We start from the raw sequence: 69,390 nt of genomic DNA, 5'->3' as shown, positions 1-69,390 counted from the left end.
ATTGTGGAGTGCACAGCAAGCAGTAATAACAGTGGGAATATTGATTTCGCTGAGGTCTAACCGAGTCAGTAAACTGCACCAGGACGCTTTTAAACACCCAAATGCACATTCTACCACCATTCTACATTTGCTCAGCCTATAGTTGAACAGCTCCTGACTACTGTCCAGGGTGCCTGTGTATGGCTTCATGAGCCATGGCATTAAGGGGTAGGTTGGGTCCCCAAAGATAACTATAGGCATTTCAACATCCCCAACGGTTATTTTCTGGTCTGGAAAGTAAGTCCCTTGCTGCAGCTGTTGAAACAAACCAGAATTCCTGAAGATGTGAGCGTCATGTACCTTTCCCAGCCATCCCACGTTGATGTTGGTGAAACGTCCCTTGTGATCCACCAGTGCTTGCAGCACCATTGAAAAGTACCCCTTTCGGTTTATGTACTCGCTGCCTTGGTGCTCCGGTGCCAAGATAGGGATATGGTTTCCGTCTATGGCCCCACACAGTTAGGGAATCCCATTGCAGCAAAGCCATCCACTAAGACCTGCACATTTCCCAGACTCACTACCCTTGATATCAGCAGATCTTTGATTACGTTGGCTACTTGCATCACAGCAGCCCCCACAGTAGATTTGCCCACTCCAAATTGATTCCCGACTGACTGGTAGCTGTGTGGCGCTGCAAGCTTCCACATGGCTATCGCCACTCGCTTCTCAACTGTGCGGGCTGCTCTCATCTTGGTATTCTGGTGCTTCAGGGCAGGGGAAAGCAAGTCACAAAGTTCCATGAAAGTGCCCTTACGCATGCAAAAGTTTCACAGCCACTGGGAATCGTCCTAGACCTGCAACACTATGTGGTCCCACCAGTCTGTGCTTGTTTCCTGGGCCCAGAATCGGCTTTCCACGCCATGAACCTGCCCAACTGACACCATGATGTGCACATTGCAAGGGCCCGTACTTTGTGAGAAGTCTATGTCCATGTCCTCATCACTCTCATCACTGCACTACAGTTGCCTCTTCCTCACCTGGTTTCACTTTTCTTGCAAGTTATGGTTCTGCATATCCTGCTGGATAACACGCACGGTGTTTATAGTGCTCATAATTGCAGCGGTGATCTGAGTGGGCTCCATGTTCCCAGTGCTATGGCGTCTGCAGTGAAAAAGGGCGCGAAACGATTGTCTGCTGTTGCTCTGACGGAGGGAGGGGAGACTGACAACATGGCTTACAGGGTTGGCTTACAGGGAATTAAAGTCAACAAAGGGGGTGGCTTTGCATCAAGGAGAAACAGAATGGCCCCCTCAAGGATAGAACTCAAAACCCTGAGTTTAGCAGGCCGTTGATTTCATGGAGGGAGGAAGGGAGGAGAAAATGAATAAAAAACAAATCTGGTCTATTTCTTGTTTTGATCCACTTCATCTACCTTTATACATCTTGCTGGCAGCAGACGGTGCAGTACGACTGCTGGCCATTGTCATCTCCTGGGTGCTTGGCAGAAGACGGTGCAGTATGGCTGCTGGCCATTGTCGTCTCCTGGCTGCTCATTAGAAGATAGTGCAGTAGGACTGCCGGCAGGACTGAATCGTCATGAGACGAAACTTAAAAGGGAAATGACCTGGCTGAGTCACGCCCATGTTTGCCCAGGCGCCCCTGACCAACCTCACCGAGGTCGGCTAAAAGAGCACCCTGGAATACAGCGACGATGGTGACCAGTCATACTGCATTGTCTGCTGCCAAAAGGCAATGAGCTGCTGCTGTGTAGCAATGCAGTACTGCGTCTGCCAGCACCCAGGAGACATACGGTGATGGTGAGCTGAGTGGGCTCCATGCTTGCCGTGGTATGGTGACTGCACGGGTAACCCAGGAAAAAAGGCGTGAAACGATTGTCTGCTGTTGCTTTCATGGAGGGAGGGAGGTAAGGGGGTGCCTGATTATATGTACCCAGAACCACCCGCAACAACGTTTTTGCCCCATCAGGCATTGTGATTTCTATCCAGAATTCAAATGGGCGGTGGAGACTGCAGGAACTGTGGGATAGCTACCCACAGTGCAATGCTCCGGAAGTTGATGGTTGCCTCGGTACCGTGGATGCACTCCGCTGACTAAATGCACTTAGAGCATTTGTGTGGGGACACACACAATCGACTGTATAAAAACGCTTTCTACAAAATTGACTTCTATAAATTCGACCTAATTTCGTAGTGTAGACATTTCATAGGGTTGAAATGAACTATGGTATCTGGTGAGAATACAAGTTACTGCTTAAAGTTAAATGCCAAGAGAAAATAAATCACAAAGCGAAAATTACACTGATGCTATCAACTTCTGAGTGTGAGGCATATCTGTAGGGATGGGTAGGGTCAAAGGAATGTGTCCATTTCCAATAAGACCATTACCTTCATAAGAATCAATAAATCAAACAAACCAGCCAACACAAATGTAGATCCAAAGATGCAACATGACTAAGCACAAGAGCAACCAGCATGGTTTATATTGTTCATCAGATGGAACAATCTGTTGTTGAAAAACTATCTGAAGATTATATATATATATATATATATATATATATATATATATATAAAACCATTATGGAACTTTTCAAAAGATTGAAAGTTAAGTGTAGAATTGAACAAAATACTTTCTGAGCACTGTCAGTACTTCTCATTTTTAGAAGCTGAAGGTTTTTTGGCACTTGTGTTATATGCTTCTAGATTAATACCCAGCATGATTTCCTACTCCACCAAATAGGTATCAGAGCTGTAAAATACTCTCCACGCAGCAATGTCTGAGACTGAGATATAACAGTTAACTACAAGTGTATAACTGCCCACTAGGAGAACTGATTCTGATCTCATTTACACCTATTTTACAGCTGTGTAATTAGAATGACATCATCTGCACTATTCCTAATATATTCTGGTGTACTTGTAATTTTAAAAAAGAGGGTTCATGTGACTTTACAGCAACATTTTATCCCTGCAAGTGGGGGAAGATCACACCCAGTACAAATAATGGCGTTATCATTTTTTGGCTTCTACCAGATATAAGTGTGTGGTCCAATGTGCCAGAACTGCAGCAGTGTCCTGAACTTTTCAGCTATCTCTGAAAAAAAACCGTGTATGCCTAAGTATACTCGTTAGGTGGGTGGGAAAGGGGTTTTCATTTAGTCATAAATCAACATTCCTGTTAGGATTTCTTTCAAACTCAGTTTTATTAAAGAACACATTGGGTGGGAGGGAAGATAGAAATGTAACAACCTCTTTCTACATGCAACAGTAAAATATTTGTTTTACAATAAATCAGATGCAAAGGACTGTGTTAAACAACTCATGTGAGGAGGTTGGTTAAAGCCCTCTGTATATTAAAGGACAAATATAGAATAAGACAAATCTAAGGTTAGTTATGCTTTTTAAATAAGAATAGCTTCCGCATGTAAAACATGGTTTTGAAATGATTTCCCTAGCAGAGCTAAAACTGACAGTTCATAAATATGAATCTATCTAAAGTACTTATTTGTAATTTCAATAATCTTTAATGTCTTTATCCTCACAACACACTTGTGAGCAAGGGAAGTATTATTACCTCCATTCTACAGATGGGAAGCGAGGCACAGAAAACCTAAGTGGAAGCCCTCAGCGGACATAAATGGCCACAGATCAGTTGAAGTCAACGGGGCAGAGGATCCACCCCTTTAAGCTACATCTACACTATGAGCTGGGGGCACAACACCCCTGCTCGCATACACATACTTGTGCTAGCTCTCAATGAGCGAGACAAATATAAAGAGTAGCATAGCCACAGTAGCACAGGCATGTGTGAGTACAAACCCACCTGAACCCCATGGATACTGTTAAGCTGCACCTCAGCAGCCACTAGCCATGCTAGCACAGCTACCCTGCTGTTTATATTTGTGCTAGCTGAGGAAACCTGCCTTGAGTGCAGGGGACTGGACTAGATGACTTCTTGCGGTCCCTTCCAACACTTCTATGATTCTCTGAGATGTGCATCCATAGCCTTTTACTTTTGCTGCCTGGCTTCGTATCTGTCAAATAGAGCTATAACAATTGATAGCTGAGGATCTGGTATGACATGCTGAAAACAGGAAGCCTGTGAAGGCTTAAATCCAGGTCTTCTTAGGTCCAGGCTAGTTCTCTAATCACTGGACAACCCTTCCTCTTAGGTATATAGCTATAAATTTGTAACAACTCCACTGAAGTCAATGACATCTCTCTGAATTTATACTTGTGTATCTGAGAGCAGATTTTGGCCTAATATGTGCAAGCCATAATGGAAGAATAACTGGCCTGGGGTAGATTCACATCAGTAACCAGGTATTGAGTGGTCTCTGTATCTTTTCACCAGTTTACATGGTTGGCTACATGGATGATGTCACCAGGAAGGCTTTGACTTCCTCAGCCGTGGGATGCTGTTTTGAAGACTGCTGAGCAGAGACGGGGTCCACCTATCAAGGAAGGGGAAAAGTATTTCTGGATGCAGACTGGCTTACCTAGTGAGGTGGGGATTTAAACCAGGTTCGATGGGGGCAGGAGAGACAGAAGCCCACAGGTAAGTCCAAAACATGGAGATCTGGGCAAAGGGTCGTCATCTGGGGAGAACATGGGCAATCATAGCAGGGACAAAGGAGAGACGTGGGAATATAGAGGGGGATGATCTTAGATGTCTGAATCCTAATACAAGAAGTATGGGGAATAAACAGGAAGAACTAGAAATAGTAGTGAATAATCACAATTACTACATAATTGGCATCACAGAGACTGAGTGGGATAATTCACATGACTGGAATATTGGTATAGAAGGATACAGCTTGTTCAGGAAGGACAGGCAGGGAAAAAAGGGAAGAGATGTTGCCCTGTATACCCACGATGTGTACACGTGCACTGAGGTGGAGATAGAAATGGGAGGCAGAACTGTTGAAAGACTCTGGGTAAGGGCAAAAGGGGTAAAAAGGGTGATGTCATGTTAGGAGTCTACTACAGACCGCCTAACCAGGAAGAAGAGGTGAAGGAGGCTTTTTTTAAACAATGAACAAAATCATCCAAAGCACAGGATTTGGTGGTGATGGGGGACTTCAACTACCCGGCTGTCTATTGGAAAAATAATACATCTGGGCACAGATTATCCAGCAAGTTCTTGGAATGCACTGGAGACAACTTTTTAATAGTAGAAGGTGGAGAAATCAACTAGGGGAGAGGCTCTTTTAGATTTAATTCTGACAAACAGGGAGAAACTGGTTGAGAATTTGAAGGTGGAAGGTAGCTGGGGTGAAAATGATCATGAAATGATAAAAGTTCATGATTCTAAGGAATGATGGGGGGGGAAACAGCAGAAAAAAAAAGAGAGTGGATTTAAAGAAAGCAGACGTTAGCGAACTCAGGGAGATGGGAGGTAAGATCCATGGGAAGCAAGTCTAAGGGAAAAAAGAATTCAGGAGAGTTGGCAGTTTTTTTTAAAGAGACACTAGTGAGGGAAGAAGAGCAAACTATTCCAATGCATAGGAAAGATAGGAAGTATGGTACGAGACCACCTTGGCTTAAGCAGATCTTCAATGATCTGAAACCCAAAAAAGCGTCCTACAAAAAAGTGGAAACTCGGTCAAATTACAAAGGAAGAATATAAAAAAACCCCAATGTTGAGGCAAAATTAGAAAGGCCAAGGCAAAGAAAAAAAAAAGAGATTAAATTAGCTAGGGACATAAATGGTAACAAGAAAACATTTTACAAATAAGTGAGAAGCAAGAGGAAGACCAAGGGCAGGGTAGGCCCGTTACTCAATGAGGAAGGAAAGACAGTAACAGAAAATGCAGCAATGGCCAAAGTGGCATTCATTGTTTCAGTTTTCACTAAAAAAGTTAGCAGTAATTGGACGTCTAACATAACAAACATCAATGTAAATGGGGTAGGCTCTGAGGCTAAAATAGGAAACGAACAACTTAGACAAGTTGGATGTCTTTAAGTCTGCAGGGCCTGATATACATCCTAGAATACATAAGGAAATGGCTGAAGAGATTCCAAGTCATTCGCAATCATCACTGAGAACATGTGGAGGATGGGAGAGATCCCAGAGGACTGCAAAAAGGGAAAATATAGTACCTATCTACACAAAGGAAAACAAGGACAATTCAGGGAATTATAGATTGTCAGTTTAACTTGCATATCTGGAAAGATAAATGAGCAAATAATCAAAAAATAAATGTACAAGCACCTAGAAGAAAATAAGGTGATAAGTAAAAGTCAACACAGATTTATCAAGAACAAATCATGCCAAATCGACCTAAAATCCTTCTTTGACAGGATAAGAAGCCTTGTGAATGGGGGGAAGCAGTAGATGAGATATATCTCAACTTTAGTAAAGTTTTTGATATGGTCTCATATGACCTTATCATAAACAAACTAGAGAAATATAGCCTGGGTGAACCTACTATAAGGTGCGTGCACAACTGGTTGGAAAAGCATACTCAGAGAGCAGTTACCAATAGTTTGCAATCAATTTGGAAGGGCATATCAAGTGAGGTCCCACGGTGATCAGTCCTGGGCCTGATTTTATTCAGCACAGGATTAGAACTTGATCTTGACAAACTGGAAAAAAATGTATGAAATAAGTAGGATGAAATTCAATGATAACTGCACAGCACGACACTTAGGAAGAGATAATCAACTGCACAAATACAAAATGGGAAATGACTGCCTAGGAGAAGTATTGCAGAAAAGGATTTGGGGCTTATAATGGATCACAGACTAAATATGAGTCAACAGTGTAATATTGTTGCAAACAAAGCAAAGATCATTTTGGGATGTACTAGTTGGAATGTTGTAAGCAAGGCATGAGAAGTAATTCTTCCATTCTACTCGGCACCAATAAGCCCTCAGCTGAAGTATTGTGTCCAGTTCTGGGAGCCACGCTTTTGGAAAGACGTGGACAAATTGGAGAAAGTCTAGAGGAGAGCAATAAAAATGATTAAAGCTCTAGAAAACATGACCTATGAAGAAAGATTGAAAAAAGCGTGTTTGTTTAGTCTCGAGAAGAAAAGACTGTGAGGAGACACGATAACAGTTTTCAGGTATGTAAAAGGTTGCTATAAAGAAGGTGACAAATTGTTCTCATTAACCACTGAGGACAGGACAAGAAGTAATGGGCTTAAATTGGAGCATGGGAGATTTATGTTAGACATTAGGAAAAACTTCCTAACTGTAAGGGTAGTTAAGCACTTGAACAAATTAATTAAGGAGGCTGTGGAATCTCTGTCATTGGAGGTTTTTAAGAACAGGTTAGACAAACACCTGTCAGGGATGGTCTAGATAATACTTAGTCCTGCCTCACTGCTGGGGACTGAGCTACATGACCTATTGAGGTCCCTTCCAGTTCTACACAATGTTCCCTCTAATTTTTCCCATCCATGTGTGGAATGAATTTCGCTATGTGCACCAATATGGAGGTGATGTGTGGCAGGGGTGGGGATGAGGGGTTTGGCGTGTGGGAGGGGGTTCAGGGCTAGGGCAGAGTGTTGGGGTGCAGGAGGTGAGGGGTCTGGCTGGGGGTGCGGGCTCTGGGGTAGGGCCAGGGATGAGGGTTTCAGGGTGCAGGAGGGGGCTCAGGGCTGGGGCAGAGGATTGGGGTGTGTGTGGGGGTGAGAGCTCTGGCTGGGGGTGCAGGCTGCCCTGGAGATGCGGCAGGGAGAGAGAGGACTCCCCCAAACCCTCTTTCCGTGCAGCAGCACCTAGGCTGGGGGAGAACGTCTCTCCATGCCGCAGCAGCACCTGGGCTGGGAGAGAGGCACCTTTCCCCACCACAGCAGTTCCATGGCTGGGGCTGGGGGACAAGGCGCCTCTCCCCGCCACTGTGGTTCCAGGGCTGGGGGAAAGGCACCTCTCCCCGCACAGCCCCTGGGCTGGGGGAGGTGTCTCTCTCCACCACAGCCCCGGAGCTTGGAGGGAGAGGTGTCTCTCCTTGCTGCGCTGCAGCCCTGGGGCTGGGGGAGTTAGGTGCATGGCCCTTGGTGGCCTCCTGCGTGGCCGCACAGGTGTGCGCCTTAGAGGGAACTTAGGTCCTACATTTCTATGATTCTTTCCTCCTTTTTCATAATACTTCTCTTCGGGTTTTTTTTTTTGGTCATGTAAAATATTAACAGGTTTCTTAAGGATGGAAGCAACGCTTTTATAAGCAGAGGTATACCTGCTCCAGAGGAAGTTATTGGTCCTAAAACATAAAAGAAACAAGACAGCTTATAACTATATATACTTTCCTTAATGAGATGTTCTTCATTACAAACTTGCTTTTGTCTTGTGTTATAGTTACAGTAATGGTGAAAAAATCAATTAGTGATGAATAAAGTACAGACTGGCCAAAATCTAAGTAAGAACAACCCAGATCAGTCTTCTAGATTCTCTTTGGTAGTTTAGAGCCCTGCTGACTTCAGCAAGCTATTTTTAAGAATGCACATATCCATTAGCATGTGACCAAGAGAAAATCAGTTGTCACTAGGCCTCAATCATAAAGTTTGGATCCAGAGCTGAACCTCCTCAAAGCTTAGTGCTATTCATTGATGCGGTACTGGTTCAGCACATTTCAGAGATAAGGGCGACAGCTGGTCACCAATTTTCTGTCAAAACCTTTTTGATGCAAAATAGCTTTTTCTACAAAATGAACTTTTTTTTGGGAAAACATGCATGTCAAAAATGTGAAGGTAGTCACTGAAAAAACAAAAAGTGAAATATTTTGGTTTTTGATGGTCAAAAAGCCAAAACTTTCTGTTTGACAAAAATCTGAAAATTTTTGAAAAACATATTTTCATTGAAATTGTTAATTGGGAGAGGATGGGAATTTCTGACTAGCACAATAGGGACCAGCTATGTGTATTAAGATCCAGATTTGAATGTGAAAGTGTGCAGTTCTAGAACTTTGGTTTGAGCCCATCTCCAATTGCTACCTATGGAAAAAAAGTGCGTTTTTGAAGTACAAAGACTACATAATGTGTACTAGTTCATTTACTAGTGGGTGGCGAATGAGAATGTTTTGCAGCTCATTAGAAAATAAAGCTCTGTTTCATATGCTATGAAATTTGTGTCCTAATTTTTTTTCCCAAAAATCATTTGGCATGTAGCCGAAGTACCTCAATGGGAATCTATTTTAGAGAATATTAACATGATTTTAGATGAAAGTTTTCTGTCTTACTTACTAAGTTTGAACTTACGAGTGGTTCTAAATCTTACATAGGGAGACAAATTCGCTACTATTGTAAATGGGTGAAACATCACCAAGATCAGTGGAGCTGTGTCCATTTACACCATCTTTTTCCTACCATATGTTACTGTAAAGTTGCATAAGTATCCTACATTCATTTTAAAAAAAAAAGTTTTTTAAAATGATTTACATATTTGTCATCTATCTACCCAAGACAAGAAAAGATGATTTAGTAAACTGGGCTACCGAAAATTGAATAATGCATAACATCGGTTCAGAATATTGCACCACATTATAAACATTTTACAGTTGTAACTTGTTCATCTGTATTTATATAAATCAGTAGCATGTACCGCATCAAAAGATCAATATAATTTTCATGTACCTTTGTATACACGCCATTCTGGTTTATAAAGCTGTATTAAGTGCAGGAGGGAAAACTATCCTTTACAGTTAGACTTTAAAAGTAATAAATAAAGCATTTACCAGAGTCAATTAAATGTGTGGAGAGAACTGGACAAGTATATTAAATATGTCTATTTGCTTGAAATAAGAGAGAATGCTTTCCACTTAATCAAAGTGCCAGAAAATAGTGTATATTATTTTAAATATCACAATGTTGCTGATAATACACAGAGATAGGCAAGGCTGCATTCATTACAGCCTGTTTTTAATTAAAAAAAAATGAACAATTCTCATAAACATGTATTTCAAACTTTTTTGCATAATCTTGTATGAAAACATTTGTGTGCACTGCTCTTACATTCAATTATGAAAAAAATATATACTTGGTATACTTGAATTGCACAGCAGCATTTCCAAAGATCTGTGTAATCTAGTCAGTAAAATCTCACCAATCTCATTTAATCTTCTGCAGTGTCAAACTTCTTCAGCATAATAATTCCGCAAGTATACAAATGCTGTAGAAATAATGCTTCAAGGAAAACTGATAAACATTTACATAAATACAAAATATACAGCAAAGTTAAAATCTCATTAAATAAAATATATAGATTAGCTGATTGTCTCAAACCATTAGCTAACATCTTATTTTAAAGGGTAAACTTTGGGGAACTTTTCTCCATTGATATATGGAAGATTTACAAAGCAGTAATGGGAGCTGAGTGAATATTACCCATGCACATCAGTAGAAAAGAATTCCCCTCCCCATACTGTTGCATGCACAACTCCTGCTGACAATGAGAATTGAGCATACAACCTTCCATGGATAATGCTGAATAGTGGGCCAGACCCATCTCTGAAACTCTAGAAGTGAGTTTGACCCAGTGTGTCACATCACTGCTAATTTCACTAGTATTCAGAGTAACAACACCAGCCACAGCAATTTTCTATGATACTATTGTGGTGGTCACATATACCTCCACAAGAATTTTTCTTCATTCTGGTAATCAGTGTACCATTAAAATAAAGTGTTGCCAAAATACCCCACATTGTTTAAAATAGTTAGATATGAAAATAGTCTAGTTTATCTTAAATTTATCTCCTGAAAGTAAATGATTTTTTTTTAAATAATGTGTCCCCACTTTAAACCAGCTATTTTAATCCTAACAGTTTTGGAATGAATGATAAGTGCATCTACGTTACATTAGCAAAGAGGTATACCACCATCTAAGACTACAGCAGAATTGTATCCCTGATGTTTACTCTTGGTCCAGGCGTATATTGACTGTAGCAAAGCATCGACCTAGGCTCTGAAATAATGGTGCAATAAGAACATCCGTCACACTCTTCCATACAGTCTCCACTGAAGGCAAGACCATGAGGCAGGTCTTTACAAAAGGCATCACAATCCTAGAAAGGAGAAGATTTGAGGATTACTACTACTATAGAACAATGGATTTGCCAGTCAATCCTTGGTTACGTTTATTAACGACAACGGAATCTTATTTAACCAAAAAGGTTTCACAGACATTTAAAACCTTCAGAAAAATGGAGTTTGGCTATGTTGTGAAGCAACATATGGTGTACACTCTGCAAAAGGGATGTGACCTAGCTTCATTTATCCAGGCATTTCAGTAAGCTAGAAGTCATTTAAAAGGGTGTCCAGTGTAGATAAAAAAACATAGAAATGATTTATGTAACGTTGACCTGTGATTTTAAAGTGGTTTTCTAAAAGGCTGTGCCATAGAGCAATACTAAATGTTTGTCTGCTTGGGTTCTCAGCCATTATCAAATCAAGTCCAACAATGCAAACAGTATACTAATATGTCTATGTTGCACTCTCAGCTAACCCAGATGGATTTGAACAAGAATAGTTCTTCTAAAACCTTCCCTTTCTTTGTCTCTGCTGAAACAGCAAGTAACGTACATACCATATAGAACTGTGAATGCTACTGGAATAATATGCATGTAGTATAAGAGGGTATGCTACACTCAAAAGTGGGGCTATGGTTATGTACAGTTCAACTGTGTATACAATTTATTATGACTATAGCATATAGTGTGCTGCATGTCATTTGCTAGATACACTGTGCCTCCTCTTCTGTTCACTAATTTTCTGTGAGTAGCTAATGATTTTCTCTACATTATTATCTGATGACATTATTTGCTGAATAATCTGGTGCAATTTAAACCTCCACCCCAAACCCTATGGGGGAAGCTGCATCAGGAGTGGGGTAGGGGGAGAAGGAAATCACCCCTAATGGACAGGTAGTGGCAAAGCTGCAATCCTTGGGAAGAACCACTGGCAAGGGCAGCAGTAATAGTAACAGAATCTGTCCTTCGGGGAGATTTCTTACAACTGCCCCCCACAGGTATTCTGGAAGAATCCTCTTCTTGGCTGACTCCTCCTACTTTCTGGGGCACACAGGATTGCTCCAGGCTCTTCAGCAGAGTAGGCTGCAGGTAGTTTGAGCCCCTCAAACTCAACTCAGACCAGTGGGTATGTCCACATTGCATCTGAGAGGAAGTCTCCCAGTCTGGGTCCACAGACTTGCGCTTGTGCTCTCAAAATTGCTGTGTAGATGGTGCGTCAATGTTATGGCTGGGAGAGGAGCTCGGGCTCCCAAGCCCCCTCCAGCCAAAGCTGCAACATCTACCCAGCTCTTTTTACAGTGCTAGCATGATCCCCGCAAGCAAGAGTTTGTGGATATTGGCTGCGAGGTTTGTGCCGAGATGCAGTGTAGACATGCCTCGTGGGAACACACAGCCATGGCTCCCAGCTGTAAATCAAACCCATCAGCTTAGAATATAATCAAGGTGATAGTGAAGACTCATAACAGAGGTGGTGATAAGACTAGGTAGGGAGTCATAAGAATACTCCCTGCTGCCCAATGGGGAATGTAATATGTGAACCAACAGACTAGAACCTCAACGATCCACTCCCTACGAACAGGTTGGTGGGGTGGGAAAGACAAAGAGAGAAACAACATCTCTTTCTTTTCGTTCCCTGCAGCCAAGAAGTGGGTAGACGGGGTGAGGGAGGACAGACAACTCTCACACTGAGACAACACAACGTCAGGACAGTTGTTCAGTGGCTCTGATTCCATTCATTCAGTGAGGATGTGGCTTTTCAGCACTCATGATTTTGTGGTTATCAAGGCTGAGTACCACAGCTATAAGCCATAAAAGTGAAATGTTAAAGGTGACAGATGTCCACTTCTTTGCATCTTGATCATTGACTGTACACCATAGCAAGTGATGGATGGAAATTCAGGCCATGAGGCTGTGAAACAGAATAATGCCAAGCACCTGCAGCTCCAAATGAGGTCAAGGCATGAAGCTTGCTGGGTCTTGGAAATCTCTACATGGGCAGAGGGGAACTTTACTTTGCAACCTGGGAGAGGAAATCAGTGCATGCTACACTAGCATGGAGGTTCCCCAAATGAGTTGCAAGTCCTCAGCTTTTCTCAGGGTTAAGACCTTAGTGAAAAACAAACATTTTTAGAAAAAAAGCATAGGGCCAAATTCTGCCAAGAGTTACACTTCAAAATGGTTGCACACATGTAACTCGGAACAATATTTCATCCCTGATCTACAGTAAGGGTCAGAATTCTGAGTTTATCACTTGGAACGCTGGTATTGAAACAGCACAACCTAACCATAAAGCAAACCACTTCAACAGAAAATTCCAGCACTAGTTTAAGGATATTTTTTAAAGTTTACTCAGGATATTCACAGGGAGCTTCTAATAGTTGGTGTGACAAGTTTTTCCACAATTTACAGTCTGTAGCATGAGAAATAAATCATTACAGGCAAAGGAATGCAGAGAAGTAACCTTGCTCCAAGAAGCTCATATACAGGTCACTAAACTGTTGGCTGGCATTGGACCAGTTTCAGATTGTCTCATTCTTACCAGATAGTGTAACTATGGAGACTGGCTTAAGACAGCCAGGATGGGGGAGGGGGGGTCCAGAATGGGTTTCATTTATTTTCCTATTAAAAAGTAAGTGTAAATCAAATCACAAAAAATGTTGGTATTTTTCTCATTTAATTTTCTTTCTCCTTCCCCACTCCCACTACATAATATATAATATGCTGCGTCTTTCTTTAAAGTTATCCCAGCTACTGAGAACTAAAATCTGCTCTCAGATCTGGGGTGCACAACTGCTGCTGAAATCCTGGGGAGTTCTAGGTGAGTGAGGAATGCCAGGTCAGGCCAGGCCTATGTGGATTTTTAGCATGCCAATATAGTTACAACAACAGTACTTTGCATGTTTATAGTACTTTCTATCTGAGGACTTCAAAGTGTTTTGCAAACAGCATGGAATTTAGCCTCATAACAGACCCCTCGGTATAATAGGCTCAGTTTCATAGATAAAGAAACTGAGGCATAGAGGCTCTGATAGCCCCTCCTGCAGCCAGTTACATGGGAGGGAGAACTCATAACCTGTTAGTGGAATTTTCCTGGAATTCCCCTCCTCCCACCCACAAAACAAGCAGCAGGTATGTTCCTAAGCCCAGTGGGATTCCAAAAGAAGCCAGTACTATCTGTTTGGAAACCCTATGCCTTCACTCCATGCCAGCTCGGGGTCTCTTGCCCCATTACCAGATCCTAGAAGCACAGCTCTGTTCAAATCCATGGTCCCAGGGAATGTGGAATGGGCAGACAGTGCTGCACAGAAGTTAACAAAGACTCAAGCTTCACTAACTTTGCATTGAAGTTAGTGTGGGAAAACTGGATTTAGCTGGTCTTTGTCACCTACTAGAATTGGATCCTGACTAGGGTAGGGATGGAGCCAGAGGTAGCTAACTCTTTTACACCCCACTCAGGGCATCACAGGAGATCTGTACTTTTTTAGTGGGGGAAATAATTAGGCCCAGAGACAGACTGAGGCCAAAATCCTCAAAATTGGGTGCCTATGGTTGGACAACTCTAACTCAGAAGTGCTGAGCCACTGCAGCTCCTGTTAAAGTCAATGGGGATTACTCACATGAGTCGGATTTGGCACTGTAACTGATTTTCAGAGACCTAATTCTGTAAAACTCATGTCTGCATTCCATTGCATGGAAATCTATACAAGAGGTGCTTCTGTGGCACAGAAGCCTAGAACAGTCTTAATGAATTGGGGCTTATTAAATTAGACTGCAACATCTTTAGATGTTTAAAGAGCTCGAAAGGTCTGACTGTTAAACTCCAGCTATCCATGCCTGAAAGCAAGTTCTGACAATGAAAATCTTGTCCAAAACTAGTACGTAAAGAAAATCTTGGTTTGTGGGCATGGTACTGGGCACGTGGTCATCCTACTCCTTTTACCTACCTTGGCAGCCAGATGGATTCCCAGCTTCCCCTTATGTAGCCCTTTCATCTCCAGCCCCCATTCATCTCCACAATCTAGCTGCCTCTCTGTTCTGAAGATTCTCCAAACCATTGCCAAAAATGTAACAAAGTACATCACCTTCCTTGTGAGCTTCTAGAGGTACTGTGTCCTCCTGTAGAACTTTGCATGTGGCCAGGATCAGTCTGAGCTCAGCAGGGGGTCCCTGTCCTGGAGGTGCCCAGGGTACATTGCATTGCACGTTGTTATGACCATGCCTCACATTCAAGGGCAGAGGCAGCAGCTTTAGTGGCAATAGCAAAGGTGGCATGGGAAAGGAGGAGTAGCTGGCTCAATTGAGTAAGACTGAGTAGGTAGGGGACTGGGTGTCAAACTGATGAGAAAAAGTTGCAATGGGAGGGAGGGAAACATGGCCCTCCCAGCCAGCTGGCACTATACCTCTGCCAAGTCCTTATATTAAATACACATGATTAAGCAATCTGCATAGTCCAATAAACTAAATCACCATCATCATTATTATTTATATCACAGTAGCATCTAGAGGCCCTACCCAAGATCGGGGCCCCATTGTGCTAAGCACTGCACAAATCCAAAGTAAGATAAAGTCCCTGTCCCAAGGAGCTTGCAAACTAAATAAACAAGACAGATCCAGGGTAGAAGAAATTTCACAGATGAGGAACCGAGGCACAGAAAGCTCATTGTCGTCCCTTTAAAAACACAGCAAATACTCAAATCGGCCTGAATTCACTAGCTGTAGAGGGGCCTATCGCTAGTTAGGATCTATGGCAACACTGTAAGAATTGTTCACTCTCCCTTGTGCACAGAGACTGAATTTACAGCGGCACTTCTTTACTGTATATGGATATTCATGTTTCAGGAGGAAGACAACTGAAGTGGAAGGCAATAAATTTACTCACCAGATATGCAGACAGCTAAGTACTGCAAAGACAATTCCTGCAACCAGAGCCAGTGGGATGGCAAGGAATAGAGTCAGGAGCTTGTACAGCACGTATTTGCTGAGCTCAAAGACAGCGTGGCTGCAGATCCAAACTTTGTCAAAGGAGTGAGATGATGCAGGCTCTGCTATGACATCCTCAAACCCCAGCTAGAATGACAAAGAAAACACCCAAATCAGCTTCTGTCTCCAAGGGCAATTGCAATGATACAACGCTGGGGATGAAAAGGGAAGTACACTGCAGCTTTTGCTGCTGATGGGTTGCACTCGGATTTGTTAAATACCCCTGTCCCCAGGCTTTACAGCGCAGAGTGACTTTTGGCTAGAGGCCCCTGCAGAACACCAGGGAAGCTCGGATGGTGACAATTCAGTTCAGCCTGACTGGCACAGGTGTCCGGGCAGGCCGGGGGATCGGGCAGAGAGACCCCACGATTTTTGTATTGCCCAGTTTCAAACAACAGCGCGTGTGTTAAAACATACGGTCAGGCGCCCAGAACGGCCCGGGCTCTTGGGGGGGGGGGGGGGGCAGGGAGATGCCCGAGGCCGGCCACGGGGGCTGTAGAGCGGCGGCTAAGGGGGAACGCAGCCCCCTGCTTTGCAAGGGGCCAGCGGCCGGGAGGCGAGCGGAGAGCGGAGCGCAGGAGGCCGCCAATGGGGCCCTAACCCCCCCTCACCTTCAGGTGGGTGTTCAGCCCGCGCGGGTCTCTGCACGGGCCGTTCTCCGCCCGCTTCTCCGGGCCGGCTGGCGCGGGGCCGCCGGAGCTCCCGAAGCTGTCCTCGGCCATGAAGATCTTCGTGTCTCCCGTCTCCTTCTCCAGCCCCATGGCGGCTCCGCTGATGCGCTGCCTCCGGGGCCCCGCCGGTGGCTGCCTCCGGCTAGGCTCCGCGCCGCCTGGGCTTGGGTGGAGCCCCGCCCCGGAGAGCGCCGCGCCGCGCCCGCCGGGGGCTGCCCTCTCGCTCCCGCGCACGCTCCGCCCCGCGAGCGAGCCCCGCCGAGCCCGGGGGAGAAGGAGGGGAGCGGGAGGCGAGGCGCGCGGGCGGGGCTGGGTTCCCGCGCTATCTGCCCGGGCCCCGGCACGTGTTCGGTGCCGGGACAGGCTTCCGGGGCAGCAGGAGCGTCCTGCGCTTCGGTCCAGAGCCAGATCGGCGGCCCGTCTCCTTGTGCGCCCGACCTCGGCAGGTGCCGCATGAAGGGGGAGATGGTCCCGCCGCCGATACAGTGTACGTCCCCATGTGATCCGTCATTGGAGCCTCAGCATTTAAGAACATAAAAATGAATTGCCAGCCTGGCTCAGACCAATAGTCCGTCTAGCCCAGTGGGGGGCAGCCCGCGGCCCAGGAGGGTAATCCACTAGTGGGCCGCCAGACAGTTTGGTTACATCCGCAGCTGCCGGTGGCCGCGGTTCGCCGTTCCTGGCCCATGGGAGCTGCGAGAAGTGGCGCCAGCCGCCGCTTCCTGAAGCTCCCTTTGGCCGGGAACAGCGAACCGCCGCCACGCGGGCTGCAGGGGGCTGTGCAAATGTAAAGAAACTGTCTGGCGGCCTGCCGGCGGATTACCCTGGGGGGCTGCAGGTTGCCCACCACTGATCTAGCCAGTATCCTGTCTTCTGACAGAGGCTGATGCCAGAGGAACAGGGTAACTGTTGAGTGATCCATCCCTTGTCTTCCAGTCACAGCATCTGACAGCGGTTTTGGAACCCCTAGAACATGGGGATGCATTCCTGACAGTCGTCACTAATAGCTATTGCTGGACCTATCCTCCATTAATTTATCTAATTCTTTTTTGAACCCAGTTATAGTTTTGCCCTGCACAACATCCCCTGGCAGTGAGTTCCACAGGTTGGCTGTGTGTTGTGTGAATACTTCCTTTTGTTTGTTTTAAACTCGCCGCCTATTAATTTGATGAGGTGACCCCTTCCAGCTGTATTGAATGAGCAATAGCTTGAAGCCTTGAACAGTTCTGACATTCATAGTAATATCGGGTTTAGATAAAATGTCGCCTAAAACAATGACTTTAGTTTGATGTTAGTTGTATGGTTAGGTGGGCAGAAAACCTCCACTTTATTCCCTGATTTCCAATCCATGTATAGAGCTTTTTTATTTTTCATTTTTGTTGTGGGTCAAATATTACCTTTTTGGTCTTAAAGGAAATAATGAATGGAACATAATAATGGAATAGTATGACATTACTAAGTTATTTAATGGAAACTTCACACGTAAAGCAAATCATTTTGATTGCTGTTCATCCTCAGATAATGGCAGTAAAGACTGTAAGTTGATGATTTTCTTGTATATGTCTTTCAATACAGTGATTTAGCTGTTGATCAATTACCATATAATACTGGATCCCAAATACAAGTTTACAGTGTGCTAGATTGTGAGTTTGGAGAAAACAGTGTGCCTCAAGCCACTCTTCTGAGCAACAGTTCCTCTTCCTGATTCCTCTTGCTTGAGTGTGTGAAATTGTGATTTGTTGCTGGCCTGTACCAACATTAAACTACTCCTTCCCTTCCTCCATGCTGGCTTGGCTCAGGTGAATTAGCCAGCAAAATGTGTGTGTTCATTGGCATGTGAGAGAGGAGGGAGTAAAGCCTATTTCTCCAGCTCTCCCCGCCAATCAACTCTGCCTCAGGAACAGTGGGTATGTAGCCACACCTACCCAGAACTAAATTCTGGATAGCCTATGTAGAGACATGTAGTCAAAGTCACAATGTAGTCCAATAAAATAAAGTAAACAAAAAACTCTAATAATCTTTTATGTTAACCTCCGTCAATTTAAAAAAATTGTTAGAGCACAATTTGATAACTCATTTGCTTCTGAATTAGGCATAATTCCAGTAATATCTTTCATTAATATCAAATTGCAGATTAGTTTTATTTTGCTTTTTTCAAACGTCTGATGTCTATTGAGGAAGCGATATGTATAATGCAGAGCTTGCCCACATTTCCTTTTATGATCTCTTTCTTTGAGGATGATAGGCAGTAGAGTGGTGATTCAACTATAAACATAGGACTGGAAGGGACCTCCTGTGTCTTTGAGTGCACAGACCTGCTATCACAGGCAACCCCACCATATAGTGGTCATAAACTTATCAAGCTCCGTCTTAAAATCAGTTAGGTTTCTTGCCCCCACTACACCTGTTGAAAGCCTGTTCCAGAACCTCACTCCTATGATAGTTAGATATCTTCTGATTTCCAGACTAAATTTATTCATGGCCAGTTTATTCCCATTTGTTCTTGTGCCCACATTGTCCTTTTGCTTAAATAACTCAGTTCCCTCCCTGGTGTTTGTAGAATGCAGTCATATTCCCTTATAGCTTTTGTTTTGCTTCTAAGAGATATTTGACATCAAAAGCCAACATACAAATGAATGAAAGCCAGGGCATGTTTTCAGATATAATGGTCATGTGTCCATTTGACAATGCCATTCTGAGTAATCCTGGCAGTCATTTTGGAAAGAAGTTGAACATGAATGAACAAAGTGGTTGCTGATGGCAGAGTCTAAATAGAAACTTGCTTTCTCTCCTATCCTGATCTTTGACTTGGTAGGCCCATGCCTTATGCCTCTCAGATAGGTGCTGTACAAACCCAAAATACAAGCCAAGAGAAAATAGATGGTTATAGATAGATGGATGGGGACATATAAGGAAAGAATGAGGCAATATTGGTCAGCATGATAGTCAGTGGTCTCAGTGCACTGTTTTTTTGTAGGAATCATAGCAAAAGAGAGTTTTAAGGATGGACTGTAAGAAGGATAAGGAGGAGGCACCTTTGCTTATGTTTATGGGGCTGTCCTTCCCAGCTTGAGAGGCAGGACAGGAAAAAGCATCTACCAGTTTCAGTAAACAGACTTTTGGAGAGGGGCAGATCTCTGTATTCAGAAGTAGGGGGGAAAAACATCTATGCATATATTGCTGCAATAATGTTGTAATTTGTATCAAGAAAAAATGATGTGGCCCAGATTAGCTGTTGGTTAGTGATATCTCGAGTACGTACTGTGGTTCACTAAACTTGTATGTAGACGTTCTGATGATGAATAAGATCTGTTTAAGATTTTGTCCTGAAAAATCAAAGATGAGTTATAGGTTTGCTGATGATCTACTAATATATTTCTTCCCACTCTTAGCTTAGCTTACCCCTTCTCTTGCATTACTAGTGACAATAGATATAACAAAAAACGAAGTCAATCAAGAGTAAAACAGCATTTGCAAAAGGTGTCCTTTCCCCCTAAGTTTCTTAATAAAATCCCCTAATGCGCACTATGTCCAAGCCCCTGTTCCCAAGTCCCATCACAAACCACTGGAGGCTCTTGTGCTTAAACAAAAGAAAACTCCATTCTCAGACTGGCCTCATTTATTGGGTTTAGACAATATACAAAACAAAAGGCAGTAAGCCTCAGAAGTCCTGTGCAGTGCTTCTGGACTGGCTGCTTAAACAAACCAAAGCATAGACAACAGATAAACAAACCAGGGCTTAATACTCAAGCCTACACAACTAGATTCCCTAAGCTTCCTGAGGGAAATGGAAGCAGGTTTCTTTAGCTTACCCTCCCTGGAGAATTTCCTCTCTTTATAAGTCCCTCTGTTAGGAATGCAGCACACTCACCTTTATTTAGTCAAGCTCATAAAGGGTCAGATGTCCTTTTCTCAATTCTCCAGAGCTACACGAGGAAATATTCTGGTGGCTAGATTCCCCTGGAGTCCTACTGACCTAATGTTTAGGCTGATGTTGCTTCCTTTTATTAGAGAAACTGGGCAAGGGGTGTATCAAGAGATTCAGGACTGCTAAAGCTTATGTTGGGGACCACGGGATCTGTATTGCTTGTCACAGAGACATTTGTTTTTCTTACATGTGGCCTAACTTATGTACAATAGATAGATAAATGTAGTTATCTCTGGGACATATCACACTGACTAGATATACATCATTTACCGAAATTTCCACTCTTGACAGGTACATTAACTGAAAATATTTTCCATTTAACAGTATCCTTTAAAAGAAAGCATTTAGATACTGAGATCAAGAGAACAAAAATATTCCATTTAAATGAGAGCTCAGGTTGTATTGTGATGAAAAACTATGAATTTATTTGTACTTGATAAGAATGATGGGCCAAATTTCTATTTGCACTACAGTTGCTCTGTGCCACTCTATCAGTGTAAAGGGGACTTAAAAGGGAGTATGCCGGGCCAGATACGTAAGATTTACGGTGTTCTTAATTAATCCTTTCCTTGCTTTTAAATTCTTAGGTTTGTGAATGGTGTAATAGGTAAATATACTTTTAGTTACTGTACCTTTTAACATTAAAGTTATTTTTGATTAAATTTTGGAATTCATTAGAGGCAAAGAATGGGCAGGTCAGTTCCACTCCAACTTTAAACAACGTAAGTCAGTTTGTCCTTTGTTCTATAAGTAAAGGATGTTCCTGTTTAATCTTTGAGCATCACATTGATTGTTGTAATACTTTATATACAAATAGCAGCTATCTTTCCTGAACATAAAAAGGATGCCAGTTGGATCTCTGCTGGCACAATTTTTTAAATTAAACTTTGTTTTGAGAAGAAAGACCTCTTCAATCTCTGCATTGGGACCGGGGTTATTATCCACGTGAGTATCTATCTGTTTCGGTAAAGTTTTCAGTGTTTTCCTTCTATTATTTAAAAATGAAAACAAACAAACAAAACCCCTTTTATCCTACATCTAAAATAATAACACTTACTGTTTGCATAGCACTTTATATTTTCAAACAGCTTAATAAACAACGGGCCATATTAATTCTATGTGTAACTCCACTGCCTTCATTGGAATTGCACCAGATATGCACTTGAGGTAAAATCCTTGCTTCCTGGAAGTTAATGGGAAAACCTCCCATTGATTTCAGTGGGGCCAGGTCACTCTTGGTCACTTACTGAAATAAGCCTCATACTCCCACTTTGTGTAGCTGGGTAAGTTTAATTATTTCCCTTTTACAGATGGAATACTGAGACACAGAATACCAGAGTTGATGTGATTGATGGTGTAATTACAAATTTGGTGTAAGTTGAACTAAAGGAAACAAGTGTAAATGGGTGTAAAATAGTGCAACTTTCACCCTCATGGCATTCAATGGATATACAAAACATTTTAAGACAAAAAAAGGAAATCACTCCAGAATTGAGCACTCCTGAATTTGGAGAGTCAAGTTCTGAATCTGAATCTAAACTTTCCCAGTGTTCAGGGTGACTAGATTTGGAGTTCAGATTTGGCACATTATATATACAGGCAGATTTGAGCTGCAAACCCAGATCTATTGTTTTGGTTCAGCCACATCCATATAAACAAATGTGACTTGCTGCAGTGGTAGCAAGAAAAGCTACTTATGAGAGGATATAGGAAAAAGCATGTGCACCTGTTTTACACCAATTTAACTCCATTGATCCAATGATTCCTGATTGTATTAATGTAAGGGAAAAGGAGAATCACATTCTATTTGTGTGTGTGAAGGGGCTGAGTCTTTCTTTTATCCAGGCCCTTTCAGAGATCCAGAGAGGCCTAGGCCACTTCCATCTTTTGAGATCCCTAGCCATATTAAAAATAAAAAATGACGACACATGAAAACAAAATAAGACACCCAAAAAAGAGTGAGACATAATCTGAATATTTCTCTTAATTGCAGCTCTAAGATCAAAGAGTGTCTCACATTTTGGTCTGATAGGGATGCGCATAAAAACTAGTTGCGAAACTTATCAAATGCCAAAAAATTAACAAGTGTGTAAATTTGAGGCTCCCTTTGAGCTTGAGGCCAGGCTAAATGGCCCTCCTGGCCCCCCACTCTGATTGGCCCTGCTTTTATCTGACACTCTAGTCCTATCAGGTGCTTTTTCCTGCTACACTAACTTCCCTTCTGCCATTCTGAGTGTAAGGCCACGTCTACACTATGGGCAGTACAGTGGCATAGCTCAAATGCTGTAGCTATGTTGACGTATCACCATAATGTAGACACTTCCTACAGTGATGGGAAGGGTTTTCATCACTGTAGATAATCTACCTCCCGAAGCAGCAGTAATTAGGCTGACAGAAGCATTCTAGTCGCATCTACACTCAGGGTTAGGTCAGCATAGCTATGATGCTCAGGCGTGTGAATATTTTACTCCTCTGAGCAACATAACTATATCCATCTAAATTTTAAGTGAAAACCAGGCCTAAGTTACACTATTGTACCTGATCACTGAATGCAAAGGCTGGCAACTCCACTTTCCCATTTACACCCCTTTTCTGACCATCTTGCCCTCAATGTGTAATTTATATCACTATTTGTGGCATTGTTGGATTTGAACGAGAGACTTCTATGGAAACTACATTTATTTATGGAGGCTGAATTTGACTCAGAGAGGTTAAATACCTGCCTAAGGCTAGGATTCAAATCAGTGGCAGAGCTGGGATTAGAATTAAGGAGTGTCTGGCTCCCTTTCCACAGAACCGTGGCAAAAATAATCGAGCTATTTGTAGCAGCTTTCAGTTTAGTCTCTGAATTTGGAGATGAGAAAGGGAGAAAGAATGAATCCTCTGGGGGCCTCCTAAATTACTATTTTGGTGGTCCACCAGTTCAACACTCAAGTCATCTATCAAGTGTGGGGGTGGGAGAGTTTGCTGTTAAATACTAGCGTTGGGAATCCAGTTCCCACTGAACACATGGAGAGCTTGGGTAGTAGCCAAGGGGTTGGGTTGAGGTATTTTTAGGTTGTTATTTTTTTTCTTTCAGTAAAAATTTGGGAAAAGTTTCCAACATGTTTCCACATTTGTCTATTTATGTTCTTTTATTGTGTATGTTGAACTGCAGTACATAGGTAGTATCGGCATAGTTACTATCAACCTGGCATGATAGCTCAGTGGTGTAAAACTCCCAGTGACTTCATTGGGACTTGGATTTGACCCACAAGAAGAAGGATGATCCAGTGTACTAGCCTCGGATTTAGGAGGTGGGGATACAATTCTCTGTTCCTTCACAGCTTCATGTGTGATCTGCTCTTCAGTTCCACATCTGTAAAATGGGGATAATCATATTTTCCTGGGAGGGTGAATACTTTAACGATTGCAGGGTGCTCAGACACTATAGTAATGGAAGCTGGATAACAACCTGTGATGGACAGATGCTGTGTAAGTGGGATGGCTGGGATGGATAGATGCTGTTCAAGTTAGATGGCTGCAGACTATGAAGCCTTATACTTCATAGTATAAGAAAAGAAACTAAGGCTACATCTAGGCTACAAGTTACAGGTATGATTCCCCTGCTTTTGTACATATACTCATGCTAGCTCTCATTGAGTATAACTAGCAGTGTAATTGCAGTAGCATGCGTACTGGCAGCACAGGCTCCGCTTAACTGTGCCGAGTAAGTACCTGCCTGAAATCGGGGAGTATGTATTTGACATGGCTAAGCCATGCCTCATCTACACTGCTATTTATACTCACACTCCTGGCTGAGCGCTAATGTCAGAATCAGGTTTCAGAGTAACAGCCATGTTAGTCTGTATTTGCAAAAAGAAAAGGAGTACTTGTGGCACCTTAGAGACTAACCAATTTATTTGAGCATAAGCTTTCGTGAGCTACAGCTCACTTCATCGGATGCATACTGTGGAAAGTACAGAAGACGTTTTTATACACGCAAACCATGAAAAATGGGTGATTATCACTACAAAAGGTTTTCTCTCCCCCCACCCCACTCTCCTGTTGGTAATAGCGTATCTAAAGTGATCACTCTCCTTACAATGTGTATGATAACCAAGGTGGGCCATTTCCAGAACAAATCCAGGTTTTCTCCCCACCCACCCCCAACACACACACAAACTCACTCTCCTGTTGGTAATAGCTTATGTAAAGTGATGACTCTCCTTACAATGTGTATGATAATCAAGGTGGGCCATTTCCAGCACAAATCCAGGGTTTAACAAGAACGTCTGAGGGGGGGGGGGGTAGGAAAAAACAAGGGGAAATAGGTTACCTTGCATAATGACTTAGCCACTCCCAGTCTCTATTCAAGCCTAAGTTAATTGTATCCAATTTGCAAATGAATTCCAATTCAGCAGTCTCTCGCTGGAGTCTGGATTGGAAGTTTTTCTGTTGTAATATTGCAACTTTCATGTCTGTAATCGCGTGACCAGAGAGATTGAAGTGTTCTCCGAATGGTTTATGAATGTTATAATTCTTGACATCTGATTTGTGTCCATTTATTCTTTTACGTAGAGACTGTCCAGTTTGACCAATGTACATGGCAGAGGGGCATTGCTGGCACATGATGGCATATATCATATTGGTAGATGTGCAGGTGAACGAGCCTCTGATAGTGTGGCTGATGTTATTAGGCCCTGTGATGGTGTCCCCTGAATAGATATGTGGGCACAGTTGGCAACGGGCTTTGTTGCAAGGATAGGTTCCTGGGTTAGTGGTTCTGTTGTGTGGTATGTGGTTGCTGGTGAGTATTCGCTTCAGGTTGGGGGGCTGTCTGTAGGCAAGGACTGGCCTGTCTCCCAAGATTTGTGAGAGTGTTGGGTCATCCTTCAGGATAGGTTGTAGATCCTTGATAATGCGTTGGAGGGGTTTTAGTTGGGGGCTGAAGGTGACGGCTAGTGGCGTTCTGTTATTTTCTTTGTTAGGCCTGTCCTGTAGTAGGTGACTTCTGGGAACTCTTCTGGCTCTATCAATCTGTTTCTTCACTTCTGCAGGTGGGTATTGTAGTTGTAAGAATGCTTGATAGAGATCTTGTAGGTGTTTGTCTCTGTCTGAGGGGTTGGAGCAAATGCGGTTGTATCGCAGAGCTTGGCTATAGACAATGGATCGTTTGGTGTGGTCAGGGTGAAAGCTGGAGGCATGTAGGTAGGAATAGCGGTCAGTAGGTTTCCGGTATAGGGTGGTGTTTATGTGACCATCGTTTATTAGCACTGTAGTGTCCAGGAAGTGGATCTCTTGCATGGACTGGACCAGGCTGAGGTTGATGGTGGGATGGAAATTGTTGAAATCATGGTGGAATTCCTCAAGGGCTTCTTTTCCATGGGTCCAGATGATGAAGATGTCATCAATATAACGCAAGTAGAGTAGGGGCGTTAGGGGACAAGAGCTGAGGAAGCGTTGTTCTAAGTCAGCCATAAAAATGTTGGCATACTGTGGGGCCATGCGGGTACCCATAGCAGTGCCGCTGATTTGAAGGTATACATTGTCCCCAAATGTAAAATAGTGATGGGTAAGGACAAAGTCACAAAGTTCATCCACCAGGTTAGCCGTGACATTATCGGGGATAGTGTACTTGACGGCTTGTAGTCCATCTTTGTGTGGAATGTTGGTGTAGAGGGCTTCTACATCCATAGTGGCCAGGATGGTGTTATCAGGAAGATCACTGATGGATTGTAGTTTCCTCAGGAAGTCAGTGGTGTCTCGAAGGTAGCTGGGAGTGCTGGTAGCGTAGAGCCTGAGGAGGGAGTCTACATAGCCAGACAATCCTGCTGTCAGGGTGCCAATGCCTGAGATGATGGGGCACCCAGGATTTCCAGGTTTATGGATCTTGGGTAGTAGATAGAATATCCCAGGTCGGGGTTCCAGGGGTGTGTCTGTGCGGATTTGATCTTGTGCTTTTTCAGGGAGTTTCTTGAGCAAATGCTGTAGTTTCTTCTGGTAACTCTCAGTGGGATCAGAGGGTAATGGCTTGCAGAAAGTGGTGTTGGAGAACTGCCGAGCAGCCTCTTGTTCATATTCAGACCTATTCATGATGACAACAGCACCTCCTTTGTCAGCCTTTTTGATTATGATGTCAGAGTTGTTTCTGAGGCTGTGGATGGCATTGTGTTCTGCACGGCTCAGGTTATGGGGCAAGTGTTGTTGCTTTTCCACAATTTCAGCCCGTGCACGTCGGCGGAAGCACTCTATGTAGAAGTCCAGTCTGCTGTCTCGACCTTCAGGAGGAGTCCACCTAGAATCCTTCTTTTTGTAGTGTTGGTAGGTAGGTCTCTGTGGATTAGTATGTTGTTCAGAGGTGTGTTGGAAATATTCCTTGAGTCGGAGACGTCAAAAATAGGATTCTAGGTCACCACAGAACTGTATCATGTTCGTGGGGGTGGAGGGGCAGAAGGAGAGGCCCCGAGATAGGACAGCTGCTTCTGCTGGGCTAAGAGTATAGTTGGATAGGTTAACAGTATTGCTGGGTGGGTTGAGGGAACCATTGCTGTGGCCCCTTGTGGCATGTAGTAGTTTAGAAAGTTTAGTGTCCTTTTTCTTTTGTAGAGAAGCAAAGTGTGTGTTGTAAATGTCAGAATGTGTCCGCGAGCCAGGGAAACACACCCCTAGCTCATAGTGCAGATGTAGCCTTAGTGTTATCCCGTTGAGTGAAGAAAAGTGTAATAGTTTAATATACCACAAATCCTGAGCACTGGTCAAAAATTCCCAGTTGGAATATGGCCCATTAATTAAAATACAAAAATGTTATTGCACAGTTCATTTGCCAACAACATTAGTAGGGGGTGTGGTCTGTGGGTGAGAAGGGTCAGGTAAAGCCAAGGTATTGTGCATGATTATCCTGGAAATAAATGATAAATTATGATGGGAATTATCACAAGCAGGAGCAACTGTGGTTGGCAGCTATATGTCCCTCAGTGGTGCATAATGTAAGCATGGCAGTGGATTTTCAAGCATACTGGGGGCTTTCTGCTGTGCGGCAGGGGTGTGTTCTTCAGCTCAGGTTGCTGGGGGTTGATGATTCTTTCAGCAGTTGCTGTATGTTTTTGTTTAGTTATGACTGTCTCAGTGCTTATTTTATGTTTCTTTTGATCAATAATGTTGGGTTCTTTGGGACTAGCCTTAGGGTCCTGAGGCAGGTAGGTGATGGTTAGAAGAGTGCCAGTGTGAGTGCTATCATTTGAGGGTTATTTACTTTACATGGAATTAAAGTCTTTTAAAAATGTAATTAAAACTGAAGCTGCCATAGCCATAGGTGCTATGTAAATTAAATAAACATGGATGCTCTGGCTCCTCTCTCAAGTTGCAAGCACGTTCTTTGACTCACTAGCTGGGGTTTTCTACTCTGTTCAACAACTGGGTCAAGTCCTGGTCTGCCCTACTCATGCACATTGTCTCACTGAAATCTGACTTTAATGGAACTAATCACATGATTTAGGTGAGATGGATTTAGCCCATATTTTGTAACCACACTTCTATGGTTTATTATCACAAAGGTTTTCAAAGGATCCTTGCAATTTACTATTTAATGACTTCCTGTGTCTGTTTTTCTGATCTTTCCATACCTTGCTGCTCCTTCCGCACTCTGGATGTGAAAGGGAAATGTTGAGCGTGCTGTGCCTGAATGAGGTCATTCGCTTGTGCACATCTACTGCCTCACCAAAGACACTAAACAATCTGATAAACTTTGCTTATCCGAACAGCAAATATGGAGCATGTTTGCAGTGTGTTAATGAGTCAGAAATCTGCCCAGAACTGAGGACATTCTGAGTTTAATAATCCCAACCCAGGAGAAACAACAAAACGTTTCATTAAAATGTACAAACATTTCTCGAACATCCACATTTGTATTGCAGGATTCTAGTTTTACATTGACTTAACCAGAAAGTCAGAAATAATTATTGTGCAGCAATGTACAGAATAATCAGTTTTTCCTTTTCATAGCATTGGATAGCCCATACGTTTAGGGTTTATAATAGTGCTAATAATTGCAAACCGTTACTTGCACAGCTGTGTCTTCTCAAAGCAGTCACACTCACTAATGCATATTTTTGGTTTATGTTTTTTGAGTGGAAGTTGTGGAAAACTGGTGCTGTTGGTTGACATTTGGGTTCTTGGGATAAACAAGTCATCAAATAATGTTAGCAGTAAAAGAATCTTGTGTTGATAAAACAGGATGCTACTTTATTTGGAAATAGTAGAATTGCAGAATGCAAATCATCTAAAGGGCATATAACTCAAATTGCTAGGTTTGAAAACTCCTGCAAGATTATGAAGGAGCAGGGTACAAAAAGCCAAGTGGTATGGTCAAAAGAAAATGATACTCAGCAATGAAAAAAATCCAGTCAAAGCTGTGTTTGAGGCATATGAATAGTATATATGTTAGAATTCAACTGTAGTCATTGTTCTGAATTGGTTGGAGATCTCTTGAATGTTCCCTCCATTCTGAAATATATGGATTCAAATGAATTAGAGAAGGAAAAAACCTGTTAGGTCATTGAGTCCCCCTTTGAATATTCTTCAGGACAGGCAGGTGAGGTTTTGCGTGCCCTGTTTTGATTCATATACCACCTAATTTCTCCTCACTCTTGTACATTGGCTTGGATCACATTTTTGTGTGTCAGTTCTGCCTACTCACTATCAGATGTAACCTGTCTCCACTGTTGCCTGCTTATGCAGGATCGTTCCATGCCATATATTTGTGCATGTTTTTGTTCAGTCTACATTTAAAAGTTTCAAGCAATGGGGTGTAAACAGGTGTCTTTCCAACCTACCCTCAAACACAGGACACACATGAGATAGAGTCCAATTCACCCCTTCAATGGGGTTTAGTTTTATTAGCACAGAAATAAACACAGTAACATAAAATTCAGTTTGAACGCAGGCTTGGTTGCTCCTTGGATTTCTCCCTCCAGACTGCACAGATCACAATCTAGATCCTTTCTCTCCACAAAGCCACTTCTACTTTCCCTATAGCCAGGTGGGGTAATGCGAACCCCTGCCTTAGTGAATCCACAGAACCCAATTAACATTTTCCCAGTGGGACCAACACCTGCTAAGAGGAGCTGTGTCCACACCACCCTTTTCCCCTAAGATTTGCTACTGCTTGGGTAGTTCTATCAGTGGTAGCGATAGTGCAAATGCTCATGGAAACAAGTCAAAAGTTGCCTTGTTGTCCAGCACTGTTCCAAGCAAATTTAGAAGACCCAATGGTTAAAATGCCAGCAGCCACCGGAGTCCTGTCTGTGCTAGCGTTCTTGCTTTGTTACCAGTGGACACTGAACTGTGGTAGCAAATGTGGCAAATTTTAGGGAAAAGTGTAGTGTAGACAAGGCCTGGGAGGGGTATTTCAGGCAAACAATGTTAGCCTGTTACATGGGCCATCCACCACTTCCCTTGGGAGACTATTCACTGACTAATAGATCTCACTTTCAGGAAGGTTTTCTTGATGACTAAATTCTCCTTTTAATTGCATGGGATTGCCCTGAGTTATTTCTCTTTGTACTATGCATAAAAATTCCTCTCCAGCTTCTGTGCTTATACCCTTCAAATATTAGATGATCATTAATATCCCCTTTTAATTGTCAGGTAGTCAAGCTTTTTAAAATCTATTTATCTCTTTTAACTTCTCCTCAAAAATCAGTCTCTCCAGCTCGCTGACCATTTTTGTTGCTTTCCACTGGACTTTCTCCCATTTATCAGCTGGATATTCAGATGACCACAAATGCACATAATGCCGTGTGAAGAAGGACTATCCCCTCCTTACTCTGACACAATGTGTTTGTGTATGCAGCCCCAAACTACACTAGTGTCTTTTGTGGCCATATCACATTGCAAGCAACTTATTGATTTTCCTGTCCATTATTACCCTTGGCTCTCATTGGCATTACTGCTTTCAAGTATTCTCCGTGTTATTGAGAAAGCTGTTAAAAACGGTAACAAACTCACACCACATCTCAGTAAAAATATTGGGCCAGATGCTTAGCTTCAGTGGAACTTCACCCATTTTACCCCAGCTGAGGATCTGGCCCATTTTATCCTGTCTGGCTGTCTTTGGTCTCTTTCTGGTTCCTTGTCAGCTTCCTTCTGTCTTCATTATCCAGCATTCGTGCTCTTTGGTATTGTTTTACTTTACTTCTGCTGCTCATCTTTCCACCTTTATTTTTCTCCTTCTTCATCATGATGCACTCTTTGACAAACAGCAGCATCTCGGCCCAGCTCTATTCCCATGAGTAACCTGCTGGTAGCCCCTCAAAAAGCAAGTCATGAGGCATTCCTGCTCCCCCTGTTTGCAGGCTGTGGATCAAATTTAAGTCCTGATTTAAGCTTTTTCTCCACCACACCTTGCCCCTTTTCTAACTGAACCCTTGGGAGTAAGGGAGTGGTGCAAAGAGGCTAATACTTACAGTGCCTAGGCAGATAGCTTAGCCTTGCTTGTGCTCACGTGTACCTCCTCTCACCTTTGTGCTGGAGTGCGGCACAGTGTATACGAGTTGCAAGATCAAAGGCTGAAGGGCTGTTGAGTTCTCAGTACCACTCTGTCTGTGTCACTGATGCACACACTGGACACACTAGATACAAATTACATCCAGGTTTCAGAGTAGCAGCTGTGTTAGTCTGTATCCATAAAAAGAAAAGGAGTACTTGTGGCACCTTAGAGACTAACAAATTTATTACAGCATAAGCTTTCGTGAGCTACAGCTCACTTCATTGGATGCATACAGTGGAAAATATAGTGGGGGGATTTTATATACACAGAGAACATGAAACAATGGGTGTTACCATAAAGACTGTAACAAGAGTGATCAGGAAAGGTGAGCTATTACCAGCAGGAGAGCGGGGCGGGGGGTGGGGAACCTTTTGTAGTGATAATCAAGGTGGGCCATTTTCAGCACTTTACAAGAACAGTAGGAGGGGAAATAAACAAGGGGAAATAGTTTTACTTTGTGTAATGACACATCCACTCCCAGTCTTTATTCAAGCCTAAGTTAATTGTATCCAGTTTGCAAATTTATTCCAATTCAGCAGTCTCTCGTTGGAGTCTGTTTTTGAAGTTTTTTGTTGAAGAATTGCCACTTTTAGGTCTGTAATCAAATGACCAAAGAGATTGAAGTGTTCTCCGACTGGTTTTTGAATGTTATAATTCTTGACGTCTGATTTGTGTCCATTTATTCTTTTACGTAGAGACTGTCCAGTTTGGCCAATGTACATGGCAGAGGGGCATTGCTGGCACATGATGGCATATACGCTAGTGTTCCCATTCCACATTGCTTTCCGGTGTAGATGACTTTTAAAAAAAATACCTTGGAGACCATGAGCATTTTGAAACAGGAGCATTAGTTAATAATACAATCTTATACCAAAAGGCAGTGGAATCCTGAGGTGTGTCTTGAGTTCTCACCTATGGTATTTTCCATTTCAGCGGCAACTCTGGCTAGATAGAGCAGTTTTAATTTTGCTGGGGCACCATAACTCAGTTTTTTGAGATTATTTTAAAGCTCTCTTCATTGTGAGCTTTCTGTTCTGCTTCAGATTTGTTAGTAAAAGTGAGGCAAAAGGCAGAAGGCATGCAAGCTTTGAGGACCCCATCACATGAACGTGAGTAATGCACAAATGGGCCAGTGCACAGGGCACTAAACTAGGGACTCATGACACCTGAATTTTATTCCTGCCTCTGCCTTACATTGGGCAAGTCACCTGACCTCTTTGTGCTGCAGCTGCCCCATTCGTTAAATGAAAAACAAAACATGGTATTTTATTAAACAAACATTCCTTGCAATACATAATTAGGATTTTTTTTGTACTTTTGCGTCTGCCTCTGTTTGGTGCATGCTTGGTTTAACAGCTCTTTGTGTAACCTATCCTGTATATAATACATCCTGGTTTGTATAGTTACTGTAATTATCAGGCTGTGTCATGAAAATGAAAATACTGTGGCAATCCACTTTTATCTTATGTCTCAATCTTCCAGTACACTCCCTTATGCCATTGTACAGCTACCTTGGCCTCCAGCAACAATACATTAAATCCCATTATAGTCACTTGAATTGCACCCTATTATGACACCCCAATGCTGTGATTCTTTAAATATGTTGTAATGAAGGTAATGTACTGTTCAGAGCGTTGGAAATTGTCACATGAGGAATGTGAAAATTGTTTCAAATAGAGTAAGATACATGTTGTATGTGGGGAAATGAATGGAGACTGCAAGTTAATGTACGCAACAGTAACTTTGAAAATACACTAAGGGCTCAGTTGTGGAGTTACCACTAGCCCTGAGTAAGGGGCACCACCAGAGTCTTATCCATGACTCCACTCTTGCTCCAGAGAGGGTATAATCTGTGCCAGTTCTTTATGTGGTGCACATTACTTTTCCCTCTGCATATTTTCAGCTGTGCTGGCCAGCATGTAGGTGAGGTTAGAGTGAAGATACCACGCACCCCCTTGTCTGCCCATTCCCAGTCCATCCTCATGGAAGGAAGAGCAGTGGTGTTTTCCCTTCAGTGCTGTAACCTATGATGAGCCCAGCCAATGCAGGGAGGCCAGCAGGGAAGTAAAGGGGCACTTCATGCTCCCTTGCTCCCATGTGTGAGTGCACAGGGACAGTCACAGGCTCACCTTATATCTGTGCCCACTGAAATGCATTCCAACCAACGTATAGTTTATTTTATAAATATGCAGCTCAGTGTAATGAATTCTGCAGGCAGAAAGAAATACATTTCAGAGTGCGCGGCTGTGACCCGTACAATTTGGGTGCTCCTACTGCCAACGGCTCTGCTGATAATGTTCTTCTAAATAAAGATTGATATCTGAGTTTTCAAGAAACGAATCCGTGGTTGCAACAGAAAACATGAGCTGAGCAATCCGACCTCCCATATAATGGGTGTCAAAGGATTGGGAGATAGAATTCAGATAGTCAGGACTCACCTTGGAATGAGAAGTCAGTCACACAGGACATGCTTCAGTCTGTCCTTTTAGTGGTTTATACATAGTGCTTTAATGAAGGCTGAGACCTGGGAGTGAACACCAGTTGGGTTTTTGTTTTATGGTTAGGAAACATTATCCACGGGCAGTTGTGGCATGATACAACTTGTCTTTACAGAAACATTAAAATAAGTGTTTCTGACAAATCATTGCTTGCGGCAATCATTTCTGAAGGAAGGTACCATATAAACTCTATCCCATCGCATAACTGCATCATTGTTCCCATCCAGTAAAGGCATGTTTGTTCAGCCAATTGTTCAAAAATCAACCAGTGTCGAGAAAAACTCATGGCCGGCAATGTGAACATTTTACTCAGAATTCACAAAGAGCAGAGATGGATGCTTTCGGACATGGACAAAGAGTAGAAATGTAATTAGAAAAGCAGGGCCAGGGCTTTTGTCTGTATGTTTAACAGAAAGCATATTTTCTAGTTATCAAGAATTCCTCAGAGCAAAGTGATGGCTCAAGTCCCCTGGCTCTCACAAAATACATAGAAGGGAACTCAGTTGGGTAGTGACCAAAGCTGGCATAGGGCTTCCAGGTATGTTGCCCTAGTCCTGATGCTTCTCTTCATGCTTCCAACCATGTGCTGTGTGGCATGCTCTGAGTGACGTCTGCCTGCAACATCCACAAAGCACTAACCCAGGATCAGCGTAGCATAGTGTGCTGATGTCAAGCCACATGTCCCTTTAGTAATGACACCACCTACACCAACAACAAGGGGAGTGGGGGACTTGTGTCCTTATATCTGCTATATACCACTGCAGGATCACACTTGGGTAGGGCTGATCCTTCCTGAGCTACTTAGCAAGATTCTGCATCAGCAGTGTAAAAAACAAAGGACCTGGACAAGACAAAGATACAGATAGCATGGCAAAATTAACTTGTCCTTTTAGAAATTATTCTCATCTCCATTAGTAGCCTGAATAAAGTTCTTTCATGTAGGAGGACTCAGAAAAGGTGAATTTTGCCCTATGTTATGTTCTGTGTCTACCAAATCCAGCATGCAAGTCCCCAAAGCAAGCGAGCATAATGCATAAGTTTTGTTTTTGTTTCAAGTATACAAGTTAATGGAATGAGAAATCTTATCTGTGTTTTTTATCTAAGAATGTCTGGCATAGAGAGGAGAGGGTTGGCCTTTGAAGTCCCTGTAGAACTTGGCCAAATATTTTAAGCCGACTCAAGCCCAGACAAAGCAAAGTTGGATTCAGCACTGAGAACTTATTTACTCTCATACCAAACTTTATGAGCCAGAATCTCCGCTGGTGTAAATCAGTGGAGTTCTGTTGACTTCAACAGCGCTAAGGCAATTTACCCCAGCTGAGGACCTTGCCCCAAATGTAAAAAGTCTGTGGAGTGGAGGGTGTAATGTGTATTTGTGTGATTAATGGCCTTCATCTTAAGTGTTTGCCAAGTATCAACTAATTCACCTCAAAGTCATGTAGAGTTTGAGAGGCGAAGAGCGCCTACCTATACTGTATACTATGTCAGACAGACTATTAACCTTGCAGTTAGTGGCTCCAGCAGAACACAAGAGCTATGCAATAACAATAGCAATTGGAGCTCTTCTGTGATGGGTGCCTGAAAGGAATGGAAACTAGGAATTCATATTGTAATGACTCCCATTGGAATAAGACTGCTGTAATTTATAACTCATACTAAGCAATTCCTGGGAGTGTATAATGAAAATTATTTTTGTTGCCATATTCATGACCAAAGAATTTGCTTGACCAAAGTAGAAGGATATGAATCAAGGCTGTCTGTGGGAATATTACTGTTGTCCTTAGTGACTGAACATGACCTTGAGAATGGTTTTACATCTTATAGTTGTGGCTAAAAAGACAAATGGATGTGCGGCAGTCCTTTCTGCGTGAAATGCACAGTAGCTCAGTGCGGAAGAAGGGTGCCTACTGAGTCCGCTGCTGCTTACGACTCAGCCTCTGTGCCTCAAGATCTTTATGGTGGTTAATCTCGAACTGGGTAACCCCATCATTGATTACTGCTTGCCAGCATGGTCTATCCATTGCTGACAACTCCCATGGGTCAACGTCAATGTCACAACTATTTCAAGTTATGCTTCAATGTGGTCTTGAAGCATAGGCGCCCACTCCATGGGTGTTCCAGGGCTGGAGCACCCACAGAAAAAAATTAGCAGATGCTTAGCACCCACCAACAGCCCACCTCCCTCTCACCCCCCCACTCCTGCCCACAGGCAGCCTCTGCTGATCAGCTCCTCCCCCTCCCTCCCAGTGCCTCCCACACACTGCAGATCAGCTGGGGGAGGAGCGGGGATAGGGTGTGCTCAGGGGAGGGGGCAGAAAGAGGAGGGGAAGCGGCAAGGGTGGGAAGAGGTGGGGTGGGGGTGGGAAGGGGTGGAGTGGGGAGTTGAGCACCCCTGGGGAAAATTAGAAGCTGGCACCTGTGCCTTGAAGTGTTTCTTCTGGCTGCCTCATATGCGGTTCCCCACGTTCAGTTTGCCATACTGGTGTCGTCCATTCTCAACACATGAACAGCCCCACATGACTGTAATGCAATAAGCATGGCTTCAATCCCCATGGAGTGGCTACGTTCCAGAACCTCATTATTGGTAACTATATCCTGCCATTTGATGAAGAGTATGGCATGCAGATGTCATAAATGGAACTTACCTAGAAGCTTAATGTGATGCTGTAACAGGTCCAGGTCTAACAGCTATACAACAAGTTGGACAGCGCAACCGCTTTTGAAGCTTAATACTATGTTGCTGCTGACTCCGCCTGACAGTCTGCCAAATGATGAACTGGCCTTGTTGATGTGACTTGTCAGCTCCTTGTCTATAGTAACATAATTTGACAATGTACTACCAAGATAGCTGAAGTCTGTAATAGCATTCAGTTGTGTGTTGCTAATGTTGACTTTTGGTTTTGTGTAGGGTTTTGCTGGTGCAGGTGGTACATGACCTCTGTCTTTTTCAGATTGATTGTGAGCCCGTCCCTTTCTGCAGACTCTGCAAATCAGTCTGAAATCAGTTGTATATGTTTTAGACTGTGTGCTTCTAGAGGAGTCAGTGGCATACAGCTGCTCGTGAACAAATGCCTCAAAGACCTTCATGGAAGATTGCAGCTTGTTCAGATTAAATAATTTTCCAGAAGATTGGAAACATATCATGATACCATCATTCAGGTCTCTTGTAGCATCATTGATATGGCTGCATAGAAAAGATTAAACAAGAATGGACCGATTACTCAGCCTTGCTTAATACCATTAGTAATAGGAAATGGATCAGATAGAAGGCCATCTACTCAGAGTTGTCCAAACAGTCCATCATGAAATAGTCTCAGAATGTTGGTGAATTTTTCTGGACAACCAAACTTACATAATAATTGCCAAAGCCCAGGTCTTCTGACAGAGTCAAATGCTTTAGCGAGGTCAGTAGAGAGAGTATAAAGGTCCTGTTGCTATTCTCTGCATTTCTCCTGCATCTGACATGCTACAAATATCAAGTCTGCCATTCCCTGCGTTGGCCTAATTCTGCATTGCAACTCCAGTAGCACACAAGTAGTGATGTTGTGTAGCAGCCGATCAAAGAGTACTCTAGTCAGAACCTTTCCGGCAATGGAGAGTATCGAGATACTGTGATAGTTATCACAGTTGGACTTTTCACTTTTCCTCTTGTGTATGGTTACAGTGATGGTTTTGTCTTTGAAGTCCTGCAGTCTTCAGTACTCCATCTATTTAGAAGCAGTCTATGCAGTCACCTCAGCAGGATCTCATCTCCATACTTGAATATGTCTGCAGGAATGCCGTCAGATCCAGCAGCCCGCCGTTCTTCATGGCACTGATTGCCATGCAGACTTTGTCAAGGGATGGGGCTGCGCCCATGTTGTCATTACATACTGGCTGATCTACTCTTATTAAAGCCTCATCTGAGATGCTGGATGGTGTGTTCAAAAGATTACTGAAATACTCTCACCTCTGAAAGATTTCTCCTTCATCAGTGATCAGTGTTAGGCTGTCTGTACTCTTCAAAGGCACTGTAGTAGTATGTGTGGGACCATATACATCTTTCAAAGCAGCATAGAAGTTTTTGGTCTTACGGCAGACGGCATAGCCCTGGATTTCATCTGCCTGACATTCCTCCATTGATCCCGCATGTCTCTAAGCTTAAATTGGATGTCACGACACAGATTCCTGTATGTTATAACTGTGCCTAGAGGCATGTGGGATACAAGAATTTGACAATGCCTCTCATGTTTTTTAGTGAGTAGCTGTTGAATTTCTGGACCATTCTTGTCAAACTAATCTTGATTACATCATTTTTCTGTACCCAAGGTGGCAAGAGCCGCTTGATATACCATGTTGCAAAAAGTCACCTACCCACTGTTTACATTAACACTAGTAGACAAGCCAGCAGGGTCAGACGAAGCTGCTGTAATGTTATTACAGAACTGTGTTCATATGGCTTCATCTCATAATCATTTTACATTGACTCGTCTGATTGGTTTAGATGATGACTCGTGACACACTGGTTGATTTACCAATAACAGTTTGGAGCGGGTCATGCAATGGTCTGTCTAGCAGTCTGCCCTGTGCATGATTACATACTGTAGCTCTCACTGCTGTTGTTGATAAGATACCGTCGTTTGGATCTTGGGTGCATCCATGACATCTTCTTTTTGTCTGGTAGGTGGAAAAAGGTATTCAAGATTGCTAATTGCTGCTTGACACACTCACTAGGTAGCCTTGTTCCATTACTATTCTCTTTCCCATGCTTCCCAATGGCAGGCCACCAGATTACTACATAACTTCCAATCTTTGCATTAAAGTCCCCCATGATAACCAGTTCATTTGACACTGACATAGATACGATGAGTTTGTCTAAGTCACCACAGAACTTTTCTTTCTCGTTGTCAGCATTTGTCACAGTAGGAGCATAAGCGCTGATGATGGTAACATACTGCTTATGTTTCAATGGCAACCATAGAACCATAGAGGCTCACTTGTGCCTTTAGATAGACTTTCAAGCTTGGAAGCAGTGGAGTTGCTCATGTCAAAGCCAACACCCAACTTTCATGGCTCTGGGGATGGGTGACCTTGCCAGTAGAATGCATACCCTGCACCAATCTCTGCCTTTCATCAGGGAGTCTGGTTTCACTGTGCGAGGCCATGTCAACCCTATACCTGGCCAGTTCTTTTGCAACAAGTGCTGTGCCTCTCAGGTTGGCTTATGGTAGGGGTGACACATAAAGTTCTAACATTCCACTAAATTACTGGAATTGATGTCATGAGCCGCCTACATGCAGATCTACAATTATGACCACCAGCATAACCACACCCATCATTTCCCCACTCGCCCCTCTCTGTAAAATTTTCCTCCATCATCAGAACACCATGCCTGGATTGGTTTAGCAATGATGGTTTGCATCACACCATCCACACTCTCTCGCCCATTCACCTGTGCTCCAGTGGCATGCGTTAACAAAACGACTGGCAAGTGTTAAGGTACATTCTGTGGCCATCAATGTGGAATCTCTCCATGCACCCTGTGTACTAGTATACCCTGTGTACTGGTACTAGTAGACAGCTGCATAGGTGCAGACTCTGTGGGTGCTCCGGGGCTGGAGCATCCATGGAAAAAAATAGTGGGTGCTCAATCCACAGGCAGCCCCTTGGATCAGCTCCTCCCTCTCCCCTCCAGTCCTTCCACCCACCAGAGGGCCCCCCCGAGTCAGTTCCTTCCCCTCCCTCCCAGCGCCTCCTGCCCGCCGCAATCAGCTGTTCAGCGGTGTTCAGGAGGCACGGAGGGGAGGGGGCAGAGCAAGGGTGGGATGTGTTTGGGGGAGGGGGTAGAACAGGGTGGGAAGAGTGGGGCAGAGCAGGGACAGGAAGAGACAGGATGGGGTAGGGCAGGGGTGTGAAGAGGCAGGGTGGAGCCAGGAAGAGGTGGGGTGGGGGTGAGGGTTTGGGGGAAGAGGTGGAATGGGGGCAGGGCATGGGGTGGCATAGGGGTCGAGCCCCCCCTCCAGAATTGGGGAAGTTGATGCCTCTGGGCAGCTACTATGCCTGCATTTGCTTGCCATGCTGTTGTAGAATGTAACACTCATGCCCACCATAGAAATTGTTAAGGTTTTCGCTACCGACCTGGCTGCTAGGGGTATGGGATAGTAAGCGTCAGTGTGTTTTTCCACACATCAGTGGACCTGTTCACTTTACCTCTGGGGCCCATGCTGCTCTGCAAGCCCTTGCAGAATTTGCCTGGGCATGCGAGGACTCAGTTACTGGTTGGTACCACTCAGGAGGCGCTGCAAGGGTCTTGCCTGTGGAAAGGCTAGGTGCCAGCAGGGAGGACGTATGCACTCGGCCTCCTTTTCACTTAAACGAGGGTAGCGGGCGGCCAGCAATGGTAGTAGTAGAATCAATATATTGATCACGTGCACTAGATGCTTCAAGCAGTTCTGTGCTACTCCCCATGCCGGTGGCACTAACCAACCAAAGTGGGACTATAATGTTAAATAGAAATGCATGTCTACAGTTTCTGAAGTTCCCACTGTGGTACCTAAGCAAGTGCTCAGCATACCAGAATGTCTGTTCTTATAGAAGAGGAAGAAGAGAGAGAAGGGGAAGGAAATCTAGAGGGAGGAAGGAAGATTGTGAGACTCTTTCACTCCCTCAGGCTTTTACATTTAAAAGCAAACATCCTACCTACCAAGCTTTGAACTCTAAGTTCTGCATTTTACTTGTAATGACTGACAATATCAGAACGACCTGATCCTGCAAGGTGCTCAACATGCCCAACTATCATTGAGCTGAGGGTGTTCAGGACCTCGAAGCATCAGGACGTAATACAGTATCTAAAGCAGAGTAGGGAGCTGAGTTCCTTAAAGTGCTTTAGGTGTTAGTGATGTTATCAACTGTTGCAAAGAAAATATTGAACCCTGAACTCAGGTCTTGGCAGGTAAATAAAGGGAGAAATGATTTTCAGTTGTTTTGTTCCACAGTATATTTATTGAAGTCTGCCCATATTCTGTTAATGATCCAGCAACTGAACTTTGTAATTTAATAAATTATTGAACTCCAGTTCACCTTTAGGAAATTCTTCTTGTTCAAAAGAATACACATTGTTTTCAAAGTAGCAGCCGTGTTAGTCTGTATTCGCAAAAAGAAAAGGAGGACTTGTGGCACCTTAGAGACTAACCAATTTATTTGAGCATAAGCTTTCGTGAGCTGCAGCTCACTTCATCGGATGCATCATGAAAGCTTATGCTCAAATAAATTTGTTAGTCTCTAAGGTGCCACAAATAGTCCTTTTATTGTTTTCAAAGAGCTCCAGAAACAGTTTTTGTTTGATGACAATCACACTAATATCTGCCTGGTGGCTGTTTAAATATTTAAATTCCATTCATTGCGCCAGACTCTGGGGACTTCTGGATTCACAATCCAAAAAGGCCAGTCTGCAAATACCAACTTTGTGTATCACTACACATTCCATGACATAATAGAAGCACTTTTATGCCCTTAACAATGCACAGTGTGTGGTTATTCCAAACTAATAATTACTTTTAGATACATTATTTACCAAGATTCTTTTGAAGCCTGAAAATAGCAAGTATTACATTTATGACCAGATGAAAAACCTATAGATTCTGTTTGACTAAAGTAGGCCAAGTTTTGCTCTGTAACGCTTCTGTAAAGCTGCATTAACTTTATTGGTTTCAGCGGCTTTAAACCCTGATTCTCTACCATGCCCAAGCACAAGTGGCACCCACAGGGAGCCAGTTGTAGCTCCCTGATCCTCCGTTGCTCAGCCATGGTGGAAGCTAGAGTAGTAAGGGGCCTATTCTAACTTCCCCCAGTGGGGTAGGCTCCATAATGGACAAAGTACCATTTTAATTTGATGGAATTTCATGAGAACTTCACAACTTTTTTTTGCACAGGATTTTGTGACACTGACCCCACTGCAAATTTTGCTTTCTGTGAAGCTTTGACAAAATGGCTTTTTGCACAATAAGGACAATTTGTGCATTTTGGGGTGTGTGATTGGATGTGCTCTACACACTAGCCCTGGAAGAGCTGAGTTGGGCCCAATCAGCTATTTAGGCGGGAGGCTGCTAATTAGAGAGAGGCTCACCTGTGCAGGAACAGGCACGACCTATAAAGCCAGGTAGCGGGCTACAGACTGGGCTGCTGGGAAAGGCTGCAGGAAGGCAGGCAGCAGTCACTTCCTGGGAAGGGGAAGGAGGGTTCTTGGAGCTGGTACATCCAGAGAGAGAAGGGAAATCAGAGTGGTGGGAAGGAGCAGTGAGGGCAGAGAGAAGAAAGTCCAGAACTGCTAAGCTGAGGGTCCCTGGAAACTGGAGAAGAGGATGGGCCCGGGGTTCCCCTACCAGCCACCAAGGGCGTAGTATAGAACTGAGGCAGTGAATGGGAAGATAGACTCTACCCCTGAAGGGGGAACGCTGAGTGATCTAGCTCGAAGGCTAAATCATGAAGAAGTCCTGGAGTGAAAGGAGCTGCAGACCAGAAAGAATCGGAGTGATGGTGTGCAAACCGCAGATGGGGGCATCGGCCTTGAGAGCTAACCCCGAGAGTGACAGGAGAAGGCGCTAGCCTAGGAGTACCCTGTATCAGGGTGTAAAAGGCTGCTGCTTTCATTTTCTACACAGAGCCATTTTCACTTGAAAAAATGTACATTCTTTATACTTGTCTTGGAGATGAGCCCTTTTTACATGAAAATTTGATTCAACTCTTCACTCTTTATCTTTACTGTTGTATGCCTGGCCAATAAAAGAGAAATGGTACTGTTTCTTTTCCCTGACTGAATCATAGAAACATAGAAGATTAGGGTTGGAAGAGACCTCTGGAGAACATCTAGGCCAACCCCATGCTCAAAGCAGGACTAACCCCAACTGAATCATCCCAGCCAGGGCTTTGTCAAGACGGGCCTTAAAAACCTCTAAGGATGGAGATTCCGCCACCTCCCTAGGTAACACATTCCAGTGTTTTACCACCCTCCCAGTGAAATAGTTTTTCCTAATATCCAACCTAGACCTCCCTCACTGCAACTGGAGACCATTGCTCCTTGTTCTGTCATCTGCCACCACCGAGAACAGCCTAGTTCCATCCTCTTTGAAACCCCCGTTCAGGTAGTTAAAGGCTGCTATCAAATCCCCCCTCACTCTTTTCTTCTGCAGACTAAATAAGTCCAGTTCCCTCAGCCTCTCCTCATAAGTCATGTGCCCCAGCCCCCTAATCATTTTCGTTGCCCTCCGCTGGACTCTCTCCAATTTGTCTTTCTGTAGTGGGGGGCCCAAAATTGGACACAGTATTCCAGATGTGGCTTCATCAGTGCCGAATAGAGGGGAATAATCATTTCCCTCGATCTGCTGGCAATGCTCCTACTAATGCAGCCCAATATGCCATTGGGCTTTTTGGCAACAAGGACACACTGTTGACTCGTAGCCAGCTTCTTGTCCACTGTAATCCCCAGGTCCTTTTCTACAGGACTGCTGCCTAGCCATTCGGTCCATAGTCTGTAGCGGTGCATGGGATTCTTCCATCCTAAGTGCAGGACTCTACACTTGTCCTTGTTGAACCTCATCAGATTTCTTTTGGCCCAACATTCCAATTTGTCTAGGTCACTCTGGACTCTTTCCCTACCCTCCAGCATATCTACCTCTCCTCCCAGCTTAGTGTCATCCACAAATTTGCTGAGGGTGCAATCCATCCCATCATCAAAATCATTAATGAAGATGTTGAACAAAACTGGCCCCAGGACTGACCCCTGGGGCACTCCTTCTGGTACCAGCTGCCAACTAGACATGGAGCTGTTGATCACTACTGGTTGAGCCCGACGATCTAGCCCGTTTTCTATCCACCTTATAGTCCATTCATCCAATCCATATTTTTATAACTTGCTGGCAAGAATATTGCTGGGAGACCATATCAAAAGCTTTGCTAAAGTCAAGGTATATCATGTCCACTGCTTTCCCTGTATCTACAGAGCCAGTTATCTTATCATAGAAGGTAATCAGGTTAGTCAGGCATGACTTGCTCTTGGTGAATCCATGTTTGCTGTTCCTGATCACCTTCCTCTCCTCCAAGTGCTTCAAAATGGATTCCTTGAGGACCTGCTCCATGATTTTTCCGGGGACTGAAGTGTGGCTGACCGGTCTGTAGTTCCCTGGCTTCTCCTTTTTCCCTTTTTTAAAATATGGGCACTATATTTGCCTTTTTCCAATCATCAGGGACATCCCCTGATCACCACGAGTTTTCAAAGATAATGGCCAATGGCTCTGCAATCACATCATCCAACTCCCTCAGCACACGGAGATGCATTGCATCTGGCCTCATGGGCTGTTAGAATATGCCCAGCTTTTTAAATAGTGCTTAACCTGTTATTTGACCACTGAGGGCTGCTCACCTCCTCCCCATACTGTGCTGCCCAGTGCAGCAGTCTGGGACCTGACCTTGTCTGTGAAGACCGAGGCAAAAAAAGCATTGAATACTTCAGCTTTTTCCACATCTTCTGTCACTAGGTTGCTTCCCCCATTCAGTAAGGGTCCCACACTTTCCCTGACCTTCTTCTTGTTGCTAACATACCTGTAGAAACTCCTCATGTTACCCTTCACATCCCTTGCTAGTTGCAACTCCAGTTGTGCTTTGGCCTTCCTGCATTACACCCCTGCATGCTCGAGCAATATTTTAATAGTCCTCCCTAGTCATCTGTCCAAGTTTCCACTTCTTGTAAGCTTCCTTTATGTGTTTAAGCTCAACGAAGATTTCTCTGTTAAGACAAGCTGGCCACCTCTGCCATATTTGCTATTCTTTCTGCACATCAGGATGGTTTGTTCCTGTGCCCTCAATAAGGCTTCTTTAAAATACAGCCCGCTCTCCTGCATGCCTTTCCCCCTCATATTAGCCTCCCAGGGGATCCTGCCCATCAGCTCCCTGAGGGAGTCAAAGTCTGCTTTTCTGAAGTCCAGGTTCTGTATTCCGCTTCTCTCCTTTCTTCCTTTTGTCAGGATCCTGAACTCGACCATCTCATGATCACTGCTGTCCAGGTGCCATCCACTTCTATTTTCCCTACCAATTCTTCCCTGTTTGTAAGCAGCAGGTCAAGAGGAGCATGGCCCCTAGTTGGTTCCTCCAGCACTTGCACCAGGAAGTTGTCCCCAACACTCTCCAAAAGCTTCCTGGATTGTCTGTGCACTGCTGTATTGCTTTCTCAGCAGATGTCAGGGTGATTGAAGTCCCCCATGAGAACCAGGGCCTGTGATCTGGAAATTTCTCTTAGCTGTCCAAAGAAAGCCTCATCTACCTCATCCTCCTGGTCTGTTGGTCTATAGCAGACCCCCACCACAACACCACCCTTGTTGCTCTCGTCTCTAAACTTAACCCATAGACTCCATCATGCTAAAAGTTGTGAAACATCTGTAGTTTGTGAACATTTTTGCCAATATTTAGTGGCTATTGGAATACCTATGAATATTAATATTATTATTTGTTTTACCGTACCGCCAAAAGCCCCAAGTCATCATTGTGCTAGCCTCTGTACAAACACACGACAAAAAGATGATCCTTGCCCCAACGGGCTTTCAGTCTAAGACGAGATGGTACACGGATAGAGACAGATAGATGGGGTGTACAAGGGAACAATGAAACAATATTTGTCAGCAGTATAGACAGTGGTCTCTGCGCCCCAGCAGCATAGCCATTGTCAAGTTATTCACAGGCATCATGGAAAAGGAGAATTTTATAGAGGGTTTTGAAGGTGGATAATGAGGTAGCTTTGTGGCTGTTTACTGGGAACTCCTCCCAACCGTCAGGGGCAGCCTGGAAGAAAGCATAAAGGTTCTTGTTTGAAAATTTAACAGGTGGGCAATGGAGGCTTCCATCATGGGCTGACTGGAGGAGGGAGTCAACATCTCAATATTGAATGAGGGAGGGAATCTCTCAAATCGCACAGTCAGGGTGAGATTCTCCAAAGCACTCAGCATTGGCCTAATTCTGCTCCAAAAGTCACTCATCCAATCTTAAGCACAACTTCCTCTCCACTAAATAAATAAACTTCCAAGATTAGAGGGTATAAATCAGTAGCAGAATGTCCTATTTGCCATTCATCCCTTCATCATAAGTATATTTGCCATGTGTTAAGCAAAGCATCACACTGAGTCTACCAGAGAGTCAGATATTCCTAATCTTTCAAGGAAATTATGATAAAAATTAAATCAAGCCAGATGTGATTGTTCTGGAAATTGTTTGTTTGTATTGTTATCCTGCTTAACATCATCATTTGGCTGGATTCATCCCTGGTGTATCTTCATTGGAGTGAACAAATGGATGATTTGGAAGCAGGGTGTTTTAGGATTAGTTGAAATGAGTTTCTAAAAGTTTTAGAGTAATGTTTAATGACTCAGACGTATGGTAAGAACATGAAGATTAATCCTCAGATTAGATTAATTTTAAAACAGGATACTGGAAATAATAGCTATGATCATGATTGGATTGGGGTTTGTTGGGGGAAGGGCACAGAGAAGGCATAGTATTCACATGTGACAAATCATTCTACCTACTGTGTGGGCCGAGAGGGTCCTGGCCGTTGAACTGGTGCAGTTCTATTTAACATGGAGATCAGCATTCAGAGAACTCAGCCCTGGGGGGCCTCTCTGCATCTCACTATGCAGCAAGGATTTGGGGATGCGACAGAGGAGGGACAAGAATGGAGCCTGTAGATCAGCTGCTCCATAGATTCCCTGGTGATGGGTTCAATATAAAAACCTAGACAGACAGCTATACTGACCAGTTCTTCAGTGAAAGGGGAGCAAGTGCTGCAAAGGCTACTTCAGCACTGAGGCTGGAATGTAGGTGTGGAACTGTAGGAATCTTCTCTGCTCGTGGAGATGGATTCCTTTTCCCAGCTGCCAGCACAGTCCAAGATTTGGAACACCAAGTACAAAAGCCTAATTCATCCGTGCCTTATGACCCATTTGTTGGATTTCCATTACACTGATGGCATTGATGGTATTAACACTGTCATAGACACAACTGGGATTTAATTAATGAACAAGGCACAAGTTAGTCAAGCACATACTCATAACTTCTACTTAGAGGGATAACCTACTGTACAGTACGTGGCAGCTTATTGAGATAGTTAAAACATTTCTTGTCAGTGAGGTCTACTAGCTTCCAAATAAAAGGGCAGCACCTCAATCACTGGAGACATTAATCCTGCTCAGCCCTTCATAGGCCCAGGCCTAAATAAATAATATTTTTAAATGAAATTAAACAAAAAATACTCCCATGATACTGCCTGCTTCAGCAACACTGGTGGATAATCCACGTACTGAAACAGATGGACAAGTTTAATGTAATGACAAAAAACAGCATCTCCATTCATGCTAAGAGAGATCTACATCTCTCGCCTATCACAAATACACTTTTCATGTCTTAATTTCTTTCTGCTTAGATTGTAAGCTCTTTGGGACAGAGTCCATCTTTTTTTCTGTGTTTGTACAGCGCCTAGCACAATGGGGTCCTGATCAATGATTGGGATCAATACTACTCCTACTACTACTACTAAATAATAATATCTAAATGAAGTTCTGGAATAGCCTTCCAAGGGAAGCAGTGGGGGCAAAAGACCTATCTGGCTTAAGATTAAACTCTATAAGTTTATGGAGGAGATGGTATGATGGGATAACATGATTTTGGCAATTAATTGATTTTTAAATATTCATGGTAAATAGGCCCAATGGCCTGTGATGGGATGTTAGATGGGGTGGGATCTGAGTTACTACAGAGAATTCTTTCCTGGGTATCTTGCTGGTGAATCTTGCCCACATGCTCAGGGCAGCTGATCGCTATATTTGGGGTTGGGAAGAAATTTTCCTCCAGGGTAGATTGGAAGAGGCCCTGGAGGTTTTTCGCCTTCCTCTGTATCATGGGGCATGGGTCACTTGCTGGAGGATTCTCTGCATCTTGAAGTCTTTAAACTATGATTTGAGGACTTGAATAGCTCAGACATAGGTGAGAGGTTTATCGCAGGAGTGGGTGGGTGAGATTCTGTGGCCTGCATTGTGCAGGAGGTCAGACTAGATGATCATAATGGTCCCTTCTGACCTTAATATTTATGAATCTATGAATCTAAATTCTTGTGTAAATAAAGGGGCTGTCACTAACTTTAGGAGCTGGAGAAAATTCTTTGCTAGGCTTGTTCCTTCATCTTCCTCTGTCTTTCCTGGGACAAATATATCAGTTGTCTCCAGCACAAATAAAATTCCAGAGCATTTTGAAGGGGCCAACTCTTAATCTATCTGGCCGTCTTTCTCATCTACCAGATTAGCCTTCAAGACTGTAGTGCTTTAATGTAACCTGTATCTTTATGACTGTCTGTACCAATAGTTCTGTCATGGGCCCTTGCCTTCCTCTGAGCTTGCATAAAACCAGATGGTGTGTCTTTGTCTTGGTTTGCCTTTTAGAATCAGAAGCAGAGAGTGGAGAGGCAGAAGTTTCTTTTTAGGCAATGGAAAGTAGGGGCAGTCACTTATATTTATGTAAAATTTATCACAAGTCTGTGTAGTAGCCTTTAATCGTTTGCCTGCTCTATCTTAATTTCCCATGTTCTCACACACTTTCATTTAAAAATTACTCTGCAGTTACATTTTTTGCAAACACTTTTGCCAACATTTTGCCCCTATTTTTCAACCAGCTCTATTGTTCTATTTTACATTTTCCCCCAGCAAACATTCATCCTTTCTAGAGCATTCACGATCTCAGATTAGCCTCCCAAACCTACAACAGCAGAAAAAGTGGTTTAGGTGAAGGAATAGCACATGCTGTAACAGATCATCAATCAAAGAAATGTTATAACACATGCATAATATTCAGTGATTCACAGCTATTCATAAAGGTACTGGGTATACCTTGGTACACTGCCTTTGAAAATCACTTTACATGTCTATTGGCCCAGTCCCACAACTCTGACTCACAGGGTAACCCTTATATACGTGAATAGTCCCATTGAGCTCAATGGGATTCTTAATGTGACTCGGATTACCCCCTGGGTTTATAAATCTGCTCTCTTGGGGAAAAAGTTTAAAATATTGCAAAAGAAATCCATTTTTTTCTGATCTTCTTCTTAGCGTATGTGCAACGTGCCTCAGGTGGCATGTGACCAGGATTCATCACCAAATTTGGTCCACTGATTGGATCATTAGCTTCCCTGGCTTGGGCTGGGTAGTGGCGGGGACCGTGACGTGAACACTGATCAATGCCCTGCAGTTTTTGCTGATGGTTAACTATGCATATGCAGAGATGATGCTGACTGTATGTACATTTATTTTTCATATATTCCATATTTTATGCGTTCCTTTAAAATTAATTGCTGATCGCTATTATGAGATAATTCAGAATCTTCCGTTATTTCAGGATATTACAAGGAATTCTTATCAACATCTAATACCTCCATTATTATATGACTGACATATCTTTATTCAATGTACCATACTTACACTGTGTACATGAGAAGATAGTCTTTTGCAGTGTGTGCTACAACCAGTGTTGTCAGGTCTCACAGTTCTATTGTCTCATGATATTTGGTGTTCTTCTTAAAGCCCCAACTCCTGAAATCTTGTGATTAAATGAGAATCTCAGCCTTCACTTTCCTTTTAAAAAAAAGGTGATTTCTAGTACTCATGGTTGCAGAGAAAAACTGGAAAGCATGATCTGAGTACACCAGAAACTAAAACACAGATAAAAAGAATGCCTAATTTATTAATTTTTGAAACATCTTGTTATTTGTGAGCCAATCTCATGATTTCCTGGGGTCTGAGACACAAATTTGGGACACCTGGGATTGGCAATACTGTGACTTCTAAATTCAGGGGCCCAGTCATGCCGCTCATATTCAGGCAAAACTCCCTACTATCTGGTGTAATAGGTCTGTAGCCAGTACACTTGGCATGTGTCATGTGAGAAGGATAAATAATCACAGGAGGAATTGCTCACTTTTAACACTTTATTAGAATAAGAAAAACGGATATTGTGCCTAACATTGCACTCTCTGTTTCACTGCAGAGCTTCTGCCTAGAACTTTCCCCAGCCTCCTCCCTGCCTCATTTCCTGCTTCAGATATAAAGAAACAGTACACATTTCCTTCCAATTTGCCTGCAATTTTGGGATAGGATTTTGTAGTCCCAAGGTATAATCAGGACAGTTTTTAAAACTGAATCTGGCCCTGCTTTTAAATGTTCTTAATCTGAAACAGCATCATGGAAAAACAAAAGGATCTTTCCAGGTCTCAAACTTGCTAAATATTGTTACTAGATTTCATTCTCCTGTTTTTTGTTTATAATACCACTGGCATGTTGGTGCTTTTTAAACCACGCTGTGTCCTCTAGGATAAGATAGCAACCTGCTTTTCTTTGGCTTCTGGGCTCCAAGAAGACTGGATTTGGTTTACTGTTCTAAATATAAGAATTCTCTGCAACAAGTCTCTGTATCATCTAAACATAAATTCCTGTTTATTCAGGTTAAGAGTTCTGTTAGTAGTACAGTATTAAACTAACAACTTCACCTTTGAACAAAATGCACCTATCAGTTAAAATCACTGCATGAATGTAGCAGCAACCACACAGTTATTTGTGATTAGGTCACTTGACCCTCCTTAATTCTCACTCAGACAAACATGAGCATGATGTGAGAATGTTTAATGATTTATGGCAAAGTATGTTTTGATCCAGGTTTTCTTTTTTCTCCACCCGCTGTGGTCCAGATCCTGCACCACTGAAGTTATGGGGAGTTTTGCCATTCAGGTCAGTGACAGCAGGAGCAGAACAGAAAAGCCCAGTCCCATATTCCTTATGAGCCAGATGCAGCCTGGACCTTACTGGGTGTGTATATTTGGGAGAGAAACTAAGGCGGCTCCCCTGCCACCTTGTGCAGTCTGCATAATGGCTGAGTTGAATTACATTCCTCGCGCTCAGATGAGCACAAGGACTGCTCCCTAGCTATTTCACTGGACGCTCATCATGACCCCTCAAAATAGGCAAAGGCAGACCATAGGTGGCTGCTTGGGTGGGGTGTCTCTGCATCGCTTGCTATGCCTAAATGGTACAGTCTAGCCCTATTCAGGTCTGGAGAAACATGAACTCTGATCTTGCCCCATCTGCCGCTAGCAGAGAAGAAAGTGCCAGTGTTGAACTTAGGAGTTAGCTGGAAGAGACTGTTTCTATGAAAGATAGATTTGCTGTCAAGTAATACTACTCGTGAAGCTAAAGTTAAAGCCAAGACCAGGGTGTCCTCACAAGACGGAGTTTGGTACAGGCAGGTCAATGCACAGACACATTAATCTAATACATTTAAAGATCATCTTTCCTGAGCATGTTCTCCATTTTCACAATGGGGAGCTTGCTGGTAGAGAGAGTATTGTATCAGATCTTTAGAAGACTAAATAGCTAAATACAGCCACCAACAATCCTTCTGGAAGAGCCCTGAGTGAACCAAGATATACAGTTAAGTGACAGGCTTTGGTGTTGAAATATTGAACTGATGGGCACCAGAGCAGAGCATGATGAGCTGCACCAAATGAAGTTACTCGTGATAAAATGGAAGTGATTTATTTGGGGTTTTGAATTTTGTGTGGGTGAGTGAAACACAAGTTTTTGCAGACTTCTGGAGAATGGTGGAAGGGACCACCTCACTTATGTCCCCTACAATCATATCTTTATCTCAGTCTTTTAACTAGAAAAATATTAATTATTGAGTGCTGACAGTATTTTAGCATTATTAATAAATATGTATCTATGATAATTTTTGTAATGGCTTGTCAGAAATAGTTTTAGGCTGGGAAATTCAGTGGGAGTTGGGTGTTTAACTTCCTTAGGCTCTTTCGAAAGCCCAGTCTTAAATTCTGCTTTCATCTGGAATTTCTCCTTTGCCTCAGTGAGCGACAGAAATTGACTTGCTTCATTGCTGAACATCTGCAGTACCTTTGGTACAGATTTATTTACTAACAGCATGTCCTTGAAAGACAGTTGGTCAACAGATTGCTCAGTCTCTAATCAAAAAGTGTCTCCAAGTTTTGGATTGCACAAAGTCTTGAGAAAGTTCCTCTTGGGCATATATATATTTTGTACTGCTGTCCTGCCAGCAAAATTTTGATGTATTTCTTTGATCTCAAGTGATGTTGCTAAGACCCTGTGGTGTCTCATGGTTTTTATGCATCACCTAGGCAACAGCTCTACTGTGCAGTGGGAAAATCTGTTTGCATAAATTAATATGATTATATAAAGTATCTGATATTGACGCATGGCTGCATAAGATTGCCTATACCACTTATGCATTCACAAGGGGGGCATAAGGCAGTATTACCATACTCAGACATTATCCACTAGTTAAGACAAATATTTCATTTTCAGTAATTGTGCATTTCTGAACACACTTCCCTGGGCCCAATTCAGTCAGTAGCAAAAAGATATGACACTTTGATACTTACAATGTAATCTTTATTTCCCAGTGCTATACTGCAGCACTTTCCAGCCTTACATTGTTCATACATGGTCATATCCCAGCTTGACTGTTCCAATTCCCTCTTTTATGATCCCCCTAAAGCCCTACTCTCTCAGCTTTTAAGTGTCCAAAGTACACGGGCTAAATCACTTTCCTACTCAAGGAAACGGAAACTTCCCACTCTCATCCTCAGTCACTTTCACTGGCCTTCTGGCCAGCCCTAAATCTAATTCAGAATTGCCCGTCTATCTTCCAAACTTTCCCTAAATATCTTCACCCTCCCCTGCTAATACACATATACTCATTTTCATTATCATGACAGGTTTCAGAATAGCAGCCATGTTAGTCTGTATTCGCAAAAAGAAAAGGAGTACTTGTGGCACCTTAGAGACTAACAAATTTATTTGAGCATAAGCATCCGACGAAGTGAGCTGTAGCTCACGAAAGCTTATGCTCAAATAAATTTGTTGGTCTCTAAGGTGCCACAAGTACTCCTTTTCTTTTTATTATCATGACAGTAATCAAGAGCAGGTTATAATTCAGCAACTCAGAATTTCCATCTTATTCGAGCACTATAGACCAAATGACCACTACATTTCATTTCTATCATTTTGAGTGGGGATATTGGAATAAAAAATCTCATTAGAGACAAATATTGAGTGATGTGTCTCTGAGGTGGATTCCACTCACATGTCTCTGGATAAAGACACTGTCTTCTGGGCAGCAGTTCTCAGGGTGCACAAAACAGTGACAAGTCAAGATCTTATAGATCTCCTGAATCTGATTTTCAGAGGTGATGAGGCCCTTCGGGGCAAAACAATTTCAATGGTTACATATATTTAGAAATAGCTGATAGAGTGAAAACATGGTCCCACTGAATTTGGTAGCAAAGCTCTCACTGGTGATCCATGTGATTTTTCACAGAGCACCAATTACTTCACCAGAGCTCCATGTGGTCACTACGAGGCAACTTTGAAGCCCTGTAGACAGACCTTCCTAGGCTTTAAATTTTAGCTATATAAACCTTTTGTGACAGATATGGCAATTTCCTGCAATATCCTGGACAAATCTCATTCAATTAAGTTAAACCTTATTTGAATTAAGTTTAAATATCATTGTAGTACAAATGCAAATGTGTTTGTATTATTGTGGGATTGTATGTAATGTCTCAGGGAGGGGGAGAACATGACTTATGTAAATTGTGGTGTTTTGAGCTTCAAAGGACTATTTGAACCATTGCACCTCCTTAAGGTATGCAAGGACTCAGCTTTTCGAAGCTTTGTCTGCTGGTCACCTGTTACAAGAGGACACGATCAGAGATCCAAACTGTATAAAGGAGTGACTTGAACATTCATGGGGATGTTTGTTTGGAACTAACTGCTGTTATGAACGCATAGGTGGGATTTGAAGGACTGACTCCTACGAGAGCCCTTGTTGGAATTGGGGTGATCTCTGGTAAGTTTATTAGCATGTGTGTATGTTCTTTATTGTTTTTAATATGTTTTTTCTGTTATGCTTTTGTCTTAAGAATAAATCTGCTGGCTTAGAAAGAGCTGTGTGGTAACTTGTTACATTGTTTATAGCCTCTAAGAAGGCAAAGCAGGCCAGCCGAGGCAATCTGAGGAATTCAAAGTATAGGAAGGGAATGGAGCAGTCTGAGCTTGGAAACACCCCAGTCAAGAGGGAGAGAGACATATGATGACCGACGAGCCAGAAGCCTAGAGTGGGTGGACCCCAGAGGGAGAATATTGTTGCAGTGGCCCTGAACTGGGACACCTTTGACAGGGAGTGTTTATATAATGGAATCTGTTAAATGCTTATTTCACTGAAATTCTAAGTGTACTGCAGAATTCTCTCAGGTTTAACTGAATTTCAATAGATTATGGTGATATATTACAATTTATTCTTTGGCACAGGGTCTTTTGGGGTTTCCTTTGCATTCAATCTTCTGTTGCCATTTTTGGTTGGTTATTTCTTCCCTTACATTCTTTCAACAGGGTATCCTATAACAGATTGGCAAGGCAAAGAAAAATGTGGATGTGATCAATGTAAAAAGCATAATATCTATCCAGTCATGATAGATTATAGAATCAATCTAATCACAGGGATTTACTGGATTCCAAAAGAGAAGCAAATATGAATGTAGAAATTTTTACCTGTTTCCAACACCTTATGTTCATTAGTTATTCTTTGCTTCCTATTGTTCATCCTTACACAACAGGAAAGGAATCAACTGGGATAACCATGGAATTCTGAACCACTGAACTATATTTAGGTTACAAAAGCAGCAAAACATAATGATGAACATCACAGGCTGAAGGAACAATGCCTTTAGAAACAAGCACGTAGATTTCCTTTGATTCTGGAAGGAGCTCTTTGAAATAAACAGTGTGGTAAATTATTTAGCTTCATTTTTTGGAGGTTCAGATGGCTAATGTTCCAGATGTAAGAGAACAGGAAGTGCTATCATTTCCTCAGTGTATGTAATGTAGAGTCATTTTTCACTGTAGCTTTGATATAGTAATATGAAAATAAAACAACTGTTGACCTGATTCCATTAAAATAATTCGATTTCCTTATAGAAATACATTATGACATGAATGTAGCTTGGGCTGCCATTGCTTCTGATAATTGGGTTCTCAGAGATGTGTTTTGTGTACTTCCACTCTTTAAATTGATGAGGTAGGAGAAGTGAACCTTTCACAGAGACATCATTTGCCCAAAATGTTCATTGAACATTGAAGTTAAACAGGTATCAATAAAAACAAGCAAAAAAACCAAAGCATTTTAAACAGACTGATTATAAATCTATTCCTCTGTCAATTGGTCTACTTTTATTCTTTGGATTTTTGCCATCTCATAATTTTACTAGTTCTCCAGTCACCATAGGGTCTTCCAGGGTAGATAAAACCTGAATATCTAATATAGAAACAAATAATTAATTTTTTCTGGTTTCCAGAATAAAAAATAGCAACCCCATTCTTCTTTCCTGATCATCTTTAATTTACATTCTCTCTTTAAAAATATTACCTACTAATAGAGCACTTTATTTGGCCTTAATTGATCTACATTCCAGGGAAAATGTTAACCTATTTCATAGACAAACTGTTTTGAATGGTTTTTAGACAAAAGGCAACTGTCAGTGTTCCAAACAAAACAACCAAGCAAAGCTACCGGTAAGGCTCACAGGAAAGAGACTTATCCAGTTTTGATGAGACTAGAATCTGACTTACCATTATTAATCTTTTATTGTTTAATTTAACCTGCTTCACTGTTTACTGCAATTTTGAAAGTGTGGAAGGGATAGTAAATGGTAGCAAGACACTGCTGTTGTTTGTGGTTCCAATGAATTTTGGAAGATCTGAAGCTAATGAATATTTGGCCAGAACCCACACTATATAAATTTAAAATTTACCTTCCAAAACAGCAGGTTTTGATTAGATTATTAGATGAAGTAAACAACTCCAGCAACCAATAAGTCTCCATTTTCTCAATATTCGGAGTGCTGGAATAAGAAATATACAGTGTCATGCCCCAGTATACTTTTTGGGGCACGGACCATCTTTTGATTAATTGTTCAGACAGTGCCTAACACAATGGGGTCCTGGCCATGACTGGGCTTCAAAGTGCTACTGAAGTATAAATAAATAATAATTACTAATAATTACTAATTTAATTTAATTAATAGAACATGGAGAGGATGAAGTACAGATGAGTGATTTTTGCTCAGATTTAAGGAAGATATATCCATAAAACAAGATATATCCATAAAATACAAAGGACTCTGAGTCACATTGGTGTAAATCAGGAGTAACTTCATTGGGAGTTATTCCCAGTTCAGTGTAACTGAAAGCTGAATTTGGTCACCCAAGGTCTGCTTTTGAGAACTGTCTGAAAAACAGGAAACTTTATAGTCCATAATCCTGAAAACACCTTGTCTCATACGAAGGAAATTAATAGCTCCTTTCAACTCCCACTTCTTGGCTGTGCTAATGTATTGTTTTTTAGCCAGGTAACAGCTGTGAAAAGAGGAATACTTTCCAATCACAAATATAAAAGTGCCCCTAGCATGCAGACATTTTATCAGAGATCACTCATTGGGAACAATTCATTCTATTTTATTTATTAAAAATTCAATGTTCTGTACACAATTCATGCCTCGTCACTAAATCAGTAAAGGCCGTTGACTTAAACAAAACTTTATGGTAAGGATAAAGGACAAAAAGTCTTACTGGGAGCTATATGGCTTCAGAGCATGAACAAATGGATTTCACAGATGTACGTTCCAACGTACTCAACTTGATCCCAGTCCTGCTCTCAGTGAAATCAGTAGCAAAACACCCAACAACTTCATTGGTGCAGGATTAAGTCCTTTGTTTCTAGCACATTCTCTCGGAAACTCCCTGTCCTAACACATTAAGACATGTTTTATTACATTACAGAGGGAAATAGACCAGCAACAGTGAGTCAGTGCTCTACATGTCTAATCACTTGCTTGTTATGAAATATGGCAATCTATAAAGCCCAGTGCAATAAGATATAAGATATATATTTTTAAGGTCAGGCTTGACAAAGCCCTGTCTGGGATGATTTAGTTGAGGATTGGTCCTGCTTTGAGCAGGGGGTTGGACTAGATGACCTCCTGAGGTCCCTTCCAACCCTGATATTCTATGATTCTATGATAACAATCTTTAGAAGAGTTTGCATGCTTCTAGGTTATAACACTGGAAAAGGAAACTACTGGTAATAATTATTTCATTTTCACTGACCTTGTAAATTTAATATCAAATGAGATTTAATACTACTTTTAAAAAAAGGCAATAACCATTAAAGGCCAATTAGCTTTTGAATGTCTTGCCCGATGATCTTTTTTGTTCTTATGCAACTAAGAGTAGTCTTTAATCTAGAATGTTGGTAAACTCCAGGTTAAACTCCATGCTAAACTCCCCACCTACTTTTAGTCAGATAAAAAAAAAAATCTATGGGAAGGTCAGAATTTAAGTGATTATCAGTAAATAAAGCACTTGAGTCTTAACTCCTTCGCACTGGTTTTACACAGGTGTAATTTAAAAGTTACACCATCCTAAAACTAGTGCATGAGACGGGAGATTGTGTCCCAAGGTGCCTTCCTGGATTGAAAAGATCCAGGACAGGGATAATCATTATTTTTTTGTCAAATTTCTTGGTCAAGGTCAAGGTCCAGATTCCATAGAAAATAACAGAAAAAAACCCAACAATAATAATGATACTAATAAGTAAATAAAAAGACAGAACCGAGAGTAAAATCTGCACAAACTCATGGGGGGTGGGTTCCAGTATTACTCCTATTAACCAATGAAACAATATATGTTAGTGTGGTGTGAATGCATTTTTAGGCCCTAATTCTGCACATGCTTAACTATATGCGTGTGAATAGTTCAAATTTCGTTCATTGGGATGAATACTATGGACATGGTTAAACATATGATTAAACATTTGCAAAATCATGCCCACAGTTGCCTTTTTATTGACATTTTTTGTAGAATTCTAAAAACACTTCAGTTTCCTATGCAGCTAGGTAATTTTATACCTTGTCAAAGTTACAAGACCAGACAATGCTACGTAGACATAACGTATTAGTGCATCATCACAGATTTACAACCTATCCTGAAAAATGATCCCTCATTCTCACAGATCTTGGGAGACAGACCAGTCCTTACTTACAGACAGCCCCCCAACCTGAAGCAAATACTCTCCAGCAACCACACACCACACAACAAAAACAGTAACCCAGGAACCTATCCTTTCAATAAAGCCCGATGCCAACTCTGTCCACATATTTATTCAAGTGACACCATCATGGGACCTAATCACATCAGCCAAGCCATCAAGGGCTCATTCACCTGCACATCTACCAATGTGATATATGCCATCATGTGCCAGCAATGTCCCTCTGACATGTACACTGGCCAAACTGGACAGTCTCTACGCAAAAGAATAAATGGACACAAATCTGACATAAGGAATCATAACATTAAAAAACCAGTAGGAGAACACTTCAACCTCTCTGGCCACTCATTAAAAGATTTAAGGGTGGAAATTTTGCAACAGAAAAGCTTCAAAAACAGACTCCAATGAGAAACTGCTGAGCTTGAATTAATATGCAAACTAGTTACCATTAACTTGGGTCTGAACAGAGACTGGGAGTGGCTGGGTCATTACACATATTGAATCTATTTCCCTAAGTTAAGTATTCTCACACCTTCTTGTCAACTGTCTAAATGGGCCATCTTGATTATCACGACAAAAGTTTTTTTCTCCTGCTGATAATAGCTCATCTTAATTAATTAGCCTCTTACAGTTTGTATGGCAACTTCCACATTCTCTGTATGTGTATATATATTTTCTTAGTATATGTTCCATTCTATGCACCGGATGAAGTGGGCTGTAGCTCACGAAAGCTTATGCTCAAATAAGTGTGTTAGTCTCTAAGGTGCCACAAGTACTCCTGTTCTTTTTGCGGATACAGACTAACACGGCTGCTACTCTGAAACCAGCAATAAAATAGGAGAAGACATACATGAATAGGGAGAGGAGGGAAGCAAGAGACCAGAAGGGAGGGAAAAAGAGGAAGGAGTAAATGGAATGGAGATCTGGCATCCTTTGAGCCCTCTCAACATTATTTATCCAAATGTATATGTTACCTTTATTTTGATCTTATTTTTCAGTCATACTTGTATTTTGTCAATTATTTATCAATAATGAATCATTCTTGTAATAGCTTCTAAAATATAAATTATATGTTTAAAATAGTCAAAGAGAAGTTGGTTGTGTGAGATGCCCCCTTTACTCCTCAACCAGTAGAGCAAGGAACATCTTCTGTATTTGATTTAATTAGCGGAATTTTGCTTTAGGCTATGTCTACACTGGCACTTTTGTCTGTACAATTTATGTTGCTCAGAGGTGTGAAAAAACCCACACCCCTGAGCAACATAAGTTACTCTGACAGAAGGGCCGGTGTGAACAGCGCTATGTCCGCAGGAGATGCTCTCCCACTGACATAGCTACAGCCACTTGTTGGGGATGGTTTAATTATGCTGGCAGGAGAGCTCTCTCCCGTCGGCATAGAGCGGCCACACAGGAGATCTTATAATGGCTGTGCTCCTGTAAGGTCTCTAGTATAAACATAGCAATGAGAAGCTTATACATTCCAAATATGAGTATAGTGCACACAAGCAACTCATTGATGAATATGATTAATGTAGGCAGATTTGTCAGCTTCCATTTGCATGGCAGAATTTTGAACATTTTGTTTCAGAGATGTCTTCAAGTATCTATTCCTGCTCAAGGTCCAGTTGGGCTGGACTCTACCATCAACCTTTTTCTGTTTGTAGAACAAAACCATAAAAAACAAACAAAATCTGCCCCCCAGAAGGAGGCGGGGAAAGGACGGTATAGGTGGAATGGAGGTCTGGCATTCTTTGAGCCATCTGAACATGAAAAAGTTTAGCCGTCTCCCAAGAGAACACCATGTTTACATAAAGATAATTAACAGAATCTAAAACCTATTTCTGCTACTCATGTGGGTGTCCTTAAACAGGCTATTCTGAAACAACAGGGTGCACAGCGAGGTGGGGAAGAACCCGGCGTCAGCAAAGGTACCTATAAAACACATAGAACTTCGCAAAATAGTCTTTAAACAGAATAACCCAAATATTTACAGTAAAAACACTAAACTGGTACTGTAAAATCAGAGTAAGTATGTAAACAAGTATGATGAATGTTAGATAAATATGTCCTTTTCAGATGGGCATGGTAGTCATGGGCAATGGCTGTTTAGAACACAATACTGCAACTGCTATAATGACTTCCCAGATTCACTTGAATCCAGAGCAAAAACAAAATTAAAACCGCCTCATTGTAGCACAAAAATTAGTCTCCTGAAACCAAAGCAAAATTCATGTAAAAAAGACAATAAGGCAAATCTTGCTCACTTAAAATCTGAGAATATGGTTTGTGATTTCCAGTGAAGAATAACCAAAACATCAGTGTCAGAAACAGAAGGTGTAAGTATGAAAGGGAAGATCTTTGTGTACAGAAATTGGTACTGTAGCTGAGAGATAAGGGCTCACACCTCTTCTCATTGAGGTCAATAGCAAAACTCTCCTTGACTTTAATAGTGCAGGATCACTCCTAAATTAAAAAAGACAAAAATGCAGTTGAGTCAATCATGTTTGAACTTCCAGTTCTCTCGGCTGGTGATACACGCCTCCTGCAAACAAGAGATTTATATGTGAATGTATAAATTAGCATTATTTGTTTCCCGAGTATATAGTCTGCATGCCTCCCATATTCTGAGACATTATATTCAGAGTATTGGCCGTACCAATTACAAAAATGGAGCAGCCAGGCAGCCTAGCACTTCAGTTTAAGTTTCAACCATTGCCTGAGCAAAAAATGGCAGTTCAGCTGGAGAAACTCAGGGCAAATGTTGAAGGTTAGAGATAACAACATAACCCCATCTGCAATCACTTTCAGTATCATCTGGAGGTGCAGATCTAAGGACTTGGTCAACATGAAGCTAAAATCACTGGGATGTTGGGACTGTCTGAGCTTCTGACATGTGGCTCTATCTTGCAGACATGAGGAGTAAGAACTCAATGCTTTCTGCTTTGTAACACTAAAGTTTGCTACTTAATTCTGAATGTTCCAACCAACACCTTCAAGGAAATAACACATTTTAAAGAAGAAAATCAGAGAGAGCTTTTCAAAACTGAGGTGCTCCATACCCTGCCAGCGGTCCTTTCCTCCCTTGCCTTCTAAAGCCTCACCTCTTTCTTCAAAGCAGCAGCCAGCTCCAGCCTCTTGCAGCCTCCTTGCAGCTGTGCACAGCTAGAAGAATGATTTTGGAGTGTCTCTGTTATAGGGAGCTGCATGGGATAGAGAGGTCAGTCCCTGAGAAGAAGCAAGGAGTGAAGTAGTCCTGATGGGAGGAAGAAAAGGGGACAGGAAGGGGAAGCAGCTTTGAGTGGGAGAGAGAAGTAAGCAGAAGCAGTAATGAGGAGGAAGAGATGGGGAAGCCTATAGGGATAGGGAAAGCCCTGAGGCAGAAGGGGATTCCGGGAACAACACTTTTCAAAGGATGATTTTTTCCAGTGACCTCAGACAGTCTCAAAGGCCACTGGAGGTACTTCTACATACTGCACACATTTTAGGTTATTTTCTATTTGGGAATTCTCTGATCTTCCTCACCACAGTATCTGAGGTCATCACCAGCTTTAACGTAACACCCCTATGAGGCAGGGAAATATCCCAGAGGGAGAATGGAGGCACAGAGAAATTAAGAGACATGTCATATGTCACACAAGTCTCCAGAAGAACAAGGAACTGGACCCTGATTTCCTTAACCCCAGTCCAGTCCCTTAATTAATAGCTCGTCCTTCCTTACCCCTTTTTCTTCTAAGATGGAAATAATCTAAAATTCTCCAGAATGAAAACATGACCTTCTGGTAGCCCTCAACCCCAAGTGTATTTAGAGAATTATCCCTGTCAAATGTCTTCACACTATGACCCTCCCCAACTTGCTGAATAAGGCCTTCATTATTTTAGTTCCAGTCCTTCACTACATCAAATGAACCCAATATCTGCATTGTAAATATTGATGCTTACAAAAAAGTTCATAAAGAGTAGGAAGGATTGAATGGTAAACTCAGTGAAGTTGAATGTTGAGCCCATCATGCAGAGGCATATAAATCCATTCCGGTTAAGGGACCCTTGTTTAAACTGCTGGAATGTATAACTTGGAGCCTTTTCAAATAAAATTGTTTTGGAAGACCTCTTTTTCCTCTTCACTGGTTTCATGAGCAATGCTTGCTTGGCTGTCACAGATAAACACATATTTTACAGAGAACAACTTATAACAGACTTATTCTAATCTTATTTATAGAAGTTTTACATTGGTGTTGACTTTAGTGGAGTCACTGCTGATTTACATCATTGTCAGTGAGATCAAAATCAGGCCTTGAATAACTACAGTATTTTGTGATATTTACTAAGAGGGAAAAAAGATCAAAGCATCTGTGATTTTACTTTAATATCTATACAACACTAGATGTTCATATTTAAAGTGAACATTTCATGAAGTAAAACATCTATGCAAGCAACAACACTCATCTGTTTCAGAAGATCACTTTTTAATAGTGGGGCTCACCTAACAAGGGCCTTGTTCTACATGGGTTGGGCATCCAAAACTGTCGTTGACTGTTAGGCTGCTCAGCATTATGCTGGACATCAAATTGGTACCAGCTGGTCTCATGATCAGATAAGCATAAAAGAGGTTTAAAACCACCTTTGCTCCCAAAACCAGGTATTGTGCCGAGTGCAATTCAGCCAGATTAGAAGATCAAGCCCCTTGTCTTTTTCAGCTCTTCTACTTTCCAAACATTTCTCCTCCCTTGGATAATTTCACCCTCATTATACTAGTTTATATTATTCCACACTGAATCATTTCCTGCCCACTTTCCTTTCTAGGTCCCTGTGCTCATAGCACACCCAGTTTAGTATCATCTGCAAATTCAATTAACATTCTGTTGACCTGTGTTATTCCAGATTATTATAAGTATGACCACAGTGAACAGAGTTTAAAGGGTAATATTTTTACAAAATGTTATTTTTAATGGGATGCTCATTCCAATCAAAGCCTGTACTGTTGACTTTACATTTATTTCTTTGTATCCAAAGAAGAAAAATTAAACACACCCACCACCTTTTGCCTGTTTGACCTATTTCATGTCATTACAGTCTCATTCTCATTTCTGGGATTTCCTCTTGACTTTTGCAGTAATAATCCCCTGTGCTGAATCAACAGTTTGTTTTTCAGGAATAGTTACCTTATTCTTTTGAACAAACCACAGAATGTTATTTGTAAATCTGTACTAAATTTCAGGTTGGGAGGAGCTGGGTTGTTTACAGTTAATGAAATGAAGTTGCTAAGCTCTTCCTGCATCTGATTCAAATATAAATAAAAAATGTTTGCTTTGTAAGGAGTCCAGATAGGAATCCCTTCTGTAATATCAAGCCACAGCCATGACTCATTCTAAATGAAAAGCTTAGCAATAACATCAATGTCTTTAAAGAGTATGGGGAAAAAAATCTGTGTAAATAAATATTAACCTTCCCATTCTCAGCCCACATTAAGAGCTGCTTTCAAGTGAAGGTCTATCCCCTCTGCTAAATGAATAAAATTGCTTTGCTATGGACATGAATGATTTGAAAATACATATTATCTGGGGTTTAACAGAAATACCGTGATGATTGCAGCAACTATGTGTTACACAATACGAGGATCAATGGCAGACACTGATTGTATAACAAGCACTGTAGAACAAAGATGCAAAATAGGCCACACAGAACGACAGGGAAGAGTAAGAATTTGAAGAACGGCCAGGCTCTTATGTTGATAGACATTAGCGAAAAATTCTATTGATCTTATTATGCTTTGAAAATGAACAAAGCTCTATCACAGGCACTGTGCCTTCTAAACTATTTACAGATGGGATCCCTTCCCATGGCAATGTTATTTACTGAGTCAATTAATCTTCTCTTCTTGTGGCAAACTCACCTCCCTCAAGTTTAGATTCCCTCCCCCATGCTTATTAATTGTTCTACTGTGTGCTCTCACTGTTGGAATTACACAAAATGTTGCAGTGCTATGCAACATTCCACTACAGGAGGCATTGCTGTTAGGGGCACCCTAACCTCTGGATGGCTATGAAGAGCCAGCAAATTTATTTGGGCCTGATGATGAGCAGCACAGCTCACTGAATGATTTTTCTCTGAAGTCAGTTTCTTCTAAATAGGCTGGTGTTGTGTCTACCCTGCTGGTTGGCATTTGTATAGGACTGTATCTGGTAGTAGTAATTAGATGGCTATTTCTATGCATGCACCACAGTTGGGTAGTTGGCTGGGCATTCTGTGATGATCACTTGTACAACACACACTGCATTGGCAGCTGGTATTTTTGAACCTCTCTACGTCTGGAGAAGACTGCAGTGATTGTGTACATATTGACTGTGTCACATAGTTGCATTTACAAGGGGAAGCAGAAAGAGAAGGTATTTCCCAACTTTTTATTGTCCTGTCTTCCTCAGCATGGTAGCAGGGCTAATGTATTTTCCTCTTGCTCGCACATGGTGTTTTGTACGTGTTCCCATTACTGCTGTATTAGTGAATGCACATATATATGTAGTGACTGTGTCTGGAAGCTTCATGGTCAGAGAGCCATAAAACCTTAGTGATAAGGCCAGAATGGAACCACCAGATCATCAGGTCTGACCTCCTCCATATCACACGCCTCCAACACCATTCAGCACTTGCACACTAAACCCAACAACTGAAATCAGACTAAAGTATTACAGCCCGCAGGAGACTAGACTATTATGTGCCACAGGCAGAGACTGAGAGACTCAATTCTTTAGTATCTAATATATTTATCACACTTGAAAGGATGCACTTGCCCTTAAGGCACTTTTAAGAGTGTTATCCCTGCTACTTGAATGGATTGGTCCCAAAGGGACAAGTTTAGAATATCAAAATCAATTGCTTAAACTTATTTTAAATCTCTCTTAGGCCAGTTTTCTACGACTTACGAAGGAGAGCATGCATTAGCTAAAATCTAAAATATGGCTACCTGATGTCTGACTAGAGCGTGGAGACTTAATCAAGAGAACCTTTGGTTAGTTATGTTAAAAAACAGAAGCGGAAATACGATCTTTGAAATGAAATTCCACCACTTCTCATCCACTTAACCCTCGATTGTGTGGAGAGTCCTTTCGACATGGCTGGTCCAGGTCTCTGTTACACTAGGGATTCTGCAGTTTCTTTGTGGGTTCAGTGGTGCGTGAGTCTGTAACTGAATGCTGGTTTCAGTCTGGGTTTGTGTAAGTATTCCAGCTTTCTGTTGTGTGTATGATCAGTGAGGGTGAACTCACCACACCAACATCTGCCTACAAAGTTCCTTCCTTCTTTTATATCTAACATCACTTTTAATGCCACCCTCTCTTTCTCTTTCTAGTTAGTGTGTGGTGCTCGCAATAAATCAGAAGAACCTTAAATCAGAAGGGCAGTGTTCCCTGGGTTTCATCTTCAACTGTAACTGTGGGACTAGTTATATGAAAAAGCATTTGTACTGTGGATTCTTCTCTATTCTTGTGATGCACCATTGCTCACTGGACTAGCAGAAAGTCTGTCCACAAATCATGGCCATAGGTTCACAGCCGCTGCAGCCTGGATACTGATATTTGATTGTTCTCCCCCTGTCCAGGTTTACTTGGACCACTCTAATTCAAGCCATTTTGTGACTTTCTCAGTACCCTCCCTTTGCCTATATTTGGTAGTAGACTGCTCCACTTGCCTCCACCCACTGCCTTCTGTATTCTGGGCTTGAGTCTCTCGGGTGGTTGTTTACAGTCTGAACTTTTATTTTTAATGCATTTTTTTGTCCCTTGCAACAGCTTGCAGACTTTTACATTCACTAGGCAAAGGAAATAATTTGGAGTGGACTATGACCATGTATCTCACATTGTCCATATTTCTGTCATACTAGAACGATTACATTAACTTGAGCAAAGCTGAGTACTGCCATTACCAACGCAGGCTGTAACAATAATTGGAGAGAGACATTCACTTATAAAAATCAGGCAAAAAATAGTTTTTAACAACCCAGTCTTCATAATAATCGGTTTTCTCTTAATTTCATCTGCTGCCAGCCAATTTGTTTTCTAATTTTATTTTTTTTAGCATCATTAAGGTAAAGGTACAAATATTAAACTCCATCAAGAAATACCATCCATGCACTGCAGTGTGTCAATATAAAGCATTAGATCTCAGTGCCTATTCAGGAAAGTAGTGTTTTAAAGAACCAAACCTCTGCCTGCGGCTTTAGTGGCAACTGGGAATATTGTGTACCTGAGAACCCCAACTTCGCATCATTTGCTTCTACCTCATTTTATTAAACTCTTTATTTTAGAACAACTTGAAAGCCTCAATGGGCCAAAATATAAGGTCTTCTTTTTTTTTTACTCAGTCTCTACTCAGAAAACTCTCCATGGGATTGTCTTCATTGTGAATAAAGATATCTAAATTTGGCAGGATAAATGTATGTCGAATTTGTTCTTCCATATTTGGGCCTAATCCAAAGTCCACTCAAGTCAAGGGAAAGACTTCCATTGACTTCAGTGGGATTTGAATCCAGTCTTTAGATTGCAGTGTTTTCTCTGCAGTAAAAGAAGGTAAAAAGTTTGTGCAGCAGGAGTTGTGATACCTTTTCAGTCATTCGGTCAAATGTTGTTGTACCTGTTAACTGACTTCATAAATAACCGTAAGTAATCATAAGAACGTAAGAATGGCCATACTGGGTCAGACGAATGGGTCCATCTAGCCCAGCATCCTGTCTTACAACAATGGCTGGTGCCAGATGCTTCAGAAGGAATGAACATAATAGGGCAATTATTGAGTGATCCATCCCCGATGTCCAGTCTCAGCTTCTGGAAGTCAGAGGCTTAGGGACCCGCAGAGCATGGGGGTTACATCCTTGACCATCTTGGTTAATAGCCAATCCTGGACCTATCCTCCATGAACTTTTCTAATTCTTTTTTTAACCCAGTTATACTTTTGGCCTTCGCAACATCCCCTGCATTTGTTATAACTGTATGTCAATTTACAGTAATAAATGCAAAATTAAGATAGATCATTAAATATCAGACAAAATGGGTGCAAACCTCCTGCCTCCCCAGTAAATTCAGCAAGAAATCCACAGGAGCTCTGCTCTTGCTGCCATTTAATTAACAGACCAACCTGCACTTTTTATACCCCTCTGCAATCCCTTCACTTCAGTGGAATTGAAACATCATAGAATTTGACTCATTGCTTTCTCTAGATGGAAGAAAATAGAAAATAAGGGACAGAAAAGGATGCTCCAATCCTAGCTTAATCCTCTTGTCTGTCAAAATATCTGAACGTTTTGGTAATGATTTGACCTAGATACTGACACTGTTAAAAAAAAGGTTCTTCCCAAATTTTCCTAAGATCAAATCAAAATAATGAGTGATTTATAGGTTTTAACTATAACATGTTTTTCTTGATAATGTTTTACTGACAGCATATCTTCAGGCATATTATCCAATATCTTAATGAACAAAGGCTAAACAAAGCTGATATTTTTTATTTGTTCCCTGTCTGAGTAATGCTCTAGTTGTAGAAAGAAGTAATCCTAGAGTTCTGGCCAGGACTCTATTTTGAACTGAAGTGAACAGCGAGCAAATACTTGTGGCCAAGAACCCAGCTTTGTAGATGACGATTGTGAAATCAGATTGACCTTGAAAAACAAATAAGGCTCGTTTAAAGGCTTGTGCCCTTATTTGTAACAGAGTCTTCAAGCTCCTCCTACAGATTGCATAGTTTTATCTTTACTCTGATCTTTGTGATTTTGCCAAGAGCAGAACTTAGAAAGCTGTGCTCTCAACTATTTATAACTACTAATTTTTTTCAAGTTATACTCAAAGAAGCAACAGGATAAATTCAGACCCTTAGAATAACAAAGAACTTTAATCTGAAGTCAGTGGAGCTTCATCAGGAATTAACTTGACCTGAAGTATTTAATATTTCTGGCCTAACTTTCAAGAGATCAGGATGCTGGAAGTCTTTTTTATTGTGATCACCCATTTTAGATTCTATATTATCTTGCATTGGTCTTTCTCATGAAGCTACATTCTGCTTCAGGGCTTTGTTTACCAGCTGTTTACTAAATGTTCTACAAGTTACTAACTTTGTCGCTCTCCGTTCTGTGGCTAAATTATGATATGATCAATAATATTTTGTCCAAAAGAATGAAAAATGTAGTCAACACATTGGTCAGTGGCAGTTTTAACATTCAGGACTCTTAGAGAGTGCACACTTCATGATTGCAACAACCTAGATCAATTAAAAAATAGTAGATGTATCAGTGGGATACAACACTGTAGGGGCAAATCTCCTGTGTGGTTGATGAGAGTACTCTGTCTTGAAGAATCCCAGAAGGGTTGCACTGAATATTATGGAATAAGATGCTATGAACTAACTGAATCTAGAAGGGAAACTCAGATTTCAAGCCAGGGCAGACAGGGCTCACTTAGCCTCTTTAGGCAAGTCTGTTTAGGAGAAAGAGAACACTAATTTCAAGTCCAACCAGTGCAAACTCATTTGCCTTAGAAGGCAAGTGGACTAGGGTGGAACTGCTGATACCTGTTCCTAGCAGCCTAGTATGTTATGAGCTGCATTGGGTAGATTGGCCTAATGAGTCATTATATCCAAAACTTGATATAGAAACAATACAGCAAACCAGACTGACTTATGTGGATTTAGCCCTATCAAGCCTAGCAAATGGAATTGGTCATGCTTTTCAGATAACGGCTGAACATATTACACGTGTTGCGAGCTGCAATACGTGTAAACTCTATTTACTCCAGGTCAGACTGAGCTAGTAGCGGAGGAGTTAAGGAAATTACAAGTTTCCTTTGCTGCTATACAGGAGACACATTGGCTGAGTATAGAAGAGTTCACAGTTGAAAATTATACTTTCCTTCATTCCAGATATTAAAATGGACAAGTGAGGCATAGAGATGGGGTTGCTTTAGCTGTGGACAAGAGAACAGTTATTTCAATGAAGAGCTTGAAGCCAATGTCTGAGCAGATTGTCATAGCAAGATTTACTACTGCCTACAATAAATTATGCATAGCTGTGATCTGCTATTATGCACCAACAGAAGCAGCAAAAGAGGAAGAGAAGGATGGATTTTATCAACAGCTGGATAGCATTGTAGACAGAGTTCCTTATCATGATATGATTTTGATAATTGGAAATATGAATGCAAAGGTGGGTAGCGGATATGGTAGGCAAATGAATAGAGCTGGACCACACTGTACTGGGGCAGCAAACGACAATGAGGTAAAGTTCAGAACTTGCTGTGAGATGTACAATCTGATTATTGGTGGTACTTGGTTTCCTCACAAACATATGCATAAAGTTACTTGAAGTTCACCAGTGTGTCAAACCAAAGACCAGATTCACCATATTATTATCAGTAAAAGGCACAGAAGGTCACTGTTGGATGTTCAAGTCTATAGAAGTGCCGTGTGTGGCATTGGTCATGAACTACTAATCGGGAAGATTAAGATTAAGTTAAGGTCCATGACAACGATGGGTGCAACTGGAGCCAAATTTCATCTCGGTAAAGGATAGCTCTGTGATGGAGGCATACAAAGTGATTCTTGGCAGGCATTTCAGGCCATTAATTTGCAATGATGAAGAAATCTCAATACAGACTG

General features: G+C 42.1%; 1 protein-coding gene across 1 annotated transcript; it reads right to left on the bottom strand.

Moving 5' to 3' along the window:
- Positions 1-9,084: 9,084 nt before the first annotated feature.
- Positions 9,085-16,808, bottom strand: CAV2 (caveolin 2). The gene is made up of 3 exons (XM_037888909.2): positions 16,554-16,808; positions 15,842-16,029; positions 9,085-10,998 (listed from the first exon to the last, which is right to left on the bottom strand). The coding sequence occupies exons 1-3, from the start codon at positions 16,701-16,703 to the stop codon at positions 10,848-10,850; spliced, it is 489 nt and encodes a 162-aa protein (XP_037744837.1). The 5' UTR covers positions 16,704-16,808; the 3' UTR covers positions 9,085-10,847.
- Between the last annotated feature and the right edge of the window lie 52,582 nt (positions 16,809-69,390).

This window comes from Chelonia mydas, chromosome 1 (assembly GCF_015237465.2).
Source record: "Chelonia mydas isolate rCheMyd1 chromosome 1, rCheMyd1.pri.v2, whole genome shotgun sequence".
Taxonomy (NCBI): Eukaryota; Metazoa; Chordata; order Testudines; family Cheloniidae; genus Chelonia; species Chelonia mydas.
Note: the sequence above shows the minus strand (reverse complement) of the source record. Positions and strands in the feature narration are given on the sequence as shown.

What these genes read in the sequence shown, in the direction of transcription:
- CAV2 (XM_037888909.2), bottom strand. Translation starts at nt 16,703, where the DNA reads ATGGGGCTGGAGAAGGAGACGGGAGACACGAAGATCTTCATGGCCGAG. An exon ending in GGCTGAACACCCACCTGAAG is followed by an intron (nt 16,030 to 16,553) that starts GTGAGGGGGGGT and finishes TTGTCATTCTAG; the next exon opens with CTGGGGTTTGAGGATGTCAT. An exon ending in CTTAGCTGTCTGCATATCTG is followed by an intron (nt 10,999 to 15,841) that starts GTGAGTAAATTT and finishes TCTCCTTTCTAG; the next exon opens with GATTGTGATGCCTTTTGTAA.